This window comes from Octopus sinensis, linkage group LG17 (assembly GCF_006345805.1).
Source record: "Octopus sinensis linkage group LG17, ASM634580v1, whole genome shotgun sequence".
Lineage (NCBI taxonomy): Eukaryota > Metazoa > Mollusca > Cephalopoda > Octopoda > Octopodidae > Octopus > Octopus sinensis.
The window spans coordinates 24081206-24153294 of record NC_043013.1 but is presented as its reverse complement, the minus strand read 5'-3'; the positions used below and the strand labels follow the sequence as shown (position 1 = coordinate 24153294).

The 72089-nt window shown below is 38.7% G+C and overlaps 1 protein-coding gene across 1 annotated transcript; it reads right to left on the bottom strand.

The window, feature by feature from the left end:
* Positions 1 to 23828: 23828 nt before the first annotated feature.
* On the bottom strand, positions 23829 to 71374 carry LOC115220931 (methionine--tRNA ligase, cytoplasmic). The gene is made up of 23 exons (XM_029791130.2): positions 71219 to 71374; positions 68058 to 68148; positions 66986 to 67076; positions 62934 to 63074; positions 60783 to 60858; positions 59380 to 59495; positions 57153 to 57293; positions 53770 to 53873; positions 52311 to 52427; positions 51815 to 52018; positions 50176 to 50265; positions 48621 to 48807; positions 47430 to 47600; positions 44696 to 44791; positions 40207 to 40324; positions 36818 to 36951; positions 34257 to 34336; positions 33901 to 34032; positions 31945 to 32049; positions 27496 to 27679; positions 27011 to 27109; positions 26033 to 26107; positions 23829 to 24109 (listed from the first exon to the last, which is right to left on the bottom strand). Exons 1-23 carry the CDS (start codon positions 71331 to 71333, stop codon positions 23954 to 23956), a joined length of 2823 nt encoding a protein of 940 aa, XP_029646990.1. The 5' UTR covers positions 71334 to 71374; the 3' UTR covers positions 23829 to 23953.
* Between the last annotated feature and the right edge of the window lie 715 nt (positions 71375 to 72089).

The following is a 72089-nucleotide window of genomic DNA, read 5'->3' as shown; positions in this document are numbered from 1 at the left end:
ATTGATTGGTTGAAATTGCAGAAATTGAAGAAGAAAAAAAAAACAAATACCTTACAAAGTATAGAATTTTCTCAATAAAGCCAAGAGAAAAAGATGTTTTATAAACACATTCTACCAGTATACGAAGTTTAAAAGTGTTTAGTTACGTGGAAATTATTTTTAAAAACTACCGTTCAAACCCCCAAAAATGCAATAATCCTTTCTACTATAGGCACAAAGCCTGAAATTGGGGGGAGGGGAATAATCGATTACATCGACCCCAGTAGTCAACTGGTACTTTATCAAGCAGGAATGGAATTTATAAACGTTTTAATGTATCACTACGCGCGTTTCCATAGTCTGCAAACCTGGGATGACTAGGGTCACAAAAACGTGATTTGCGGAAATGATTGTAGCGATGCATTAAAATATTTATAAATTCCATCTCTGGATTATTATCATTAATAGTAGTAGTAGTAAAGGGTAAAGACCCCCTTCGGTCATGAATGACCATGGGATTGCACCTAGAAAGTTACCCTCCTAGACACAAGTTCGGGCAACGTTGTTTATGGAAGACCAGCAGTCGCCCATGCATACCAGCCTCCCCTCTCCACGCCACCAGTGTTATCCAAGGGAAAGACAAAGGTCGATACAGCTTGGCACCAGTGACGTCGCAACTCATTTCTACAGTTGAGTGAACTGGAGCAACATGAAATAAAGTGCCTTGCTCAAGAACACAACACGCAGCCCGATCCGGGATTCGAGCTCACAACCTCACGATCGTAAGCTCGACGCTCTAACCACTGAGCCATGCGCCTTCACATGTAGTAGTAGTAGTAGTATATTTATCCTACGTTATTTCGGCACAGCTCGGTACGATCTCATAACAATGGTGATACAGGTTGGAATTACAAGGCCATAGTCATGATAGCAGCTTTTATATGCAGACTCAGAAACGTTTCTTGTAAGTGAACACACACACACACACACACACACACACACACACACACACACACACACACACACACACACACACACAGGGTTTCAATAAGGGCACTGAATAATTTCAACGCCAGTCCGCTAGAAAATAGACAGCGAGGATTTATAAAATAATTTGGATATTACCATATCTATTAGAGTTCAGGTTCAGCGCCCTTGACTGACACTTTGATATAAATTGACCGTTATCATATCTTTATATATAAAAGTGAGGTTGTGTGCTGTCTGTCTCCTACGATTTAAATTCCTAACTACTCCCACATTTTGCGGTACAGTTTAACCAAAACCGGGTATCTTATAGTCGTGATTCATATCGAGCCCTTCTGGGTATTAGCGCGCGTTTACGATGAGTCTACGATTTAAAAAAAAATTTGCCATCAATTTTTCCCATTTTTAATGCATTTTTGGCATATATAAGAGAAGTAACTCCCTAAAAATTTTTTATTAAATCTCGGAACGTAAAAAAGCTACAGTAACACCCCCCCCCCCCTTTGTGGTTAGCCATATTGAGATGGCTATTATACTTTACATCTCTAAAAATGCTTATATAGTTATTTCCCTTACAAACCCGAGCAACGCCGGGCGATACTGCTAGTTTTAGTATAAAAATGTAAATAACAGGCTGAAAAATCTTTTTGGACGCCTCATGGTGGTGCTCCAGCATGACCACAGCTACCTGGCTGAAACACATAAAAGTATATATATATATATATATATATATATATATATATATATATATGTCGTAAAAATTTATATATATATTTTGCGTATATGTATGTTTAAATGTTTTCACTTTCTTAAATATAAAAGTTCAATTCTCTTTCGCTGCATCTTTTCCTCTTGCCTCTCTATTACATCATCGTCATCATTATCACCATCATCACCCGCCAACGCCGTATTTTAACGCTATTGCATATTTTGTGTGCAGTACAGAAATAGCATCTTCGTATATGTGAGTGGAGTGTGGGAGAGATCTGGTTACTATGGATACCACTGTAGTGTGGCATGTATCGATCACTATCTGATGGGAAGTGAATTTCCGTAGTATCTGTAAGAGTGCGTACGGAGTGAGTGAGGGGAGACGGGATGAAACGAAGTGAGAATGGAGACAACATGTTATTGGAGGAGGAGGAGGTGTTGCTGCTGCTGCTGCTGCTGCTGCTGCTGGTGGTGGTGGTGGTGGTATTGAATAGGGTTGATTGAACGACGTAGCTAACGCGCCTGAAGGAGAAAGTGTGAGAGAATGGTTTGAAAGACGTATGTTGACGTGTTGGTGCATGTATCTATGCGTGTGTGTGTGTGTGTTTATTGTGTCACTGTCTGTGCGGATTTGTGTGCGCGCATTTTTGTGTGCGTTAGTGTTGTATAGAAGAGTTGGGAAGTAAAGGTGAGAAGAGGGCAAAGATAGAACTAAAACCGGTAAAAGCTGATGTCTTCAATGACGTTTAAGTGTCATGGCTAATGAACAAGGAAATACCATTGAGTGAGTGTTCAACATTTCGTATCTTGCATTTGCTTACGGTCAGCTGTTCCATGTGACTTCTCTTTGCGATGAGAGAAGGAAATCGAATGAAGCCTAATAAGATCTAACGTGTGGAACAAGATCTAAATAACAGGAAGTAAATTAGGCGATTCCCTGATGTGTAGACAAACGTGTGACATGGGAATTTCACAGATTTCCCGATATTGAAATTAAGAGGGATTACTAAACAGATAAACAGGTGAAAAAAACTGACAAAAAGCGAGAAAAATAAACATACAATCAAGCAGTCAATAAAACAAGCAATAAAAGAGCTGAATCCTAATTGAATGAATCGTCGACGGTTGTACTGGAAGTAATGTAAAAGTGAGCATAGCTGGGGGGGTCTTGATTTCAAATTGCCCTTGCTCTTGTTTGAGTAACTCTTGTTTGTTATAAACAAACTGTCCTCGGGTTGTTGTTTGTGAATTGGATGTTGATAGAAAACGAAAATGTCTTTCTAGGGCCTCATGTAAAAATAAACACTCTCAATGAATTAGCAGAAACTGCAATTTCTGCATATAGTGTTTTCTTTGTTGGCCTTTGAATGAAAAATAACGACATTTACACACCGGAAGAGACACACAACTAGAATCTCGGAAATTATAACTAGTATACAGCAATCCTTGGCTGACCCATCACAACAGGGAAATAATCGCACTATATTCGTGATGACAAAATCTGTCTTCAAAACTGCTGTGAGAATGGAGACATCAAGTGGCTACCTCAACATTCTGGGAGCAGCTGCTTCACTTTCTGGGATTACCACCAAAATCCACCTTTCATGGGGCTCAATGAGAAGTTCTAAAAAGTCGGATCACGCAATGGCTTGACGCTGATTGGTCAGTTAATCGACCGATCGCATGAATCGTCTTTGACTTAGCCGTGATGCTTACTCGGCTATCCAGCAACTCGGTTTCGAATCTGCTACAATACTTTCAACATTGAAAAATTTCAGGCATACACTGTTGTGGACATTTCGTATGTGCCATCAAATCGTTGTCCTAAAGCTGTCCATTACTGAAGTGAATAGGTAGAAGTCGGAGGGGGGGGATCCTGTCTTTATAATGGATCAATTTGCCAGTTGCTTGATATGTCGACTACTAATTGTGTATGATTGCCCATTGTCATGGTGAATGGGGATCGTTTTCAGGTACCTGTTCAGTCTCTGCTCCCTAATGGCCTCGTTAAGCTTTTTATGTCTCGATGTTTCGTTCACAATTCACGGTACCGTTACATTCCAGAAAATCATCAAAAATGACGCCTTTGTCATTCCCCCGAAACACTCATTGGGATTAACTGAGCCGATCACTTGAATTTCCTGAACTTCGAAGGCTTTGGCGAAGAGGTGGGACATCATTCCATGGGCTGAACATTTGTTTCCAGGTCAGAAAGATACGACCAGGTTTCACACTAACAGTTCAGGACAATGTGTTTTCATTGGCTTCAAATGTTTCTAAAAAAATCAGAGCAGACTTCCACACTTCTCTCTTTTTGCCTGGACGTTGTTCAATACTCAGTCTGCCATCATCTTCAGTGACGTATTATGACAAAAGTCCAGTTGTGCAGAAAACTCATGGGTCGAGACTAGCCCGTCCGCAACAATCAGTTCATACACACGCTGGTGATTCATGCCAACGGTTACAATTGGAAGTCTCCTATTGCATGATTTGCCTTCTATTCTTGTTTCCCCTGTTTTAAATTTCATCCATCTGCGCATATCTTGTTATCAATAATGTCATTTCTGCAACCAACCAATAGCCTTTTAGTGGCTGTTGGACTGCCTACACCGCCTCTTTCATCAAGAACTCTATAACAGTACTTCCTGCTGCCTGGAACGTATTATTTGCCGGCAATGAAGAACAAAAAGTATCACAATAAAATAAGAATTACTCTACCTGCATGTGTAATTTGAACAACTTATGCCAGTTAATAAAAAAAAGAGTTTTCGGAACACATGTGCAGGCACGTGTGTGTTCGTAAACAGCTAACGACAAACCGCTTTTAAATAAGCACAACGAATGCTGACAGAATGAAAGACTCAGTCGACGAGTAAAATCTAATATTTGTTGTCTGTAATTTCGAAGTTTCACTAGAAGTGGGTTATTCAAGCAGTGGGGTGAAAGCCATTGCTAAGGCTTAATTATGTGTCCCTACAGTTAAGATGCGGGTAGAAATAAAACTGTAAGGAAACGAAAGAATGAAGAGAAGATATATTAGTGGTAGCCAGAATTTTAGTTGATATAAAAATGTGTTCGAAGAAGGGAGATGGGATTAAAAACCCTAAAAAGTTTGATTGCAACGGGAAATGTAGCAGAAGGGGTATGTTGGGACGCAGATCCCTGAACAGGAGGTTAAGAAAGGGGCAACAAATCAATTTGTGTAAAAAGAAAAGATTGTTGAAGAAAAGTACTGACAACCCCAGGAAAACGAATACGCTTACACAAACACAATTATTGAAAGGCAATACATATGTTATACGCAGTCAGTCTTCGCGATTATCACTATTCGAGGCTTTGCCATAACTTGATAACCATACTGGTTGTGTTTTTTTTTTCCATTGGAGTTTACCATTTCTTATGATCATTTCCTTTCCACTCTTCCATATTCCTTTTTACTTCAAATCTTAGTCGAGGTCTTCCATGGTTTCTTTTCCCTTTGCATAGCTGGGAGTAAAGGAGTTGTCTGCGGAATCTGCTGCTGTCCATCCTGTGCGTGTATCCCAACCTATGTAAATTTCCGTCAATGAGCATTTCCATCATAAGCAGGTGGACCAGGATCTTTTCATTCCTAATCTTGTCCAAGAGAAAAATATTCATAATACGTTGCAGCTCTCTCATCATATACTCATGTAACTTGTCTACTTGAGCTTTATAAACTGTCCAGGCCTCATTTCCATACAGCAGCGAAGAAAGCACTGTAGCCTGGTAAACATTTCACCAGACGCCTATAGAAACCTGCCTATTTTTCCACGGCCTGTCAGATGAAGCACTAGCCCTGATCATTTTGTATGTGATTTTCTGGTCCAGTAATGCGTTATTGGAGATGGTGCTGCCTAGGTATTTGAATGCTTTGCACTTGGCCAGCCTTTCGTGTCTAATAGACGATGTTTTCTTGTTACAGGAGCAGTTAGGTTCTCCACAGGTTAGTAAAGACCGACGTCTCTAACACTCTACAAATTGGCGTCTTTTGCTATGCTACTTATAACCGTGGAGCGGAAAGTCCCAGGACCTTCTAGATGTTTGGTTTATGACTAGCTGAAAACTCAGTTGCATACATGATCAAGCCGTGGTTATGTCGACTGGAAAGACACAATAGGACAACGCGAGCTTGCGTCCTGCTACAGATTCAAGTATTTTCGCAAATATGAGTGAGTTTGCAACATTGCCTACCATCTTTGTATTGTAAGAGATGTCAATATCTCTCTCAGGACTAGCATAGGAACCGAACAACAAATATTGCTACAGCTTGACGCACGCTTCAACTGGTTGTCTATTCACAACAGATTGTTGACGATCCAACAAGAAGAGACACTACTCTCTTGTCCAGATGTACTTGGAAGAACCACTATCAAAACCTTGTAGATCTAACCCTTTCAAATCATAGCCCTGTGCTGTTAAAACGGAATGTTCCGGGACAGCAAGACCAACCATACGAGAGAAAAGTTTGGTTCCACAAAGAATAAACGTTAAGGACTTGCTACGATACCTTAACTATTTTAAGAAAAAGAATTTTGAGATATCATATAAGCTGTAACTTAATGCAAAACCATGAACAGCTTCATTCATAACAGTCAACAGTAAGAAAAAAAATTGTTAATAAAATTTTTTGTTCTAGAAATGGGCGCCTTCTTTGCCACCATTTGATGTAAAATAATAGACCATAGATCAAACAAAAGTTTTCAGAAACAAAACATAACTACAATGAGGCAGAAAGTCAAATGAAAAGATAACACAATAGCAGTTTGAGGAAAGACCTGACAAACAATAGCAGTGGCAAACAATGGCTGAATGTGAACGGCTGACTGGAAAGAGAGGTACATTTAAGCCAAAGAAGTACAAAGCCATGGTGCTATAGGGGGAAGTGAAAATCATCAAAACCTTGAATTATTCTTTGGGAATTATGATCAGCCTTTGAAAAAGCTGATTCAGTTTCTGTGTGTAACTTCAGTGTATATGCTTAAATAGTCATAACACATCTGCACGTGGAGCCAGACGATTGTAGTGTTCTGAAAGATCACAAACAAACTAGTTTCGCAAAGAAGGGCCGCCGCCTATAAAGCAGCAATTTGAACCAACGTTGAATGTTTTCTTTGGAAGAATGATTCAGATAGCCCCTACACTGGTAACTGTACTCAGTTCAGAAGCTCCAAGATATTTCTTCGTCAATAACCTGCATTACATATGTGCTGCTTTAGCAACACAACTCTATAAACTGCAAACCACAGCTCATTGAAACACCGTCGACAATTGATTGGCCTGCAGCAGCTCATTCGACCAACATGGATCTTACTCTCAATGGCATAATAAAAATGAGGCTATTGTAGCTGAATGTCGTTTTTAAAACAAGCCAGGATGTAAATGGTAGTGTGAAATGTAAGATAGGCGTGAGAGTAGAGAGATAAACATAGTTAAAGAAATATTCTTTTCTACTCTAGGCGGAGACTGACTGGTGTCAGATACATCGTTGCCAGACAAGTTGCGTGTGCCAAAGACCTAGCACAGTCGAGAACTGCTGTTCTTATTGAGATCAGGAGGCTCCCAGAGATGGTGATTAATTTCCCGCGTAAGGAAAAACGTTGCGCCAACACGATTGGGCGGTTGGAAACCGACCAATACGAACAAGTTCGGCTAATCACAAGGTCATGTGACCTGCTGGAACGAAAAGTCCTGTGGAGCGGATATCCAGGTAGTTAAGCCTAAACAACTCGCAATGAAATCATCTCACACCGTATAAATCACTTCTGCTAAATAACCAATTACATACGACATAGGGTCCTTTTAGCTAATTCACATAACTGTTAGATTATAAAGAGACTTAAGAAATGTAATATTCCAGCTTGTAGGATGACTGACACAAAAAAATCTGTTAGGCTTGCCTTGAAACTTGCAGTGGAAAACTCTTCACAGAAGATATGTGTAACAATTCTTTTAGCAACTTGCAGAAGTAGTATGACATGAATCGTATCAAACTACGTAGAAGTTCGTTATTTTTATTATTTACATTTGACGGTTATTTGTCCTCGTCTTGTTTGTTGTTAACACAACGTTTCGGCTGATATACACCCCAGCCTTCATCAGGTGTCTTGGGGAAATTTCGAACCTGGGTTCTCATTCCTAAGGTATTTTTCGATATTGTTGTTATTATTACTTCTATTATTCAGGTCACTGCCTGGAATCGTAGAAGTTTATTAAACAAAATTTGGTTTCTCAAATAGTTCGTTATAAAAAATGCATTCAAGTTTACCAGAAGGACGCACAATAGTGAGAGGAGACACAGAAGATGGTAAATTCAAGACGATGTTAATATAGAGTTGATAGTGCTTAAGAAATAAGCAGCAGGAATTAGAGGAGTACAAGTAGCGCCGAGTGAGTTTGTTTCCATTTCCAGCTTAATTTTTTTCAGTTTACTTTTATGTCGTTAATTCCCCAGGGAAACAGATGCCTCCATCTTTGCTTCTCAAAGTTCAGCGAGTGCGCATGTGCAGAGTGAGAGAAGGAAAAAGAGAAGTTGTAACAGAAAGATGACTATATATCAATGTAAAGCTTAAACCTACTTAAGAGAAGTTATTGTTAATTAGCTCCAGATCAGCGCTAATCCAGCAGACCCATGATCAAAAGCTTTCCGTCCATGACTATCCCTCCATTTAAGAATATGTTGGAATATCCATTCCTTCCCCAATAGTGCAAGGTATGGTTTGAGGGAAATGTTGAAGCTATTTCTTGCAGAGGTGGTGTGGTCCACTACTGCAGGTTTTATTCTGTCTGTCTAAGTCTACCTACTTCACAACTGTACACTTCACTGTGTCTTCCTACGTCACTGCTGTACATTTCACTGCATCTGACAACGTCACTGCGTCATCATTACGTCACTACAGTCAGACTGTAGTGACGTCACACAACGTCATTACTAAATTATTCATTCAGTAACAAAAGTGCAGTGAATCAGTGAAATTGTAAATGTCACATCATCACTAAAGAATCTGAGAAACAAAAGAAACAAGAAGAAATTAAATGAAATCTTTCTGAAAAAGTGATAAAGGAAATCCTAGAAAATATTGTATTTTAGATGTCATTCACTGGACTCGATAAGAGTTTAGTGAATGTTAACGGATTGTGTGCGCACACGTTTGTATGTGTCTGTATGAGAACCTGACTGATTTGTCTGTGTGCGTATGTTTCTGTAAGAGACTTAAGCTGTCATCTAGTCGTCTCATATGTGTGTAGTATATATATATATATATATATATATATATACAGGCACACGCGCGAATTTTTTCGGTTTGACACATTTCTTCTGATTTTATAGAAAATTTCCATACAAATATAGATTTCAAGATTTCAAGCCTATTATGACCCCATGGCCGCTATCTTTAGTTGGTTCCTTATGCCGGTAGATGTCGAGCTTGGTAAATAGATTAGGGCACTGTGGCTACGAGATCTCCAGATATTTCGCTAAAACTGTTTAATGGATGGAACGGGGCGCAGGAATTTTAACCTTAAAAGCCGATTGAGGAAGATGTTGATAAATTTTCTATTACCGAAAGCTGTGTGATAAGTATCAATGAGGCTTAAAAGCTGACTGTTAGATTAGAATATGCCCACGATAGGCGGACAAATGTCATTGATGACAAACCATTGTCATCACTGGTTGTCCGTGCATGGAAATCGCAGTTGAATTCTCTGCCAGGAAAGTTTTAGAAGAGAATGGTTTATATCACAGCGAACTAAGAATAACACACGTTGCAGTATCTGCATCGATAGAGAAACCTGTTCCTGTCTGTTAATTTGCTGCATAGAGAATGTGACTCGTAAGGCTAACAGGAATTGTGATCTTCTTCAGCCATATGCTGTGGTGTGTACACACATAATAGAAGATAAACCTAGCCTGAATAGGAAACTGGAATGGAACACTAGCACCACCCCGCAACACACCACAGCATATGACAGAAGAAGATCCCCATAAACTGGTAACAATATAAACAAAACTAAAAATATAATAAAATACACAGATAAATAAACTAATGGAAGTAAATAACTATATACATTAATAATAATAATAATAAGAAGAAGAAGAATAAGTAGGTGTAAACACATGAATAAAATATAAATAAACTAAAACAAATTACACGAACGTGTATAAACAAGAAATACAAGTATTACAGGCACTCCACCCCCTCCAGACACACACACACACTAACTAAACATAGACACGCATAGAGGCATACGTATGCGCAAATGAAGACACATACAATAGGAATACAAATAAGAAAGAAGAAAGCAAAGGACCACTGATGAGGTCACAGAAGTGTGACGAAAGAACTCTGACCGAAATAAAATTAAGATTAATGTAAAAAATGAATAACGCTGAAGCAAATTAACACCAAATATATAGTACGTGTGTTTTATTGGCTAAACTGGCAAAATGACCATACCTAAGTACAACATATATATATATATATATTATATATATATATATATATATATATATATATATATATATATATATATATATACTAGTTGTCCCAAAATGAAGGCAACCAACTTATTTTTTTCAATTTAGCCAAAGAAAAATATTGTTGCATTTCGGGTCCGAACGTTACAATACAATGGTAAACAAAACACAATTATGACGCTGCCACATTTATTCGATATGACCACCTCTGTTTCGAATCACAGCCTTAAGTCTAGGTGCGAATGCTTCACACGCAGCTGTTCTTGCGGAATCGAAGCCCATTTCTGGTGCAGTTTTGCCTTCAGAGCATCGAGCGAAGCATAAGGAGTACTCGAGACCATCGTCTCCAAAATGGACCAAACAGAAAAATCCAACGGGTTGAGATCGGAGCTTCTTGAGGGCCATATATCCTTGCATATGAACGACGGAATATCTTTCTGAATCCAGTGTTGTGCCTGTTTGGAGCTGTGGAATGGTGCCGAGTCCTGTTCGAGGCGCTAAGTTTCTCCTTGAAAGTACTCATTCGCCCATGAAAATAGTACAGCTTCCAAAATGTCACTAATGTATCGCTGGGTGTTAGTTTTAACACCCTAAGGCACAAAAACGAAGGGCTGTAACATCCACTTGAAGGTCCCCGCTCGTTTTTGTGCCCTCGAGTGTTAAAATTAATACCCAGCGATACATAAGCGACATTCTGGAAGCTGAACTGCTTCTATGGGCGAATGAGTACTTTCAAGGCGCACCTTGGAGCCTCCAGCAGGATTCGACACCATGCGTACGGCAAACCCTAATTTCTTTTTCCGTCGAGAGCTTTTATGCCTCAATATTAGACCATTTACCTCAGTCAATGCTCGGGGTGATCGCATATAAACCTTGAAGCTAACAAAATATTTACAGAAGTGTAAAATTCGGTACCCTTTACTAAATAATATATACATATATATATATATATATAAGGGTGGAAAGGAACACACGAGTTGATATATAGGAAAAAACAAGTCAAAAATAGAAAATGCTAAGATAATTTTATAGTGAATCTTTCAGTACCGGTTTCGGTCATTTTGAGACCTTTTCAACTGTAACGATTAAATAATTAAATTTAGAAAAATTAGAAGAAAAGTTTTTTAAAAGAATATTTCTATAGTAGTGTTCAGATATAAGTAGCATTCTGCCTTTCTCTGACTCCCTTGTTTGCACTTGTGTGTTCGAGGTCGTTGTGAGTTCTTGGTAGGGTAGGTGAAGAATAAGGAGGCTGATGTGGAGAGGGGGTGGGGAAATCTAGGAATGCCTTGATGGTCGTATTTTGAATGGTCAGTGGCTGACAGCAGTCGCAGTTCAATTCAGGAATTGTTTATGGAATTTGCGTAGGCGTTATACTGAAAGACATTAGTGACAAGGTTAAGGGGTGGAAGGTGGAGAAGTAGAAGAAGAAGAAGATGACGATGTTGATGATGATGATGATGAAGAAGGAGAAGGAGAAGATGATGGTGATGATGGTGGTGATGATGATGACGACGATGATGATGATAATGATGATGATGAAGAAGAAGAGGAAGAAGAAGAAGAAAAAACAGATAAGGGAGAATATGAATGGGTGAAAGTATATCTGTGATGGGGCTGATTAGTAATGGATTCTATGGAGTGTAATATTTGTGTGTGTATATATTTCTTATATTCTAAAGTTGAGGTATATTAATTGTTTGTCGTAGACCCGTTAAGAAGTGGCCTGTATTTTGTAATAAAGAGATTTTCTTTACTTATTCGTTGTCTCGAGGTTGTATCGTCCCTAAATTGGTAGAGGGGGAAAATCCTGAAGTTTGGTGTTTTTTTTGTTGGCGCAAGTATCTATGTGTTGGCTAAAAGCTATTTTTCTGTTTTGGGGAATTTTTATCTGGGATCTGAGCAGGGCCATTCGTTTACGCAAACCATTTTTTGTTTGGCCTATATACTGCTCTTGACACCCGGAGCAGGTTAGTGAGTATATTAGGTTCTCCGAAGCACATGTGAAGTTGCTTTTCACTGTAAACCGTTGTCCCTGTTTGAAGGAGAACTCTGATCCCTCAATTAGATAGTCGCATATCCCGCAATTGGGTCTTCCACATTTTTTTACTGTCGGCTTCTGTGTTGAAGAGTGAATTCGGGCTTGTGTTAGGAGACTTTTCATGGATCTAGGCTGTCTTTTGCTTTTTATGATCGTGTGTGTTTGGAGGATTGTGTTCATTCTGTGGTCTTTTTTTAGGAGGGGTATGTTGTGGAGGATGGTGCCGAAGGCTTCGTTATTGAGAGGGTTGTGTGTGGAGATGTATGGTAAGGCTTTTGGTTGTAAGTTTTTCTTTGATTTGGGATGTCTCAGTTCCTTGATGTTAAGTTGAAGGGCACGTTGAATGCACTTGTCAATAAGTGAAGGTGGATAGTTCCTGGTGATAAGGGTATCTTTTAGTTCTTGTAGTCGTGTGTCTCTGGTGTTTGCGTTAGAGACTATAGTGCATATCCTTTTTGCTAGATTGAAGGGGATATTCATCCTGGTGTGTCTGGCGTAAACGAATGGCCCTGCACAGATCCCAGATAAAAATTCCCCAAAACAGAAAAATAGCTTTTAGCCAACACATAGATACTTGCGCCAACAAAAAACACCAAACTTCAGGATTTTCCCCCTCTACCAATTTAGGGACGATACAACCTCGAGACAACGAATAAGTAAAGAAAATCTCTTTATTACAAAATACAGGCCACTTCTTAACGGGTCTACGACAAACAATTAATATACCTCAACTTTAGAATATAAGAAATATATACATACACAAATATTACACTCCATAGAATCCATTACTAATCAGCCCCATCACAGCTATACTTTCACCCATTCATATTCTCCCTTCTCTGTTTTTTCTTCTTCTTCATCATCATCATTATCATCATCATCGTCGTCATCATCATCACCACCATCATCACCATCATCTTCTCCTTCTCCTTCTTCTTCTTCATCATCATCATCATCAACATCGTCATCTTCTTCTTCTTCTACTTCTCCACCTTCCACCCCTTAACCTTGTCACTAATGTCTTTCAGTATAACGCCTACGCAAATTCCATAAACAATTCCTGAATTGAACTGCGACTGCTGTCAGCCACTGACCATTCAAAATACGACCATCAAGGCATTCCCAGATTTCCCCACCCCCTCTCCACATCAGCCTCCTTATTCTTCACCTACCCTACCAAGAACTCACAACGACCTCGAACACACAAGTGCAAACAAGGGAGTCAGAGAAAGGCAGAATGCTACTTATATCTGAACACTACTATAGAAATATTCTTTTAAAAAAACTTTTCTAATTTTTCTAAATTTAATTATTTAATCGTTACAGTTGAAAAGGTCTCAAAATGACCGAAACCGGTACTGAAAGATTCACTATAAAATTATCTTAGCATTTTCTATTTTTGACTTGTTTTTTCATATATATATATATATATATATATATAATATATATATATATTGTTCATTTTTTCAGACTGCGGAGAAATGGTTAAAACTTACCCTGTTTATAATTATACTATGTGATATACACCTTGAAATGATACTTCACGTCCATGAATATAATGTTATTCCGAGTGAGTGAAGGAGTAGTGTTTTACTGTTATTTTAGTGATATTTCGGATGCATATGAAAATTACTTTAAACTTCACTCCAGCAGTTTTATTAGCCATACTAACAAGGCACCAACCGGTTCACTTAGCAGTCCCGACAAGTATTTGCTATGCGCTTTTAACGATAAAGAACACAAATCTTTTTGAAATCTTTATATATAAAAGAAAGGTTGTGTGTCTGTCTCCTACGATTTAGATTCCTAACTACTCCCACATTTTGCGGTGCAGTTTAACGAAAACCGGTATCTTATAGTCGTGATTCATATCGAGCCCTTCTGGGTATTAGCGCGCGTCTACGATGAGTCTACGATTTAAAAAAAAATTACCATCATTTTTTTTCCATTTTAATGCATTTTTTCGCTATTATATAAGGGAAGTAACTCTCTAAAAATGTCTACGATGAGTCAACGATTTAAAAAAAAATTTACCATAATTTTTTTTCCATTTTTAATGCATTTTTTGCTATTTTTTGGCTATAACTCTCTAAAAATACTTATATAGTTATTTTCCTTACAAACCCGAGCAACGCCGGGCGATACTGCTAGTTTTTAATAAAAACTTATATTTATCGCTAACAAAAATGTTGCCGTTACTACGGGCAACAAACATCGAGATAGTTCAAAGTTTATTGTTGTTGGACTAGATATGATAGCCGTCGTAGTTGTGAGTTTCTTGATGTTATCTGATTGTTGGGTGTTGCCGCCGCCGCCATTCGTTTTTTCATGTTGTGACAGCGCTCTACCCTGCTGCTGGTTCTGCTACTTCCTGCTGTCTGCTATCTCTGTCTGTCGTGAGCTGTCTCTGTCGGATCTCTTCTCGGTGGTAGCGAAAATTCACTGAATGCATTGTGATGATCTTGGTCAGAAAAAGAGCACTAGAGATGAAATTGTTATTAGATCTGGTCTTGAATTAAGTCTTGAATGGTCGCCTTTTCCGATGACGTTGGTAATATTTTAGCGAATCACGATCGTGTTCTTAAGGTTCTTATGAGGGTTTTTTTTGCATCGAAAACTGTAGTCAGGTTCGATTTTTAAGTTTTGAGGCTGCTAAATATTCTTGCGACACACTATATCATACAATGCAAAATGAAATACATAGGAAAACATTAGTAAATAATACATCTATTAAATACAGAATTCTCCACAAATGATTCATGATAGACTCCTAGCACAACGCAGAAATAAATACAGAGATAAGATAAATTAATCGCAAACAAAAATAATGTGATTGTGCAAATCTAACGGTAAAACTTTCAAATTCTGCCGATTATACACCACATACACTGAGCTTTTTCACTCCAAAGAGACAACACGCCAACGTAACATCAACCAGATGAAACCGTGAAACTCTAGAAACTTTCTATTCAGCATTTCATGCATAACCATAGATGTACTTAATGACAATCAAACTACATTTATACAAACTACATTTATACAAACTACTACTTATTTACAAGATTTGATAAATTGTGAATACTTTGGAGTTCAGATTTGCGTTAAGTTACCACATAAACCTTAACTCTTGTAGAGGGTTCAGGATCTAATCTCAGTCTTTTAAGACAGGGGGCATTCTCATGTGAGCCTCAACTTACTTACAAAGTCGGGACGTCCTTTTTACCATATCACTCATGCAAAAAGGGATTGTAGCTCTCAGATTGGATAATCCGTGTTATTTTGTCAAAACTTGAAACCTATGTGGATTTAGCACCCTAACTTGAGTGGATTTCGTTCACAAACCGAAAGAAAACTGTCGCATATATGTATGTATTTGTCTGTGTTTGTACCCCTGCCATTGCTTGACAACCGATGTTGCTGTGTTTACGATCCTATAACTTATCGGTTTCGCAAAAGACACTGATAGAAGAAGTACTAAACTTACAACGAATAAATCCTGTGGTCGATTTGTTCGACCAACGGCGTTGCCCCAGCATGGCCGCAATCACATGACTGAAACAAGTAAAACACTTAAATTCTATGCCATTTTAATTCCGAGCAAGGCCGGGTATCTCTCTGCTAGTTTTCTTTTTTTATATAACACTAGCAGTATCGCCCGGCGTTGCTCGGGTTTGTAAGGGAAATAACTATATAAGCATTTTTAGAGAGTTATAGCAAAAAAATTCGCAAAAAAATGCATTAAAATGGAATAAAAAATGATGGTAATTTTTTTTTAATCGTTGACTCATCGTAGACATTTTTAAAGAGTTACTTCCCTTATATAATAGCGAAAAATGCATTAAAATGGAAAAAATGATGGTAAATTTTTTTTTAAAATCGTAGACTCATCGTAGACGCTTTCTTAGCCATTTCTGTTTTGGTGTCTTCAAGCCATGAAGTCGTTGTTCTAAAAGAACGCTGGTCTCCTTGACAACGCTTTACGACGTTGATTTCCTTACACTCCCTTCCCCACAGCTTCACGAGGGAGGGAAGAAGGGGGAGAAGCAAACAGGTGCAGGTGTGACCATGGACGCCAACTCCGCCGCCATCGACACACGAAAAATTATGCATTAAAATGGAATAAAAAATGATGTTAAATTATTTTTAAAATCGTAGACTCATCGTAAACGCGCGCTAATACTCAGACGGGCTCGATATGAATCACGACTATAAGATACCCGAATTTGGTTAAACTGCACCGCAAAATGTGGGAGTAGTTAGGAATCTAAATCGTAGGAGACAGACACTCACACAACTACAGTTTTATATATATAGATTAACCTGAATTGCGCTTTTTTTTTTTCATGTAATGACCACATATTGCAATGTTAGATCAATTGCGTTTCATTCCTTTTTGTTCATAGATATCATTGATTCACCAGAAATCCATTAGTTTACAAAAGCTTATATTTGGGGATCTGGGCTCTTATTATTTATTTTGGTTTTATTGCATTTTCTTTCTTCTTACAAGTCACAGCTTGAATGTTTTACGGATTTTTAAATTGCATACTAATGTAAACACTAAAAATAGTCGGTTGGGGGAAACGCCGCTTACACTTCGTCATAATTACACCAGTCGATTTCCTATGGATTTCATTTGTTGAAACTTCTGTGTGTTTCTTGTCAGATTGTCAATACAGTGTACACCACCTAAATTCTAAAACAGAATAAGAAAAATTAATAGGAATTCGAAAGTTTTTTCGTCTTTTCTTTTTATTACCTGACACAAAGAAAACTTTCGATTTCTCCACTTTCTATTTATTTATAAGCTTTGAGACCAGCGCCTGTCAGTAATTAAGTTCTGCTGCAAAAATTTGCAAGGGAAGTGATGCAGTGCTGCAGTGGGTTGGTTTTCTTTCTTTGGCGTTTTGCGACGAAGACCAAGATATTTTCTTCTTCGTGTTGTTTGACTGTTCACTGAGGTTTCCCATACTGTTCTGTCCTCGCCTAACTTTTCCCAAGTCTTTGCATCGATGTGGCACTTGGTCAGGCTGCTCTTACATATGTCCTTAAATATCAGCTTTGAAAATTCTGGATCTGCTACTCTAAGCCAACTCACCATATAACAACCGTCTGGAAATTCTATTGTCATCCATCTGCTTCACATTTCCGAGCCATTTAAATCCCCTTTTGCTTGGAAGTACTGCCTGTTTTAAGACTTCTATGTTGGTTACTTCGTCTTATCACGTAATGCCAAGGATCTTGCGCAGACATCTCAGATGAAAAACATTGAGCTTCTCTTGTCCTATGTATTGTGTCCAAATCTCTGATCTATAGGGGAGGGTATTCAGTATACATTCTTCATAAATCCTGATTTTGGTTTTCACTGTATCATGTTGTTCCATGCTTCTTTGCTGAGTCTATCAAAGGCTGTATCAGCGTTACTTTTTATCGCAACACATATTTCGTAGTCTAGAGAGGTTGTTGAGTTCATCGTGAACTCAAGATAGCAGAATTTCCTTACAACCTCCAAAGGCTTGTTGTCCAGCAAGATGTTGCCTTGAGCTGTGCCATCTTGCGTCAGAATGACAGTTTTCTTAATGCTGCTTACAAGAGAAAATACTTTGCAGGCTTATAAAAGTTGCTCCGTCATTGTTTGTAGAGCATGTGGGCAACCAGGACTGCGTCGTCTGCAAAGAGGAGATCTCTGATCAGGGTTGCCTTGGTCTTTGCTCTGAGGTGTGCAATATTGAAAAGCACTCATTCTCCGGGAAAGGCTGACATCTCCGGGGGATTCCTTGAAGGCAAACTGCAACAGCATGGCAAATATGCCGAAAAGGGTCAGTGCCAGAACACAACTCTGTTTAACACCGCTTCTAATCTCAAAGCTCTCTGATGTGGAACCATCGAAATGGACCGTTGTTTTCATACCTTCACGGAAGGACATAAGTTGAAGAGTTGGTGGACATCCAATTTTGTGAAGAACTCTGATTGATCTTCTGTATCAAACGCATTTGTTAGGTCTACAAATTCCACGTGTAGGGATCGACCTTATTTGCAACACTTTTCTTGGAGCTGTCGAATGGAAAATATCATGTCCATTGTTGAGCGGCCTGAACTGAAGTCGCGCTGACTTTCTGGAAGAACTCTCTCTGCTAACTTCTGCAGCCGTTTCAACAGTAATCGAGCAAATACACAGCAATTAAATGCCTCTGCAGTTGTTGCAATCTTCTTTGTCTCCCTTGTTCTTATACAGGCTCACTACGTTGGCATCTCTCATGTCTTGTGGGAACTCTCCATTCTTCTAACAGAGAATCAAGAACTTGTACATAGCAGAGAGGATGGTATCCTTGTTCCCTTTCACTACTTCTGCTAGTATATTGTCATTGCCAGAGGCTTTCCACTTGCGAGCTCATCAATGTTTTTGCCAGTTCCTCCTGGGTGGTTTCTTTGTCAAATTCCGTCATCTGTGCAAGTTGGGCAATTTTTGTAGGCTTTCATCCATTGATCGGTCTTGTGAGGCAGAGGCACGAGTAATGTTCAACCTATATCGCCATCCCCTAGTGTTTATCTGTGATCTGTTTTCCCGATAAGGATTTTAGCAATGCTACTTTGTTGATCTGTGGTCAAAGAGCAACTCGGGTCTTCTCATACATCCTCCTTATGTCACCAGTGTCAGAAGTCCTCTGAATGTCTACATAAAGATTTTTCCAGTAGAAGTTAGTACATCTTCTTGCTTCTTTGTGACCCTATTTGATAGGGTCTTATTGCATGCCAGTAGAGCAGCCCATTTTCCCTCAATCAGTGGTATCAGTGATAGTTTCAATCTAGTCTGTCCGAGATACCTTTGTTGCAGCAAGTACTTTCGAAGCTGAACCATAAATGGCCGTCCTAACACAAGTCCACATCTCCTCTGTGAAATTTTTATCTATTTCCAGGAGCTGATCTTTGATTTGCTTCTGAAAGACTGCTTTCAGTTCCTTGTTGCTAACATTTCTAAAGTTGATTTCTAGTTTCTTCGGCTTCTTTGATCTGTGAACGCTTTTTGGTATATTTTCGTCTTGGTGATGATCAATAAGAGGTCAATACTGCAGTCAGCACTGTGGAATGACCTTAATTGAATTTACACTGTTTAGATTACTTCTAACGATGGCAAAATCGATTTGATGCCAATGACTAGCTTTAAGATGGTACGATGGAAGAGTCCATATGACAGTCCTTGCCATTATAGAAGATATTTGTGATGGAGAGGCGGTTACTGGAGCAGAATTCTGCAAATCAATCTCGGACCGTTTTCATTGAACTTCGCGATTCCAAAGCGGCCAAGACAAGTTGGCCATATCTGCTGATCCGACTCAACTTTTACACTGGAGTCGCAGAGGATAAAAACTGCTTCGGCACTTTCTGTAGGTTTCCGTAGAACTTGTCCTTGTTTACATTCTCAGCTAACTGTATTTCTTTATTTGGCCACACAGGACCTAATATAGAGGGAACGAAGGAGGACAGACAAAACACAATAGTTGGGGGAATTTAAATCGAATGAAAAAAATAGTAATGATAAATGGCAAGGGAGAACGACGTTAACTCGAACCCCACACTCCAGATAACGTCACTGAACATTTTTAGAAAGAGTTTTTAAACAGTTATGTTATTTTTGTCTCTTTCTTCCTGCTGTGTTTGTGTTGTATATTCAGTGTTATTTTTTTGGGTAACTTTTTTTGCTGTCTGTGTTTGTAATGATTTTGTTTGCGTTCGTATCTGTTCTTGTGCGTTTATTTTTGTTCCTGCTGTGTGTTGTATATTCTTTTTTGGGGTATCTTTTTCCATTTTGTTGTCTGCATTTGTAATGTCTTTTATCTGCGTTCGTATCTGTTCTCGTGCATTCGTTTTTAAGCATCTTGTGTTTGTTGGAGGAAGAGAACAACTTTTGCTTTCCTTTTCCTCCTTGCAACTGATCAATTCCTCTTCACTTACCTCGGTAGATGTGGACGGTCCAGTTTCCTCCGGTGCGCAATTCCCCTTCTCCACTGTCTTCTCCGCCTCTCCCTGCTTCTCTAACTCCTCACCTGGAGGTTCCTGTTTAGGCTTCTCTTGCTGCTCCTTTGATTTAACCTGTTTTTTCCCCTTGTGCTTCATGCACAAGGGTATGGGGGCACATTTTTTTATGTGCCCTTTCAGTCGACACTCGAAACATCTTGGGAGTCTGCCCCGGATCGAGTTGTCTCCTCCAGCAGAATTATTAAGTCAGGAATTTCCTCCAGTTCTGCTAGTGTGGCTTGAATTGTCGCTCGAAGACTCCCGCCACACCAGTTCTGCACTTTTTACTCCTCGAACTCCAGCAGTGTTACCACCTCCTTGATATTGGAGGAAGCGGCTGCCAGAAGCCACACCGATCTGATTTCAGGTGGATAACTTCCTATTGCGATTTTTGTGGTTCTTTTGCCAAGGTATGAAGATAACACAGCCAGCTTGTTTGCCTGTATGGTCATCGCGAAATCATCCTAGCATCGTATTCTGACATGAATTGTACCTCCACGGTACCGAATTTCTTACCTCTTTTCATGAAAGCCACCGTGAACAAAATAGGCTTTGGTAGACGCTGTGTCTATTTTCTTTGTTTTAGGAGATAGTGTTCTATGAATTATCGTTCTTATTCTCGGTTCATCTGTGGCTTCTTTGGGTGGAGTTACTCTCACATTTGCTCCCTTCTCGCAGAATTGGTTGAAATTTTTCCACGCCGTCTGGCCTGGCATATCTTCTTTGCTTTTTACCGACCGTTGCTGCATAATCGTCCACACATTCTTCCGAGTCGCTTTCGTACTCCGCGTCGACGCTCTCCAGGAGCTCCAACACTTAATACAAATAACAAATCATTTTGTGCGGGCACAATTCCCACACAAAATGCTAACAATTCGGCCCTAACGGGGGGAACAACAGGAGTACCAAGCCTGTTCCGGCGAACAATGTGTCGAAAGACAACTCTCTTTACTCTTTTACTTGTTTCAGTCATTTGACTGCGGCCATGCTGGAGCACCGCCTTTAGTCGAGCAAATCGACCCTGGGACTTATTCTTTGTAAGCCCAGTACTTATTCTATCGGTCTCTTTTGCCGAACCGCTAAGTGACGGGGACGTAAACACACCAGCATCGGTTGTCAAGCAATGCTAGGGGGACAAACACAGACACACAAACATATACACACACATACATACATATACATATATACGACAGGCTTCTTTCAGTTTCCGTCTACCAAATCCACTCACAAGGCATTGGTCGGCCCGGGGCTATAGCAGAAGACACTTGCCCAAGATGCCACGCAGTGGGACTGAACCCGGAACCATGTTGGTTAGCAAGCTACTTACCACACAGCCACTCCAGTTTTTTTTTTAAACATGAGGTAGTCCCAAAGGGAACAGCTGCAACATAATGACGTCAAACAAATAACCAACCGCAACACAAAGGCGTAGCTCGCTGACTGTATTTCTTTATTTGGCTATACAGGGCCTAACATAGAGGGAAGAGACAAGGACAGACAAAACACAAAAGTGTGGGAAAATAAAATCGAACGAAAAGAATGGTAATGACAAATGAAAAGGTGGAACGACGTTAACTCGAACCCCACACTCCAGATAACGCCATTGAACATTTTTAGAAAGTCTTTATGCATTTTTAAATATTTTTGTCGTTTTGTCCTTGCTGTGTGTTGCATGTTCAGTGTTATTTTAGCGGGTATCTTTTTCCTTTTTGCTGTCTGCGTTCGTATCTGTCCTTGTGCATCGTTTTTAAAACTTTGGTGTTTGTTTGGACGAAGAGAACGAGAACTTATCGTTCCACTTCCTCCCTGCAACTGACCATTCCTCCTCACCTCGGTAGATGTGGACGGTCCAGCTTCCTCCCGCGCGCAATTCTCCTTCTCCACTGTCTTCTCTTCCTCCTCACCTGCAGCTTCCTTGTTCGGCTTCTCTTGCTGTTTCTTTGGTTCATCCGGTTTTTTTTTTCTTGTCCTTCTGGTTGAAGGGTCTGGGGACACGTTTTTCTTGAGTGTCCCTTCAGTCGGCACTCGAAACATCTTGGGATTCTACCTGGACCGAGACTCTCTCTGTCTGCTCCAGCAGAATTAGAAATTCTCGAATTTCATTCAGTTCCGATGGTGTGACTTGAACTGTCGCCCTGAAGACTCTTGCCACACTGGTTCTGCACTTTTTTCTCCTCCAACTCCAGCAGTATCACTGCCTTCTTGATAGTGGAGCAAGCAGTTGCAAGAAGCCACGCCGATCTAAGTTCAGGTGAATAAGCTATTGCAATTGACAGTAAAGGAGCCAACTCGTTCTTCTGCGGGGGTGATCGCGGAATCATCCCTAGCTTAGTATTTTTGACAGGCATTGTACTTCCATGGTACCGAATTTCTTTCCTCTTTTCATGAATGCTATCTTGAACAAAATAAGGCCTTTTCAATTTCTTTGGTAGACGCTATGTCTATTTTCTTTGTTTTAAGAGCTAGTACCGTAAATCCTTGAGTATAATACGCAGACGATTTTTAGGGAGCTGTACCTCTGAAAAACCTAAACCTTGTGTATAATACGCACCCCTTCTCTAATTTTAGTCAAGGTCTATATAACGTCCTTGGTTTGTAAAAATGTATACGGTAACGTCCTTTATTGTTGTATATATATAACATAATGGAAACATGTAGCTTTTCAAATTTTCTTCCGGCGGCCCTATTACCATGCTTTTCAGCATATAACTTCAAGTTTAAACATAGCTGAATAAGATCTACGAGTCATTTTATGGGCATGTAATGTATAAAATGTTTTATTGGAGATTAATGTACAAGTTTAAGTCCTGCTTATAAAAAAAAAATCCCTAGTAAAGACCCACAGTAGTTCAAACATATAATACTGGTATTTAATTAAGTAGCTATTGTTTGTCACAGTAATGATGCAAACTGCCAATACAAGCAGCAGGATGAACTATTTAGCGCTAAACTATTTAACACAATTTGTGCATAATTAAGCCAGCAGCACCTAGTCGAACAAACACTTCCGCGCATGTGTAATACAATAATGGTGATGTTCTTAACTGTTATAGGGGAATGTAAATATGTTTGCAAATTGTTTTTGTTATATGTTATTCTGTTCTGAATACTTTTATTTTAATAAATGTTGCTTACTGCAAGTTATGGATGATTCTTTTATGACTTCATTGCTTTCAAGCTTAACTTAAGGTATTTTCGTGCCCGACATCACAAAATGCTTCTGAATAAACATTGCCGGACAGCAAATAGAGACTCGGACATTGCTTAGAAAATATTTTTCATTTTTAACCACTAGGGATTATGACCTTTAAATTTTGGGGAAAAAATGTGGATTATACTTGAGGATTTGATATTCTATAAATTATCATTCTTTTTTATGTTTCCTTTGTGGCTTCTTTGCTCCCTCTCCCCACAGAATTGGTTGAAATTTTTCCGCGGCCTCTCACCCCATGTTGTATTTACCGACTGCTGCTGCATAATCTTCCACACTTTCTTCCAAGTCCACACTCTCCAGGAGCTCCAAAACTTCATGCAAATCACTAGTCATTTCGTACAAAGACAAGACATTTATTAACAAATAAGTAAATAAGGACAGAAACAAATTGAAAAGATAATTTTCCTTTATTGATGGGATTTCTTTGTTTTCATTCGGTAGTTTGACAAAACCATAGCAGTTTAGTCAAACGATACACTATTTGGAAAAATTGTGGCTTCCAAATAACTGATCACTTCTTTTTGTTTTTCTTTTTATTCCCAAGAGAAGCTGGATCAATTCCTTGTTTCAGAGCAAGTTGGCGCTTTAAGTCTAAAAGCTTAGCAACTTCACCATCAATGACACTTTTCTCAGCTTTATTGGCTTTCAGTTCCCGCACTTTGAGACCCTAAAATATAAATGGACATCATTCAGAATTAAAACATGAACACATTTCAATTTTTAACTAACAAAAACTATGCTTCTGTAAAAATATGTTTTTATTCTTTGGTTTCAGTCACAAGCCTATACCTTGGGGCTCTGCCTTCATGGATTTCAAGTAGTTGACTGTTTCCAGTTTTTTGACTGACTAAAGGCACTTTTGGCAGACATACAGTGGCACACTGGTAAACAAACTTCCAAACAAATGTGTATGTTTACTGGTGTGTCACTGTCTGTTTCTCAAAAGTGTATATATATCATATGAGTGCATGTGGCCAAGTGGTTAGGGTGTTGTACTTGTGATTGCAAGACTGTGGTTTCAATTCCTAGACCGGGTGGTACACTGTGTTCTTGAGCCAAACACTTCATCTTGCATTGCTCTATAATCACTTTAACACCTATTTCTTTACTACCCACAAGGGGCTAAACACAGAGGAGACGGAGTAAGTCGATTATATCGACCCCAGTGCGTAACTGGTACTTAATTTATCAACCCCGAAAGGATGAAAGGCAAAGTCAACCTCGGCGAAATTTGAACTCAGAACGTAACAGCAGACAAAATACCACTGAGCGTTTCGCCTAGCGTGCTAACGATTCTGCCAGCTCGCCACCTTAACACCTGATTCATGGTACACCGTGCACCTGTTCAGACTTTGATGGAGAGAGTGAGCCAATGTATGGCACAAGCATTTGATCTCACTATAACGAACAAATCATTTGTGCAGGTCTTTCGGCAAATGCCAAATGCTCATACATTGTCTTCGATGGAAGAGTCCATCATAGATAGAGATCCAACGAACTAGTGTAGGAAGCTTCAAGGCTGTCCATGATAGGTATAAAAAAAATATAATTAAGGTATACTCAGCCTGGTGAGTAGCTAGCTGATTACCCCTCATTCAGTAATTATTACATCAGAGGATCTGCCAGCTAAGAAACATATATATCATCATCGTTTAACGTCCGTTCTCCATGCTAGCATGGGTTGGACGGTTCGACCGGGGATCTGGGAAGCCAGAAGGCTGCACCAGGCTCCAGTCTTATCTGGCAATGTTTCTACAGCTGGATGCCCTTCCTAATGCCAACCACTCTGTGAGTGTAGTGGGTGCTTTTTACGTGCCACCCGCACAGGTGCCAGACAGAGCTGGCAAACGGCCACAAACGTATGGTGCTTTTACGTGTCACCGGCACGGGGGCCAGGCGAGGCTGGCAATGGACACAAACGGATGGTGCTTTTACGTGCCACCAACACTGGGGCCAGACAGAGCTGGCAAACGGCCCATATATATATGTAAGCTTCCACAGTTTTTGTTAACCAAATGTCATGCCGAAGGCTTTCATCAATCTGTGGCTACAATAGTAAACATTAGCCCAAAGTGCAATTCAGCAGCATCCAGTCTTGGGACTATGTGCTTCTGAAACAAACAAATTAATCACAGACTTTATGTTTGCATCTAAGTTTAATCATTAACAGGCCAGAAACATGTTACTATATTTAAAATAATTCTATATTTAAAACAGGATCTTTATCTAACCCTTTAACATTCAAATTGGCCATATTCAGCCAACTTATTTCTGTCTAAAACATGTTTTTATATTTAAACTTGGTAATAAAAGTTTGTTTTGAAAAGAGATTATTTGCTTTAAAAAAATTGACTCTGCAATACTTACAACTCCCAGGTGCACACCCGTGCATCATTACTCGACCTACAAGAAATAGCAGCTAAATCTTCTTCAAACCACATCTTACTACGTTCAAAAGAATCATATCTAAAAAGGTGGGATAATCATGGTTGGAATGTCTTTGGTTAAAGATCAACTTAATCACAACTTATCTGGATCTAAACAACCTTACGCTCAGTAATTACGATTACAAAAGTTTCAAATCGATTACCTGTTCTGTTACTAACTGGTTTAAAGTGTCTACGTCTGCTTCTGAACCAAGTGTGGCAGCTGCAGCTTGGTCGGTCTAAAAATAAGAAACAAAACAAATCTTTTAAGGGTCAAAATAAACCTACTTATACCATGGGTGCAGGCATAGTTGTGCGACGTTTGCTTCCCACCCACATGGCTCCAAGTTCAGTTCCACTATGTGGCACCTTGGACTGACCAAAAAGCCTTGTGAGTGGATTTGGTGGATGGAAACTGAGAGAAGCCCGTCGTGAGTGTGTGTATATGTATATATATATATATAAACAAAAATTTTATATCTTGGACATAGTTACCCAAGGTTTCGCATCCAATACTTGTCAGACTACATAAATACAAAATTTAAAATATCTGTCGCAGACATGAGGAAATGCTCCAAACTTGAGGAATAGATCTTAAAATGGGAGATCCAATTCCTTTTTCTGCTTCTGTTCTTGCTACATAAACACGTTGCTTAGTTTGCCTTTTAGCTACCTGATATGGTTCTTTACAACCTCCATCTTTCTACACCTGTCTCTTCTCTTTTATGGTCCTCTCAACATCACCCTTGGTCTGGCTGAAGATTTCTCAAATATAAACTATTCTTTATCAAATCTTTCTCCTAGAAAAGCAGTCTTTTAATTCTTTTATTCATTTCAGCCATTAGACTATGGCCATGCTAAAGTACTACTTTCATGGGTTTTAGTCCATTATAAGCATAAGTTAATTTGTTCCCTTCTTGCCAAAACTCCAACAATCTAACGTTCCTATCACTCTCCAAACCCAAGTTCTATTCCAGTCCATTGCACTGCTTTACCTTACCTAGAATGGAGGGTGGTCCTGCAAGACAACCATTCCTCTATCTCCAAATTTTGTAATGAGATTATCAAATAAACAAATCGTAGAAGTAAGGAGTAAAAGTTGTTGCAGAGAAATCCTTCGAAACACAAAAAGAATTACTAACTTTGTTTGATGCTGCTGCCGTTGGTGTTGGTGATGGACAAAACTTTTTCTTCAGTCCTTGGATGAAGTCAGTTTCTAACTTTTGAAATAATGGCCTTGGCTGTTAAAAAGAAAATTTTTTAATTAAAAAAAAAAAAAAGGTAAATTTTAGTTTATTTAATATGAACACAACCAACAGGTGTCAATATCAATATTTTGATAGTTGACAATTAAAAAAAATGCATTCAAATAAAAGAAAATTTCGAACATTGGCAACATAATATGATGGCTACTAAAAATCAATAAAAATTCCATTGACTCAGAAATGCATTGATTGCTCTCCAGTTCCAGTCTTCATAAAATTAATAGAACTTCACCTGCAACACATGGCATTAATATAACCAGCTTTTACAACCCCAAATCCAAGTTTTTCTAAACCAATAATAAAATAAATGATATATCACTTGGACTCTCAGAAGTTTATTGCAAAATGTTAATAATACCTACCTTACCAATTTTATGTCCAGTTAATAAATAACAGGAAAAATTATTAAGAATCACATTTTTCTCAGGAGGAAATTGCATTTGTAATTGAATGGTGGCACTTGTCTGAGGCATAAATGGTTGCAGCAGCACTGATAAAAGAGCTGCGATATTGCTGGATAAACTGACAATTGTGCCAGCACGTTGCCTGTAAGAGAGAAAAAATAAAGTTTGGTTACTTAACTGAGGCAAAATTAAATAACAGTAATAATGCTGTTTTATCGTTGCATTCTATTTGAAAACAGCAGTAAACAATCTGATTAAACAAGCTTCACAAAAAATAAGACCACTGTCACCATCATTTAACGTCCCCCACCTCCCACACTGCCATGGGTTGGACAGTCTGACAGGAGCTGGTCAGGCAGGAGACTGCACCAGACTTCTGTCCATTTTGGCATGGTTTTTACGACGGGATGCCTTTCCTTACATCAACAATACCCAGCAGAGTGGACTGTAAGAGGAAATATTAGGGAATGGCTTGTGAATGCCATACAAGCCTGTACAGGGGAACTGTCAGCCATGAGTACAGGTAAGAGTTCATTATGGTTTGGTACTCAGTCACCCATTATTTCTGATAATCTTCCAGCTCATCATCATCATCATTATTTAACATCCGCTTTCCATGCTGGTATGGGTTGGACGGTTTGACTGAAAACAGGTAAGCTGGGGAGCTACACCAGCTTCCAATCTGATTTGGCATAGTTTCTACACCAACCACTCCAATAATGTAGTGGGTGTTTTTTTACAAGCCACCAACATAGGTGCCATTGACCTGACACCAGCATCAACCACAATTACAGTCTCACTTGACTGGTCTACACAAGCACAGTATATCGCCAAAGGTCTTGGTCACCTGTCACTGCCTCCATGAGGCCCAAAGTTCGAAGTATGCATTTTACATGCCACTGGCACAAGTGCCAGTCAGACGGCACTGGCATCAGCCATGACTACAATTTCACTCGGCTTGACAGGTCTTCACAAGCACAGTATATCACCCAATGTTTGATGGATGCTTTTAATGGGCCCAGTTACATGGCGCTGGCATCAGCCATGACAAAAATCTCACTTGGCTTGATGGCCATAACAGAGGTATTTCAGGTCAGCTGCCCTTGGGAGCTACTATATGCTGATGAGCTGATTCTTATACTGGAATTTTTAACAGACTTAGAAAAGAAATTCCAGGCTTGGAAGCAAAACCTGAGTCTGAAGGGCCTTAAAAATTAACCTAGAAAAGAGCAAAATTGTAGTAAGCAAGAAAACAGAAGGTTCTCTCCCCATCAGGTAAGTAGCCCAGCTCGATAAGAAAGCTGTAGAAAGGAACACGTCATACAGTGTACCCAATACAAGCTATGAACACACACGAGCTGCAGTAGAATGAAAGGTTAATGGAGAAAGTAGTTAGTGGTATATGGAATGTGTGAAGGAGCAAATAAACAGAGGGCACACTTGAATCTGATTTTCTCAAATGGCCAGGAAGTTCATTAGAAGTAGCAGATAGTTTGTTACCAAGGTAACCTAATTAGCAGTGGAGGAGGATGTTCTGAAAGAGTAGTCACTAGAATAAGAATTGGCTGGAGAAAGCCCAGACATCTAACACCTCTGTTGGTGACAAAACATGTTTTCTGTCAGAGTGGAAGGCAGACTGTACGATGCTTGGTAGTGAAACAAGACGGCGAGCTGGCAGAAACGTTAGCACGCCAGGCGAAATGCTTAGCGATATTTCGTCTGCGTTACGTTGTGAGTTCAAATTCCGCCGAGGTCGACTTTGCCTTTCATCCTTTCGGGGTCGATAAATTAAGTACCAGTTACGCACTGGGGTCGATGTAATCGACTTAATACCTATGTCTGTCCTTGTTTGTCCCTTCTGTGTTTAGCCCCTTGTGGGTAATAAAGAAATAGGTAGTGAAACATGGCCTGTGAATGCAGGGGACATGCAAAGCTTTAGAAGAAATGATGCTAGCGTGTTCAATTGTAAATACATCAGTGTGCATGGACACCAAAATGCAATACATTGAGAAAAATTAGGCATAAGAGGAATCAGATGTAGTGTGCAAGAGAAAAGACTGTGCTGATATGGCCATGTGATGGATGAGGACTTGCTGCATACAGAAGAGATCACTTAAAGTGAATGGAACTTGTGGAAGAAGAATACCCAGACAGCTGTCAACTCAGATAGCTGGTGTGTCTGTAGAGGTTGCATTAGGAAGACTCTCCTTCTCTCATACATTCTCCACATTTAGCAGCCTTTCAGACAGACAATTCCATACCTCTTTCTTTACAGAATTCCCATGTGCAAGTGCCACATCATCCACCCAAACACACTTCTCTCTTACAATATCACGATTCTCTCTTGACATGCTGTCTTGCAATCCAGAACATCTCATGCCTCTCTGGTCCGTAGAACATTCTCAAACTTTTTCCTTTCTGCTTCTCCCGTAGCTAATTATATCATTGCCTAGCTTCTCTTCTAATTACCTGCCTTCTACGTTTGTTTCTTTGCTCTTGTGGCACCACGTCATCCTATGTCTGGCTAGAACTTTGCACTGGCTACAAATATAGTCAATGGCCTTTAGTAGGGTATCCCAAACGAATGTCCGCTTGTCAAATCAACTAAATTACTACAAAATGAGTTCCTCTATTCTCATTATTTCCACACAGTTCTGTTACAAGAGGTTTTTTCCCCATTTGTGCATACAGATTACTATGAATTAGGAGGCGCAATGGCCCAGTGGTTAGGGCAGCGGACTCGCGGTCGTAGGATAGCGGTTTCGATTCCCAGACCGGGCGTTGTGAGTGTTTATAGAGCTAAAGCTCCACAAGGCTCCAGCAGGGATGGTGGTGATCCCTGCTGTACTCTTTCACCACAACTTTCTCTCACTCTTACTTCCTGTTTCTGTTGTACCTGTATTTCAAGGGGCCGGCCTTGTCACTCTCTGTGTCACACTGAATATCCCCGAGAACTACGTTCAGGGTACACATGTCTGTGGAGTGCTCAGCTACTTACACGTTAATCAGATCAACCAGAACCCTCGTCGTCGTAACCGACGGAGTGCTTCAGAGACTATGAATTAGATAATGCTTTAAGTCTGGATAAAGGTTTGAATTTTAGGAGTAAGTATTAAAAACATGGATGCTTTTCTCACTGTTTTAGTTAGACACATTGAGTTACCTCTAGCAGCATCTTTCCAAATAGTTTTATGCCACCAGTGTGGAAAAAGAACATAAAACAACAGATGACGATGAGTCTCATCATCATCATTTTGGCATTCACATTTTCCATGCTGGCATCGGTTGGAAGGGACTTAATGAGCTGATGTATTGTGGTACAATGCTCTATCTCTTGTCAACTTTGGTAAGTAAAGTACTTTTATTCTACAGTTCTTTGCTCATCAAACTACTGAATGACATGACAGAGTTTACGAGAGATGTAAATAAACAGGAGCAGGCTGTGTGGTAAGAAGCATACTTCCCAACCACATGGTTCATGGTTCAGTCCCACTGCATGGCACCTTTAGCCTCAGGTCAACCAAAACCTTGTGAGTGGATTTGGTAGATGGAAATTAAAAGTAGCCTGTCGTTTGTGTATATATGTACTAAATGATAAAGATCCTTCCCAAATCAATGTCTTGGTATCTGTGGTGTAATATATTCCCCTCTTAGACAGGACATTGGTCTGTCACAGGATTCCTCATTTTTGCCAGCTGAGTGAACTGGAACAACATGAGATAAAGTGTTTTGCTCAAGAACACAACACTTCACCCAGTCCAGGAATCGAAACCACAATCTTACAATCATGAGTCTAACCACTAAACTACACACCGCTATGTATATATGTGTATGTATGTATATATGTATTTATGTGTGCCTGCATCTTTGTTTGTGCTTGTCTCCAGCCACTGCTTGACAACCGGTGTTGATGTGCTTACATCCCTGTAACTTAGCAGTTCAGCAAAAGAGGCTGACAGAATAAGTACCAAGTTTTTACAAAAAAAGGTACTGGGATCAATTTGTTTGACTAAAATTCTTCAATGTAGAGCCCCAGTATGGCCACAGTCAAGTGACTGGAAGAAACAGAAAAAAATATAATAAATATTATTACTGCTCAAGTGGTGTTAATGTGAAGACATACAAAAAAACACACACAATCTCTCCCTCTCTTGTACACACACACACCACAAGCGTCCATAAAATTTTTAGCAATCAACATCTATTCACAAGGCCTTGAATCAGCCTGAGGCTTTAGAAGAACCACAATTCCATGCAGTGAGGTCAAGCATGAAACAAAAGGGCCTAGCATTCATTCTTTTAACTTCAAATTCATGTAAATAGACATGATAAAATTTCTGAAAATGTTTAGATAAATTTCTGAAAAATAAATGTTTATAAGAAATTATTGAGAAATGAATGACTTACTTCTCTTCATTGGTCCCTTTCACTAAAACCCAAGGCTTGTGCATCTGCATATACTGGTTACCAAGAGTGGACATTTCAAGCAAGATTCGAAGACTGTCTCGCATTCTGAAATTTAACAAACAGTAGCAAAAGTTTTACTATTTCCAGTTGTCAATTTACTTAATATCGTTAAGTAGACAGGTTTACTGATATGTGCTTCTGTAGTGCTAACATTGTCAATCCTGCGCCCCTGCGTCTGACTTTACCCTTCACCTGGGCTCCTGAGCAAAAGAAATGAATGGTTGCATACACAGTTCTTCAAGAGTAATGATTGCAGGCAAACTAATGGACAGAATCACAAAACAATTCAGGGGAATAACAATAATAGGCCTATCCTCTCTCAACTTCTGGATTTGCTTACCTGAATCACTATTTACCTCAACTCTTTCACCAGTTTCATTGTCCGAATCACTCATTGTCTTGCATAAGGGAAAATTATTTGTCCAAAGAATCTCATCAATAATTTCTTCAACTGCAAAGAGTCTAGGCTTCGCTCATTTACCAAATGAAGGGCTGAGTTCATCACAGACTCATTTTATCGCAAAAAATATCCGGTTAAAATTTTTCAATTAAAAACAAAAATAAATAACAGTTGCAGGTGGAGACACCATTAAGAACGAGTGATGAACACATTTGAGGACAAGGCTACAACATGGTCTGTTGTCTATTTTTAGTATTCTATCTTCGTTTTCTGTGTGTGGCTGGTTTAACGAGAATCCAGTAGAAATTACATTTAGGCTATTCCCAGTAACATGGTGTGGTAGGGTTAATGTCCAAAATAATAGAGAAGATAATCAACAAAAATAATCTGGTTGCAAAAATCAAGCAATACATGAGACGAGTGTAAACAAAGTGTGCTTTGGAGTGTGCTGTGGTTCGTTTTGGTGTAATGTGTGCAGTGTGCTTGTAATGTTACTTTCTCTATGTTAGATATACACTTGTAAGTCCCACTGTTTTTGCTATATATCTATCTATATGCTTTTTAATCATACCTAATGCACTTGTTATTATAGGGATTATGGATTATTTCTGTCTACAAGCCTCACATTCAAGTTATTATTATTATTATTTTAATTTTTTAATTAAAAATTTAATAATTAAAATTAAAAATTTTAATATTATTATTATTATTCTGCACGTAAAAAGCACCCACTACACTCGTGGAGTGGTTGGCGTTAGGAAGGGCATCCAGCCGTAGAAACTCTGCCAGATCAGACTGGAGCCGCCCCTAGCTTCCCAGACCCCGGTTGAACCGTCCAACCCGTGCTAGCACGGAAAACGGACGTTAAACGATGATGATGATGATGATAAAGTGGTAAGCTGGCAGGATCGTTAGCATGCCAGGCAAAATGCTTAGCGACATTTCATCTATCTTTAAGTTCTGAGTTCAAATGCTGCCAAGGTTGATTTTGCCTTCCCTCTTTTTGAGGTTGATAAAATAAGTACCAGTTGAACAATGGGGTCAATCTAACTGACTTACTCCTCCCCTGAAATTGCTGGCCCTGTGCCGATTAAAGGCAGGTGAAAGTAATTGTTATTGCACACATTTGTATATTTGTGGCTTAAGTGGTTAGAATGTTCAGTTCATGATGGTAAGATTGTGAGTTCAATTTCTGGTGACAAGCTGTACCCTTGAGCAAGAGACTCTATTTCACGTTGTTTAGTCCACTCAGCTGACAAAAATGAGTTGTACCAGTAATTACAAAGGGACCAGCAGCCTTGTCACGCTGAATCCACATATCTGTGGAGTACTCAACCATTTGCACACTAACAAGTAGGCTGTTCTGTTGATCGGATCAACCGGAACACTCATCGTCATAACTGACAGAGAGCCAGTGAAAATGAATATAGTCTTTCACATGAGAAACAGAGATAAAAGCTGCAAAGGTTACAGAGACAAAAAACACAGCAACTTACTTGGTACATTCCATGTTTTCTATATAACGATGCAAAAGTTTGTTAATTTGAGCAATGAGCTTTTCATCTCCCTCAATTAGGTCCATGGCCTGGATTGTCTGCTGAAAACTGTTGCTGATAAACATCAAGGCTCTACAAAACAATCAGAGTTTCTTTATACATTCAAAGTATTTAGAAAGTGTTGAAACAAGAAAACTATTAAAATCTAGGATATAATTTAGCAGACAAGAATAATTATAATACCAAGTTAAGGAAAACTCTAACAGAATTTTACTAAATTCTGCTTTTTATACAAATATTTAACAATTATCATCTAATTAAAAATTATTCTTACTGGAAGAGAGAGAGAGATTTACCTATTAATAAAGTTCCCTATGTTGTTAAGTAATTCACAGTTGTTCTTCAGTTGGAAGTCATCCCAAGAAAACGAAGTATCCTAAAGATTAAAATAAAGTTATTAAAACATACAAAAAATACAAACTTGCATCTCAACAACAATTACAACAACAGCTTACATGGGCACAAGAGCAAACTTTGGTAAGCTGGTGATGCACCAGTAATACCCTGGTAATCTTTACTTTCTAAGTAGGATATCTTTAGAGCTAATCCATCTTATTAATAAGAACACCTACCATACAAATTATTAAATATAACTTAGTTTTCTCTCGATGCCAATACTACATGTTTGACCCTTTTAACCAAACATTTCAAGCCATTGTGTCATGCATATCTGCAAGTGTGCTGCAAAGTTTTGAGTCAGTTCAAAAATGCACACACATTTAGAAAACTTGATTGTTTTTAAAGATCCACACTGCACAAATACATTCTCTTTTAGCCAACTCCGCAATCATCATCATCATCATCGTTTAACGTCCGCTTTCCATGCTAGCATGGGTTGGACGATTTTGACTGAGGGCTGGCGAATCAGATGGTTGCACCAGGCTCCAATCTTGATCTGGCAGAGGTTTTACATCTGGATGCCCTACCTAACGCCAACCAATTCGAGAGTGTAGTGGGTGCTTTTACATGCCACCAGCACAGGGCCAGTCAGGCAGTAATGGCAACGACCTCGCTCGAATCTTTATACACATGCCACTGGCACAGGTGCCAGTAAGGCGATGCTGGTAACGATCACGCTTGAATGGTGTCTTTTACGTGCCACCAGCACGGAGGACAGTTAGCCGCTCTGGCAACGATCACGCTCAGATGGTGCTCTTAATACCCTACTAGCACGGCGCTCAAGTGCCAGTAAGGCGACGCTGGTAATGATCACACTCGAATGGTGCCTTTTAAGTCCCACTGGCATGGAAGCCGGTTAGCCGCTCTGTCAATGATCACACTCGTATGGTGCTCTTTGCACCCCACTAGCACGGATGCCAGTCATCGAATTTGATTTTGATTTCACTTACCTCTACACTAATCCCTGCTTTAAAGCTATTTTAATTGTTTTTTTTTTTTTTTACTGTTGTTTTATATAGCAAAAGCTATAAAGACACTGAAGGTAGGGTGTACTGTATTAAGTTTAACTTTTCTTTCAATGAACCATTGAAAGAAAAAAGATTGAAAAATCACTCCATCGACTACACCACTACACATTACTGACTCTGCTGTCTGCAACTTTAACTTTCTGCACCAACACTGCAGTCAATAATAATTTAGTGAAATCACATATAGCAAGAAATTTAGCCAAATTGCTAATGAGATAAATAATTAAGAGAGAAACAATAAATGAGCAGAGTTTACAAGTTTGTCTCCAGAAACATTACAGCCAACAAGTTTGTCTTTCTACAACAACTGTGTCTCTCCTGATGGATCAGCAAAGACAGAGAATGGAAAATTCGACAAGCATCAAACTTCCATATCCACAGATTGGACCGTGTAAAATGCTCGTAAATTAAAGGAAAATTTAGAACTATGTGATACAAAAGATTAATAAGTTAAAACTTTAGTAAATACTAATACATCCAAACATGTATAACAGATTCCATATAAGAAACAGTTGTTTTGCATCCTTTTATTGGAGGGCGGGGATCAACTGATCTTTCCTGTTGAGGGCCCTTATTAATGCTAACAATCATTTTGTAGATTATGATAAAACTAATAATGTGTGAACTTATGAGTAAATGATCAGCAGGTAGTGAATTGTCTGAACCTCATAGCTCTCATGTTATCTCACTTGCATGGATTTAAGGTGAATTAGCAAGAATGGATTTAAGGAAAAAACAGAGACAGCATTTCAAATGTAATGCTTTATCTCTAATGTTGGGAAAGTATCTGGGAGAAACACAGGGACTTATAGAATGGAAATCTGTCTTGCCGAGTAAACTTCATCAAAGTTCCTTACATCACAAATATTAATTTAATGAACTTATAATGAACACTGTATGCAGTCACTCAACCTGCAACAAATAGCAATCAAATTTCTCTTGAAAATAGAAGGACACATTGAACGTAGATGTTTTTGCCAGAATACAAAATGACAGGAGAGTTACTCATAGTTGAAATACTTCTAACTAAAGGTCAGCTCAATCAGGGATGACCTTGGGCTAAACAAAAACAGCAACAAGTTTCTTTTGACATTAGAACATTGGTAGAACGAATTGATTGAATACCCTAGAGTACTTTATATGGCTATCGTTAATTAATTAACATCACATGACCAGACTAGAGCAAGCTTCTTTCTTGCACACAACAACCCATTCCATTAACACCCAGCTTTCCACTCAACACCTTTTTACTAATTCACTGTATGTAGGCAGAAATCAGGTTATTATGATGGTCAAACACCAATGCAGATGTAAATATTTCTAAAAATTTAATCTCTAACTATAAGGTTAGCATTTCATGGATGTCTAACCTGAGATTATTAAGAAATTTTTTTCTGAAAAGAAAACATATATAAGAAGGATCAACTCACTTGAGATTCTGGACGCATGTAGACAAGATAAAAGCGGAAGATGTCAGCAGGTATTCCAGTATCTTTTGCATTATTACCAAACACACCAACGCCACGACTCTTGGAAAACTTTCCATCTTCGTAATTAAGGTATTCTGAAGTAAATCATCAAACAGCGATGAAAAAATTAATAAAACATGTAAATAATGATCAGTGAGCCTTTAATCTTGTCACAATGAACATGGTTTCAGGAAAATGCCTCCAAGCTTGATTCATTTTAGTTAAAACAACATCCTAACTCTAGTCAGCTGCTCAGCCAGCAAAAGATAACATACCCAGCAGTCCATAAAAAAAAAATAGAGAGAGAGAGAGAGACACTAAAAGACAAGATGGTCACAGTTGGAAAATCTTAGATCAAAACTCTATCCAATAAAAGTTGACTTAGGGCTACACAACAATAGCGTTCTGCCCGCTCATGTGTGCCACTGCCATCCACTTATCAATAAAATTCTGCAGTCTCCATGATTGAAATCTATCAAAACCTATCACTGTATGTGTTAGAGATTGAGATTTGCAATATATTAGGACAACATACAAAGATGCAATGAGGGATAAAGATTAATTAAAATTAATTAAATATGAAATGCTGTGGGGGAATGAATTTGATCTGAGCATTGATAGTACAGAGCCAACTACGAATATATTTCAGTCTTATGAGATCTCATCAGCAAATCTTTTTGGTCATATGCATCCACTCGCTTCACTTTGCACTATCATCATCATCATTTAACATCTGTTGTCCAGGCTGACAAGGGTTGGACAGTTTGACCAGAGCTGGGGAGTTGCACCAGGATCCAGTCTGATTTGGCATCGTTCCTACGGCTGGATGCTCTTCCTAAAGCCAGCCACTTGACAGAGTTTTTGCCAGGTGTGTTTATATGGCACAGCAGAGGCACTTTTAAGTAGCACCACACGGTCACCTTAACACAGCACTGCATGGCTGTTTTTATGTGGTACCACCACAAGAGCTTTACAACACCAGAAGGACTGGTTCTAACATTTCTGCTGCAGTGTACAGGTCTTCGTGAGCACAAGGCACCAGGCATTTTGGTCCTTTGTCATCTTGCCTGAAAGGTTCAGCATCCTGAGGTCATTCTTCAGTATTTCCTCACATGTCTTCATGAGTCTCCCACTTCCAAGTGTTCCATCCACTTTGAGAGATCCACACTTCTTTAAGGAGCTGTCAGCATCCTTCCACATCGCATGACCACACCAGCACAGTCTTCTCTCTTGCACACTGCAACTAATTCCTCTTATGCCTAACTTCTCTCTCAAAACACTGGCACTCTGTTGAACATGTACACTTACATTACACATCCAGCAGAGCATACTGGCCTCGTTCCTTTCTAACCATCACATCTTCTACATTCAGGGCTCATGTCTCCCTACCATATAGAACTGCTGTCTCTATACACATGCATCATACAATCTTCCTTTCACTCAGTGAGAGAAACCTTTCAAGACCAACACCTCTCTGAATTTCCTCCATCCTATTCTTATCCTAGCTACCACACTCTTCTTGCATCCTCCTCCACTACTAATTTGGTCCCCTAGGTAGCAGAAATTATCTCCTACCTCTAATGAGCCACCAAGGCTTTTGACAGATCAGTTTCCCGAGTTTCTAAAGGTTTTATGGATCCTGTGCATCTTCCACATACGAAAACTATCTTCCCTAATAATAATTCCTATCAATCCACTGCACTTCTTGTGTGTCCATAGCTCACACTGGGTACACTGTATGGAGTTCCTGCTTACACCTTTCCTACAAATTAGGCAGGGCCACCTACCTGACGTAGGTAGGGTCCTGTCAGTTTCCTTGATTACTAGGATCTTAGTCTTTTCCAAGTTAACCTTAAGACCCTTAGATTCCAGGTTTTGCTTTCACACCTAGAATTTCTCATCTAGTTCTGATATGAAATCTGCTATGAGAGTTCCCAAGCACTGCCTGTCTTTAATTTCTCTGCTATGGCCTGATGGACCAAATATGAAAAGGAGTGGACTAAGGACTGAGCTTTGATGAAATTCTACCTGTACATCAAATTGTTCGCTGTACTCATGGTTAACTCTCACCTTGCTGGGCAGTGTGTTTGTACATGGCCTGTACACTTTTCATCAGCCACTCATCAATCCCTAGCCTCCTCAGAGCCTACCACATCCACAGCATGGCACATTATCGAAGGCCATAAAAATAATATCAAAAGCCTTGATGCAGTACCAGACACTGGTTCTCATGGCTTCTGATCTTAATTGATTGGAAGTATTATCATGTACATTGTTTTGTCTTGGTATAAAAAGATGGGTCTACAGTAAATATACCTTAACCAGTTGAGCATGTCCCTTGGTGGCTGACGATGATATGTGCATCTCTGATCACAAGCAGTAGTGGGGGAGCATCATAGCCATGTGTTGAGAAGAATTCTTTGGGATTTGAATAATTCACCTCTGGAAACAGGTTTTTCGTTCAACATCCATAAACAATCCTTATTCAGTGACCTTTTGAGCGGGATGGGTTACTCCACCAGAAGAAAATTCTAACAGGGCCCCATTTGCAAGGTCATGCACTGTTTATCTTGATGTGAGATCACCATGTTGCGCACATATGGATGTGATGCATGCGCCTGGTGTACCCTTATCTATCAAGTAGTTATGATGGGCTTTGTATATTAGTACCCCAGTGACACTTTGATGGCATGCACTGCTCTCTCACACAATAATAATAATAATAATTCTTTCTACTATAGGCAAAAAGCCAGCAATTTTGAGTGGGGGGGCAGTCAATTACATCTACCCCTGTCCTCAAAAGATGAAAGGTAAACCCGAATTCAGCAGCCATTCAAACACACAAAATAAAGACAGACAAAATGCTGCCAAACATTTTTGGTCTGGCACAGTAATGATGCTACCAGTTTGTCATCTTAATAAGAATTCTTTCTCCAGTAGGCACATGGATTGAAATTTTGTGAGAGAGAGAGATAGATGTTTACATCGACCCCCACCACTTGACTGTTACTTGTTTTATTGACCCCAAAAGGATGAAAGGCAAAGCCGGCCTCAGTGGAATTTGAACCCAGAATGTAAAGACAGATGAAATGACACCAAGCATTTAGCCTGGTAACAAATCAAGAAGCCAGTTTTTATAGGGATGAGTTGATAAAAAGTCAAATTAATGAGGATAAAAACATATCAAGATGCAAATAAATTGTTAATTATCAAATTGAAGCATTGGGCATGGGGGGGGGAGTATAAACAAACAAATATAAACAGGAACCAAGAGTAAATTAGTCTTGGTTTGCTTGAAGCTAATTTTCTCTTTGGAATACAAGAATAATGAAACGAAACTCGTCACTCACCTGTAGCAAGGACACTGTCAACCAGAGTATAATTTTGGTTAGCACCCAGCAATGTGGCAGGAAAAATAACACTATGAAAGGGTACATTGTCTTTACCTAAGAAATTATACATTTGTACCTGTTATAAAAAAAAAAATTTTTTTAAGTAAATAGAATTTCAGTTTACATTCAACAACATTCTTTTTCACACAGAATGTATAAACTAACATCTACACGAAATGATACATTTCTTTACTACCCACAAGGGGCTAAACACAGAGGGGACAAACAAGGACAGACAAACGGATTATGTCGATTATATCGACCCCAGTGCGTAACTGGTACTTAATTTATCGACCCTGAAAGGATGAAAGGCAAAGTCGACCTCGGCGGAATTTGAACTCAGAAGGTAACGGCAGACGAAATACGGCTACGCATTTCACCCGGCGCGCTAACGTTTCTGCCACGAAATGATAGTTTATCCTTTAACAGCCGTTTTCCATGCTGGCTGGCATGGACTGGACAGCTTGAGAGGATCTTTCAGCTGCAGGACCGCAACTTTTGGAAACATTTTTTCACGCTAAGAGTTGCTGAAGCATGGAACAAACTGCCGGCATCAGTTGTTAGTTGTCGGAGCACTACATCCTTCAAAACTTCCATGCTTCCTGAGATTCGCCAACACTACACCTGATTTTCTCCCCCTCCATACACACGCAAGCATGTATCTGACTCATACACTGTTCACTTTCCAGGCATTTGTACATTACTGCAAATGCTTTATATGCACTTTTGACAAGTGGTGCACCTGAGCACTGTATACAATAATTTCATTATTATTATTATTCTATGTTTGACTTTTGCTTTATGTCTGTACAAGTTGGCTCCAAGTCTCACCCAGAGACCTCAAGAGACAACAGGTTGGAAGTTCACGTTGTTGTTATGCCTAGTGTGCCATATATTTGTTTAGTTTTTTTTTGTGTTGTACTAGTGAATGTCTAATACATAAATTTAAAAAAAAAAAAAGTTTGTTTTAAACCTTGGGATTACATAGAGAGTATTTTGCGTAGGATATGAGCAGTTCCCATGAGCACTATCTTTTAAATTTCTGCCATTTTGGGGTTTCCTGGTATCTGAGTTAGGTAGCAATCAGCCCCTTTCGCTATCATTCCCAGGGCACCTATGTCAACAGGTATTATTATTATTATTATTATAAATTTCCAATGTTAGCTTTAGCAGAGTATCTATAACTGGATGCTTTTCTTAACACCAATCACTTTATTGTGTGTAAAGTGGTGACATTTTAATGATAGCAGCACTAGTGAGAAGGTGACAAAAGAAGAGGCAGAAAAACAAAAAAAGGAACCACACCCCCCACCCCACCCCTTGCTCCTCGAGTGAGTTGTTTCAAGAGAGTGGGGAAATGGCTTTATGTTGAATGCTGAAAGTATGGTAGGACAAGCACAACAAGTGTGTTGCTGTAAGAGGAGAAACATGGCCAGCCTCCATAATATAAGGGGGGGGGATAGGTGGATGAGGATGTGACAGTAAGGAGGGTAACTGATGGTTAGAGACAGGGGTGGAGATGTCAGAGAGTAATGAACAAGGGTGGTGTGGTTGATGGGGAAAGGAGGAGGAGGAGAGATAGAAGTGGATTGGGAAGAAGGAATTAAGAAGACATTGGGAGAGAAGAGTTGAGAGATGATGTGCAAGGTGTGAAAGGGAGATGAAGTGAGGGGAAGGTGAGTGGGGCAACAGCAGTGGATATGAGGGGATGTGAAGAATGATAGCAGAGAAGAGATAGACAAGATGAGGTATGGCAGAGCAAAGGTGAAGAGCAGAGAGGAGAGGAACATCAGTGGAGACCAGTATGGACAAGATTGATAATGAGAATGAGAGACAAGGAAGCAGCTCCAAGGGAAGAAAGGGGTAAATGGCAATGCGAAAAAGAGTGTACTAATTCTGCTCTTGTATAATTGCAGCAGCAGAGTATTGTCACAGTTAGGAGAGTGATGGAGGGATAGGTGTTAGGAGGAAGAGATGTAGGAGAATGTTTGACATATAGATATGTGTAGGGTGAGGGTGTGTACATGTGAGTGTATGGGTACATCAAATAAAAATTATTTTCCAGAAGTTATTCCAACCTGTTGCACAGATGCTCCTTTATCATTTACACCATCAGAAATGCAGAGAAATAATGACTGGCCCATTGGAAATAAAATAAGTATTGGAGCTAACTGAATTAGATACAGGTAAAATATAAATTGTGACCATGTATCAAAGTTAGAAATTATCATTATTATTATTATTATTATTGAGTACGAGCTGGTCACCGGCATAGTTAACCAGGTCATTCAGGGAAGTGTAATACCCAGTAACTGGCATAGCAGCATAATTGTTAGCTACTACAAGGGTAAGGGTGATGCTTTAGATAGGAGCAATTATAGAGGCATCAAAGTCCTGGACAAGGTGATGAAAATTACAAAGAGAGTTATAACCCAATTAATTAGGAGCAAAATTAGGCTACAGGAAATGCATTTTGACTTTGTCTGGGGAAGAAGCACTACTGGCACTATTTTCATAGTCAGGCACTTTAGGAGAAGTACTTAGCTAAGAATAAACCATTATACTTGGCCTTTGTTGATCTAGAGAAAGCCTTCAATAGAGTGCCCTGCTGTGTGATGTGATGGGTTCTGAGGAGGCTAGAGATTAACAAATGGCTGGTGAAGGCTGTACAGGCCATGTACAGAGACTGTTAGTAAGGTGAGAGTTAACCATGAGTACAGCAAAGAATTTGGTGTACAGGTAGAGGTTCATCAAGGCTCAGTGAAGGACCAGCTACCCAAATCAACAATACCCTGGTAGATAAAGCAATTAAGGATATGAAGACAGGGAAAGCTCCTGGTCCATTAGGAATCACCGCTGAGATGCTTAAAATATCTGGTTATGTGGGTTATGGTCTAGTCTTGTAAATCAGGTGGTTCACGAAGGAGGCATACCCAATGACTGTTGTAGCAGCACCATAGTCAACTGCTACAAAGGTAAAGGTGACGCCTTAGATAGAAATAATTACAAAAGTATCAAATTGTTGGATCAGGTGATGAATGCTAGGGAGCGAGTCATAGCCCAACTAATAAGGGAAAAAGTTAGTCTAGATAAGATGCAGTTTGGCTTTGTACCAGGGAGAAGCACCACTGATGCTATATTTCTGGTAAGGCAGCTGCCGGAGAAATACATAGCCAAAGATAAACCTCTGTACTTGGTTTTTGTTGACTTAGAGAAAGCCTTTGACAAGGTCCTCTGATCCCTTATCTGGTGGTCAATGTGGAAACTAGGGATAGACAAGTGATTGGTGAGAGCTGTACAAGCCATGTACAGGGATGCTGTCAGTAAGGTAAGAGTTGGCAACAAGTACAGCAAAGAATTCAGGGTACAAGTAGGGGTTCACCAAGGATCAATCCTCAACCCTCTCTTGTTCATCATAGTCCTCCAGGCAAAAACAGAGAAATTTAAGACAGTCTGCCCTTGGGAGTTCCTCTATGCAGATGACCTTGCTCTCATAGCTGAATCACTACCAGAACTAGAGAAGTTCCAGGAAGGGAAACAAGGTCTAGAATCAAAGGGCCTTAGACTTAACCTAGCAAAAACCAAAGTCTTAGTAAGTAGGAAGTGGACAAATCACAGATCCCTTCAGGTAGATGTCTCTGCTCAATCTGTAGAAAACGCATAGGTAGAAAACGATAAGACGCACCCAGTGTAAGCTTTGGACACATAAAAGTTTTACCAATATCAGAGGAAGGCTAACAGAGAAAATAGCTTTTGTATGTGGAAGATGCACAGGTACAATAAACGCTGAAAATGTGCGAAAAAATAGACTCCAGCAACCTAGGAAGATATGGGATGAAGTGGTGAAGCATGATCTTTGAACTTTGAGCCTCACAGAGGAAATGACTAGAGACCAAGACCTTTGGCAATAGGCTATGCTTCAGAAGACCCGTCAAGCCAAGTGAAATCCTAGTCGTAACTGATTCTCATGTCATGTAACTGGCACGTAAAGAGCACTTTTCAAGCACTGGGCCTCATGGAGGCAAACTGGTTGTTTTCTTTTCGAGCATTGGGCTTCACGGAGGTGAGTTCCTTTTGAGCAGTGGGCCTCACGGAGGCAAAGTGACTGGGTTCCTTTCGCGTGTTGTGCCTCTCAGAGGCAACGACTGAGACCTTTGGCATTATACTGTGCTTGAGAAGATCACTCATCAAGCCAAGTAAAATTGCATTTGTGGCAGATACTGGTGTCATGCAAATGGCACGTAAAAGCACCCATTACACTTTTGGAGTGGTTGGCATTCGGTAGGGCATCCAGCCATAAAACCATGCCAAATCAGACTGGAGTCTGGAGCAGCCTTCCAGCTAGCCAGCTCTGGTCAAACTGTCCAACCCATGCCAGCATGGACAAAGGATGCTAAATTATGATGATGATGATGATTATTATTATTATTAGTTAGTCAGTACCCACCTGAGATGGATTTTTCCACCATTTTTCCCATTTCTCAGTATAATTCGCTGTGATGGAGATGTAGCCAATAGGAGCATCAAACCATACATAAAAGACCTGGTCAAAAGAAAGAAAAAAAAAACATTTGTCATTTTAGTCAGTCAGATAACAACAAAATGTGTTTTGTCAGCTGGAAAATTTAACTGGAACATTAAACCTGAAAAAAGTTTGGGTCTCGTTTGTACTACGCATGTAGTAAATATGCTGCTCTTCAGTTCAATAATGTGTCAAATACTTCTCGGTACATCAAGTTCCATATGGTACTCTGTTGATATGATTTAGCATCATGGCCAGAAAAATAGGAAAAAGAATTAGAAAAAGACAAAATTGTATATCTCATAGAACAGAAGCTGATATGCCTCGACCATCTTGCCTTTCACTGCTGTAGTCACCCTTAGAATCCACAGGCATACATCAAGCTAAAGAGGGTACTTTAAAGTAGTCACTCCAACTGCTAGAAATAGCAGAAATTTCCACCTTATCATCTTTAAAAAAAGACATTAAATCATGTTGTCCAAGGTACACTGTGTGAAAAAAATATTGGGATGGTGATGGATGGAATGTCCCAGATCACAGTTTTTTTCAATTAGATTATGAAGGCTAAACAACTACAACAGGGATACTGCAAGTGACTGGAAGCTAGAAGGAGCAGACAGTGTTTGTAGTCTTAAACTGCAGTTCAGATAATCTATTCCTGCATGTGCAGTCGAGGTATGATATATTAGGAAGAAATCTTTGGGTTACTTGGCTGGCTATTTGCACGCCAAAAGAGTGTTCAATCAGAGCTGACGTGAAGCAAACCCCTTTCTTTCTCCAACTTCATTTTGTCCATTGTTTCGACTCGCGTACCTGTCTAAACTCTTCACTCTATGCAACACTTCCTCTTCTTTCATCAGGTTTTCTACTCCCGATTTCTCCCTCTCTATCTGGCATGACGTTACACAATAATGATCTCAGGTTACAGCTCAGAAACAATACAATGAGGGGTGTCTATTTACTTTTCTGATTCTGTCTCTATTTCCTTAAAAATTCAGAAACAGAAGAGGTAAATGTGAGAATCATTTGTAGGATTGGTTTCTTTTGCTGGTAAAGAAGAGGATCATATTTACCACAGCAACAGAATAAGATCCAAGATTATGATTAAAACCCCCAGAAACTACATTAATTAACTTAGGAACATTAAAGTACAGGGGTTGGACAAAATAATGGAAACACTTAGCATCATAATTTTGAAATATCTATAAAACCGTCAAAAGCTTGTTTACTTTTATGTGTTTTGATTTATTATTAGTATTGCTTAATATGTTTTGCTAAAATTGCTGTTTCTTTTCAGATATCACCAGAAAAAGGTAATTAGAATTCATTAAAATGACAGATCTTTCAAAAAGGTAAAATTGTTGGTGCTTGTATGGCAGGTGCTAGCGTAACGAAAACAGCCGAAATGTTTGGTGTATCAAGAAGTACTGTCTTGAAAGTAATGACAGCCCTCTTTGAGAAAGAGGAAAAATCCTCCTCATTGAAACAAAACTTCAGAAGAAAACCAAAACATTCTGACAAGGACTATCGAACTCTTACGTGAATTGTTAGAAAGGATCACAAAATGTACAGCTCCCAAAATTACTGCAGAGCTTAATGACACCTCGAGAACCTGGTTTCCACAAAACATTGTTTATCAGGGAGTTGCACAAAGCCAGATTTCACAGGAGGACTGCAATCAGAAAACCAACACTTTCAAAAATAAACGTTTCAAAGCGTTTAGAGTGGAGTAAAAGCCTACAGAATTGGTTCCTAGGGCAGTGGAAGAATGTTATTTTCTCGGACGAATCATCTTTTAAATATTTCCGACCACCGGCCAAGTATACATGTGGAGACTGCCAAACTCCCTTCTTCCAGCTGTTAAACATGGAGGAAGATCTGTGTGATGGCGGGGGGATGGCTATATCTTGGAAATCCACCGGCCCAATGGTTTTTCTTCATAGCAGAATTAATAGTCAAGACTATTGAAGCATTTTATCTGATCAAATTCATCCTATGGTTGCGGAACTGTTTCCAGAGGGAAACGCAATCTTTCAGGATGATAATGCACCAATTAGACACAGCTAAAGTTGTTACTGAATGGTACGAGGAACATTCTAGTGAAGTTGAACATCTTATCTGGCCACCAGTCCCCTGATCTCAATATTATTGAACATTTATGGTACATTTTGGAAACAGTCAACTAATTCTTGTGTTTGGGTGAGACACACAGTCATTCATTATGATGGTGTTGTAGTAACGTCCAGAGTTGTTGAGGTGTTAGGATATTTGCAGAAGATAAAACCTGTAGATTTGAGCAACAATAAGCTCTTTCCCTTTCGAGTATACAGTTTTCAGTATGTTGTCTAAGTGATCAATGGAAATCCTCTCTGTGCAGCCTGAAATGGCAAATTGCCTCTTTGTGGTTTGTTGTGGAGAGAGACTGAGGAAACAGGCATAATCCATGGCATCACAGGCATAATCCATGATCGATCTACATACTACCAGAATCACTTAGAAATAACAGCCAAATCTCCCACACACCTCACCTTATCTTCTTAAAAGAGAAACAAAAACACTGAAGAATTCACTTCTAAAAGAATATTCCAATAGTAATATTGTAACAATAATATACCAGTTAAGAATAGATAGAAATTTTGAATACAAAACTAAAACTTACTTTGTCAGTGAAACCTTTTAAAGGCACCGGTGTTCCCCACTTCAGATCTCGACTTATACAGCGAGGTTTCAAACCATCTCTCAACCAAGAATTTGTGATTACTTTTGCATTATTTGTCCAAATACCTTTAGGAAAGACATTTTCCAAGTGTTTCTTTAAATCCGGTTCCAGCTGAAATGATTGACCAAATTTTGTGTAAGTCGCACAGTAGGAATATTCTAGCAATTATCTTTATACAAACCTTCTAATTCTGCAAGTTACAATTGTCTAAGTAACATTAATAACAGTATTTATTTGTCATATTTACTGAAACTTGACAATTTTTAATATTTTACTGCATCATTTTCAATTCAACATAAAAAAAAAAATCAAACTTGTTTTCAATCATACTCAACTGGTTAAATTGATTTCTAAGTATTGAAAATAATGTCATTTTTCAGCATTCCTCAAGAGTCTAACAACCATATCATCCATTTTCTAAAGCCTAACATTCCAGAAAGAGCTAAACAAGTCACATCAACACTCCAGAGCAGCCGTATCTCCATCAAATCATACCATGTTTAAAAATAAGAAATGGAAAGACACGTTGAACAATGTAGTCCAACATACATCATCATCATCATTTAACGTCCGCTTTCCATGCTAGCATGGGTTGGACGGTTCAACTGGGGTCTGGCAAGCTCGAAGGCTGCAGTGTTTCTACAGCTGGATGCCCTTCCTAACGCCAACCACTCCGAGAGTGTAGTGGGTGATTTTTATGTGCCACCGACACAGGTGCCAGACGAGGCTGGCAGACGGCCACGCTCGGATGGTGTTTTTATGTGCCACCGACACAGGTGCCAGACGAGGCTGGCAGACGGCCACGCTCAGATGTTGTTTTTATGTGCCACCGACACAGGTGCCAGACGAGGCTGGCGAACGGCCAGGGGCTGGCATTATCTGAAAAAAGATGGGATGGCCATGGGTGGACCCTCTTTGATCATAAGGTCTGTTAGTTCAAGGCTGATCCACTGTTAAATACCAAATTCTGAAGTGATCTTCTCTAGTCTCAGATAAGAAAATAAAATCAACAATGAAAATAAAATCAAATGGCGGTGCCCCAGCATGGCCACAGCTCGTGAGCTGAAACTAGAATCAATCAATCAATCAATGTTAAGGCAACAACATAGAGAAACTGTTATAAATATTTACCTTAGGCAGATCGAGGAAGAGATGTCGAGAAGATTTGACAATGGGTGTGTTTGAGCAGGTTTTACAGCGAGGTTTCACTAAATCGATGGCGTTGATTAGTTTACCACATTTGTCACACTGATCTCCCCTGGCATCATCAAAGCCACACAGGGGACAGATTCCTTCAACAAACCTGTCGGCAAGAAACCTGGAAAACAAAAATCAAAACGGATTGTTTCCCTGTTGGAATGTCTTGAAAAGATTTAATTTTATTTGTCATTCGAGACAGACGCAATGTTTAGTGGATTTACTGGAGACAATGGTAATGGTCTGTTATTGTGTAAAAGAAATGACTATCATTGCATGGAAAAAGTTCCTCTCACGGAATTGTCTGACGAAGTGGATCTCCAGACAACACCCAGTTTGTTTAGGGTAGACCATGCTTTGGCTGCCAAAATTTTTACAAGTTGAGGCTATCAGAGAACCAAGGTGTATAAAATCATTCGACTTGAATGATGGGGTTTCTGGTGATGTTGGTGACGGATCTTTTGTGATTATGAACAACGAGTTTGGTTTTATTAGGATTAACAAAGAGTACAACATTTTGTGCATTTAATTAGACTATGAATTAATTGAATGGAGCTTGACATTGTGTCAGAGAGCAAGTCTAAATCATCAGCATAATCTACATTCTTGCAACAGTAGAATCAGTCCTTTTAGATGGAGCAACAACCTGGATGCTTACCACAAAACTGGAATCCAAGCTAGATGGAACTTACACCCAAATGTTAAGAGCAGTCTTAAACATATCTTGGAGAAATCATCCCACCAAGAAGTAGCTGTATAGAGATCTCCTGCCTCTTTGCACCATTATAAGGGAAAGGAGCTTGCACTTTGCAGAGCGCTGCTGGCAAGTGACCTACTGCTATGGATGCCAAAGCATGGCCATACGCAAGCAGGTCGTCTGAACACCACGAATGTAGATCAACTCATCAGAGACATGGGATGCCTCCCCAAAGACTTCCCTCAGCTGATGCAGGACTGAGGGAGATGGCGTGTGCAGGTTAAAAGTGTCTGAGCAAGCTCAACCAGATGTTGATGGTGATGCATTATGTATGAGAAATTGTTAAAAAAGTCTGTGTGCGTTGTTATGTAACATTTACCTAGAAAGAGTAACGTACATTTTGTTATGGACTGAGTCATTGTGACCAAACTGGTGTGTATGCGACATTGTAACATATTGCATGTGTTGTTAGATGTGTGATTGTGACAAAAACGGCAGAGGACATGATTTGTGACATATAGATAGTTTGTGTTGTTAATACATTTGGGGATTAATCCAACACAGCATTGCTGATTATCTAATTAATTGTTAATTGATTGGTCTTCACTGGGTGTATCAATCACTCAATGTCCATCCATGTGGCCGTGAAAATGAGATTTCTTCAAATGATTCTGTTTTAAAATTTCACCAACAACTGAAATCTACAAAATGCATTGAAATACATTTTGGAAAACGTTTTTAAAAAAAAAAATATAACGTCTACAACAAATACAAAGTAAAGTAACAACCAACCGATCACATTTTTCACATTTCAATTGGTCAACAGTATCTTCAGAGATATAACCTTTCTTATGTAACTTCCAAAATATGTCCTGAGCAATCCTAAAGAGAAATACAATAATTAAAATTCTAAATACTAATTAATAGCTGCAAATAAACACACACATATACACACACACACACACACATACTGAAAAGATACAATGAAAAACTTGCAATGAAAAATATAAAAGTAAAATGCACAGAGATTTTATGTTGGACAAAAAATATATATATATATATATATATATTTATGAAATAAAATATTTACATAGTCAACCAGTTTCGTTTATGCTAATCATGACAAAGAAATTAGAAATAATGTTAAGATTTCATTCAATATTAGTAGGATATTTTGTGTGTGCCTGTGTGAATATACATATATATATATATATCATCGTTTAACATCCGCTTTCCATGCTAGCATGGGTTGGTCAGTTTGACTGTGGGCTGGTGAACCAGATGGTTGCACCAGGCTCCAATCTTGATCTGGCAGAGTTTCTACAGCTGGATGCCCTTCCTAACGCCAACCACCCCGAGAGTGTAGTGGGTGCTTTTACGTGCCACCGGCATGGGGGCCAGTCAGGCGGTACTGGCAACGACCTCGCTCGAATATTTTACACATGCCACTGGCACAGGTGCCAGTAAGGCGATGCTGGTAACAATCACGCTCGAATGGTGCCTCCAACATGCCACCGGCATGGATGCTGCTCTGTCAACGATCACACTCGGATGGTGCTCTTAGCACCCTACTAGCACGGGGCACAAGTGCCAGTAAGGCGAAGCTGGCAACGATCACACTCGAATGGTGCCTATTATGTGCCACTGGCACGGAAGGCGGTTAGCCGCTCTGTCAACGGTCACGGTTGTATGATACTCGTGCCCGTCATCATATTTCACTTCGATTTAGATTATATATATATATATATATATATATATATATATATATATAGAGAGAGAGAGAGAGACATACATGTGTGTGTGTGTGTGTGTAAAACAATTTTAAATATATATGTGCATCATATGAACATAAACAAGGATTAAAGAAAATCAAGCCAAGATGTTCCACCAATAGATGGAGCAAAAACTTGTTGACCTACCAATGTGCTTAGTCATCCAAAAGGCTGACTGAACAAAACCTCCGTTTCACTATCTTTAATCCTTATTTTCCATATTTGGCGTATAAAAAAAGATATCCAACTGCAAAGCCAAGGGTGTATTTTTGTGCAGGGTGATTAGAAAGCTCCCTTTGCAACTACATGGTCTCAGGTTCAGTTCCACTGCACAACACCTGGGGCAAGTGCTATCTACTCTGTAGCCCCAAACCAACAAATGCCTTCTGAATGAATCTGTCAAATGGAAACTGTGTGGAAGCCTGTGTACATGTTTCTCCAGCCCACCCACTGCTTGACAACTGGTGTTGCTTTCTTTACATCCTCATAACTTTGCAGTTTAGCAGAAGAGACTGATAGAATAAGCACTGGGATTGATTTGTTTGAGAAAATCTTTCAAGGTGGTGCCCTAGCATGGTCGTAGTCCAACCACTGAGACAAGAGTATATAAAAAAATAAACAAAATAAGTATACATATTAAAAAAAAAAACAAAACCTACTCAGTTTGTAATTTGGTTGTTGTGCGACCAAAATAATCAAATGAAATATGAAACCATTTATAAATTTCTTCATGGATTACATTGTATTTATCACAAATCTGCTGTGGTGTGAGTCCTTCCTCCATAGCTTTAGTTTCCGTTGCTGTGCCATATTCATCTGTTCCACAGATATAAAGACAGTTATAGCCACGCAACTGAGAATACCTAGAAAGAAAATATCAAACCAAATTTATTAATCCAAGCCTCACAAGTTTTACAAAACCTTAAAGTTTTCTCATTCCTCTTCAAACATTTTATACTACAGCTTTGATTAATTAAAACTAATTTCAATTTATTTGCAACACACAGAACTCTTGTAATCACAAGTAAAAACATACACAGGGACACACATATACACATATTCGTACAGTCACACACACACACACTCATATCTTTCAAAAATCAAACAAACATCAACTTAGGAAATATATACAGGTATGAAGCTATTAAAGATTACCTTGAGAAAATGTCTGCACTGAGAGTTGATCCAATAATATTGCCCAGGTGAGGGACATTATTCACGTATGGCAATGCACTTGTAATAAGAATGTTGCGGGCACCAGGTACAGGTAAGCTATAAGAATATAACTCAATTAGGGATTGGATTTTATAAATTTAAAATTGTTACAATAAATTTTTTTTTAATTATTAAAACAGAGACGACAATGAGTTAATGATTCTCATATCAAAACAATAATTCAAGTGACAACATGGAATTTTTCAGGGTTTGAAATTATAGTTTAAAATGCATAAATAATCGAATATATATGGAAAGGTTAGAATGTAGATCAATGATTCAAAGACTGGATCTTCAAAATAACTAATCTAAAGAATGTTTGAAAATTTGTTTTATTACAAACTAATATTATTTTATTCTTTAATATTTACAGCAAATGGAAAGAATGTCACCATTATCCTCATTTAGCATCTGCTTTCCATGCTGGCATGGGTTGGATGGTTTGAGTGAAACTGGTAAGCTGAAGAACTGCACCAGGTTCCAATCTGATTTGGAATGGCTTCTACGGCTGGATGCCCTTCCTGACACCAACCACTCCAAGAATGTAGTGGGTGCTTTCTAGTATATTATCATTTAAAAGAGACATTTAAACTTGTTTAGGATAAATATAAGTATTTTTGTGGCTGATACACAACAGCCATTCATCATCATCATTGTTTAACGTCCGTTTTCCGTGCTAACATGGGTTGGACAGTTCAACCGGGGTCTGGGAAGCCAGGAGGCTGCACCAGGCTCCAGTCTGATCTGGCAGTGTTTCTACAGCTTGATGCCCTTCCTAATGCCAACCACTCCGAGAGTGTAGTGGGTGCTTTTTACGTTCCACCGGCACAGGTGCCAGGGGAGGCTGGCAGCAGCCACAATCGGTTGGTGCTTTTTACGTGCCACCGGCACAGAAGCCAGTTGAGGCGGCGCTGGCATCAGCCACGTTCGGATGGTGCTTTTTATGTGCCACCGGCACAGAAGCTAGTCATGGTGGCACTGGCATCGGCCACGTTTGGATGGTGCTTTTTATGTGCCACCGGCACAGGTATCACAACTACAATTTGGTATCACTATTATTATTTAGATCTTTTCTGTTAATCAAGAATAATAAATGACATCAAGTAAATTGAAGGAAGCATTCTTTAAAGAATCAACTTCCTTCTGCTATGTAAAGATATCCTCAAAGATGATGTTCGTATGAACAAAACTATTCTATTAACCTTATCAAAATGTAACACAGATTCATCCAAACTACTCAGGCTTCAGAGAATGGATCACCTTTGTTATACAGTTCACAACTAGTAAAGTGTATGGGGTTAATGCAGCTGGCAATTTCAATATTAACAAAAATGCTTCAGCACTCAAGATCTACATGATATATTCACAGAGATGGGGAAAAAAAAAAAACAATCCTTACATGGGATGTTCTCTTTTAACTGCATTTGTTGTAAGTGGAAGTTTCCATGCAGCAACAGATTTGGAAATTTCATTGCTGTTCACTAATACATCATTGGCTGCTTCCTGAAAATAATTAAGTTTTGATGGAAAAATTTAGGCAAGAAAGCAATGTTATAAGAAGGAAAGCAATAATAAATATATAGAATATATTGGAATACCTGGCTGAAACAGAACCAGCCAGTTGCCTGCATATTGTCGTCATCTTAGTAATTTGCACATGGAATCAGGCATCATTACTCATATGGCTCCTTAGATCATTCACCAAGTCTGGGATTGCACTACCTCTGGTCCTGTGGATTCTAACTGCAATCTATTTGTGAACTGATAGCAGGGTGCTTGAAATTTTGCAACATTGTACGACATATTGTTTTCTTCAGCCCACTTGTATCCAGCATTCAAATCATTCTGTAGTTTTGAATTATCATTAGGGTCCTATCACCAGAGCTGGTAGAAGTGGCTGAGTGAGAGCAGGTCTAAGAGAGCCAACACAAAACAGTAGTGGTCCCAGTATAGTTCACTGAGCAACTCTGCTTAAGATTGACACCTCCTCAAAGAGACCACCATCGGCTGTGACTGCCTGATGCCCATCATTCAAAAAGTCATGCAGCTATTCCCCTGGTTTACCAATGGCACCAAGGTCATGCAGTTTGCGACACATCATTCAGTGATCAACTTTGTCAAATGCCTTGGCAAAGTCTATTATATTTCGCAACTACATTTGAGTGGTTGAGCTGTTGTTTCGGTACCAAGTCATAATGCTGTAGAAGCTGTGTAAGGCAACTCCTGCCTGAATGGAAGCCATGCTGTGTGTTAGTTAAGCATTTTCTTCTAGGAACATGATCAGCCCCTTTCTGACGATCTGCTCCATGATTTCACTGACACATACAGTCGGAGGGACAGGCCTGTAATGTTTAGCTTTGTTTGGCTTCCTTCTTTATGAACTGAGCATATTATAACTTCTGACTTTCTGAGAAGCTTGTCACATATAAAGGAAGCTCTGGAAAAGTAGATGCAGTGGTTTCACCAGAGATTTCTTGCATGTTTAGGAGACATTGGAAAATTATCAAGGTCTGTTGCACTTGCTTTTAATGTTTCTGAAAAGAAAGAGGCTTGGAGAAGCCATTATGAAAGACTGCTGAATATGGAGAATGAATGGGAGGAGAAGAGCCTGCCAAATGTTGACCCAGTAGAGGGACCAGCTATCTGAATAGACAGCTCCCTGGTAGATAAAGCAATTAAGGGTATGAAGCCAGGAAAAGCCCTTGGCCCATCAGTAATCACTGCTAAGATGCTTAAAACATCTGGTGGTGTGGGCTATGGCATAGTCACCCGCACTGTAAACCAGGTAGTTCATGATGGAGTCATACCCAATGACTGGCGTACCAGCACCATAGTCAACTGCTACAAGGGTAAAGGTGATGCTCTAGATAGAAATAATTACAGGGGCATCAAACTGGTGATGAAGGTTACAGAAAGGATCATAGCTCATCTCATTAGGGAGAGAGTCTGCTTAGATGAGATGCAGTTCAGTTTTGTGCCAAGTAGAAACACTACTGATGCGGCAACTGCATGAGTAATACCTAGCTAAATATAATCCCCTTTACTTAGTTTTTGTGGACTTGGAGAAAGCCTTTGAGAGGGTCCTCTGATCCCTTATCTGGTGGGTGATGTGGAAACTAGGGATTGATGAATGGTTATTAAGGGCTGTACAGGCCTTATACAAAGACGCCGTTAGTAAGGTTAGGATTGGTAATGAGTATAGTGAAGAATTCCAGGTAGAAGTAGGAGTCCACCAAGGATCAGCCCTCAGTCCACTTTTATTTATCATTGTCCTCCAGGTAATAACAGAGGAATTCAAGACAGGTTGCCCCTGGGAGCTCCTCTATGCTGATGACCTGGTCCTCATAGCAGAATCACTACCCGAACTAAAGAAGAAATTTTAGATGTGGAAGCAAGGTTTAGAATCAAAAGGCCTAAGGGTCAATGTAGCAAAGACCACAGTTCTAGTAAGTAGGAAGGCAAACACATCATACACCCCCTTGGGTAGGCAGCCCTGCTCAATCTGTAGAAAAGGCATAGATAGAAACTCCATAAGATGTTCCCACTGGTGCAGCAACATCAAAGTAAGATTAACCAGGGAGATAGCTTTCGTGTGCAGCAGATGCACAGGGGCAATAAACACCACAGATGCTCAGAAAACAGATTTTGTCACACTGCAGGGGGAGAAACTAGAAGTAGTTGATAGCTTCACCTACCTAGGTGACCAAGTTAGTAGTGGGGGTGGATGCTCAGAGAGTGTCACCACTAGAATACGAATAGCCTGGGCAAAGTTTAGAAAGCTTCTACCCCTACTGGCGACAAAGAGTCTCTCGCTCAGAGTGAAAGGTAGACTGTACGACACATATGTGCAAACTACCATGCTTCACAGCAGTGAAACATGGGCCATGACTGCAGAAGACACGCGTAAAATATAAAATGCAGCTGGGGTTGCAGGGAACTGTACCAGGTAGCCGGGGGGAGGGGCTGGATGTAAAATGTCAGTGTGTACACACGACAAAGTGTAAGCACCCTGAGAGAAATGCTGGACATAAGGAGCATTGGATGTGGCATGCAAGAGAGATGTTTGCGCTGGTATGATCATGTACTAGGGATGGATGAGGAGAGATGTGTGAAGAAGTGCCACACCCAAACAGTTGAAGATATCTGTGGTAGAGGTAGACCCAGGAAGACATGGGATGAGGTAGTCAAGTATGACCTCTGAACATTGGGCCTCACACAGGTAATGTCGAAAGACCGAGACCTCTGGAGATATGCTATGACTGCAAAGACTCAGCAAATAAAGTGAGTTCACAGCTGTATCCTACATCAGCCCCAGCCCATTCAAAAGTACCTTGGGTCATAGGGCAAACTGCTGTGCTTGAAAAGACCTACAGAGTCAAGTACATCAACATCAAAATGAAAATCAAAAGGAAATAGTAGTTGTGATACCCATGCCAGTGGCACGTAAAATGTACCATCCAAACATGGCCAATGCCAGCACTGCCTTGACTGGCTTCCGTGCCAGTGGCACGTAAAAAGCACCAACTGATTGTGGCTGTTGCTAGTCTCTTCTGTCTCCTGTGCCGGTGGCACATATAAAGCACCCACTACACTCACGGAGTGGTTGGCGTTAGGAAGGGCATCAAGCTGTAGAAACTCTGCCAGATCAGACTGGAGCCTGGTGCAGCTTCCTGGCTTCCCAGACTCCAATTGAACCATCCAACCCATGGTAGCATGGAAAACGAACGTTAAACAATGATGATGATGATGATATATATATATATATTTCTACAAAATTCTCACCTGGTTTTCAGGTTGCTTTGCTGGCTTCAATGGTAACTTGGATGTCAGAGATTTAGGCTTTTGGTCGCCTTGATGCTTTGATTCACTCTTACTTTCCCATGTAGCTTTTGAGGATTTCTGATTACTTTTACAAACAGATTCCTGCAATTATAGACAAAAATACGGCAAATATTGACTGTAAACTTCAGTTTTTACATAGTCTAAAGGCCAAACATTTAGTTTTTATACAGGGAAACTAATGTTTGTCAGCATGGCTTAGGGTATGATGTGGTCCGGAAGTTATTGTTTGAAGCGATCAATGCAGAAACAATCTTACGCAAAATGTAAACAAACACAAAATGGGGGTTCAAATTTCAGAAAATTTGTGAAGCAAATACTGGGTAATGCGTGGATTTAGTTTTTATACAGGGAAAATAATGTTAGTCAGCATGGCCTAGGGAACGATGTGGTCTGGAATTTATCACTTCCATACCATAACCAGGGCCGTATATTATTTTTTGACCGATTTCTTTAGTTCGGTCAAACTTACAGTGGATTCAAGTATTTCACTTTATTCCACCTTTATGGTACACCTGTTGTGCATTAAATTCAACTGATGATATAGTGATGTGCACAATTCTTCTTTATCAAAATTTTGTTGCATACCCATTTGAATATTAGCTGATGATTCATTTTCTATGGTGATGTTTAAACAAAATTTTAATATTTTTACCTTTTGCTCAATTTACCTGGATTTACCTGTAATTAAAGTCACTTTGAGACAAAAGTTATGCAATAGAATTGATTAAGAACCCTTTCTTTAATTATGTTCCAAATATCACATTAATATGTTGATAAGTAAAAAAGTTACAGTTATTTAATGAAACAAGCCTAGATTCATGATTATTTTAGAATTTAATTGAAACTCATGAGGGGTGTATTTTGGTCAGAAAAATAGTAACGAAAGGGTTAATATTCAACGAGTGTTACAAGAATGCTAAGCTGGTAAAGAGTTTGTTTTAGTTTTTTTGTTGATTCAATTATAAAGTCAGAAGGAGACAAAATATTCTTAATGAATATTAGAACAACTTTTCCCATGCTGGCACTCTAGTTTGTATATTTTCTAAGGGCTGATACCAAATAAAGACACAATTTATCTCTCTCTATATATATAAAAGGCAGTTTGTCTGTCTGTGTGTCTGTCAGGTTGTACCCTCACCCTGACCACGGCTTTCAACCGATTCTGATGAAACTTGACACACACATAGCCCAATGTCATAATTCAAAACTATCGCAGTGAAAATTTTGAAAAGTTCCCCCAGTTTTGAAAAAAATCGATAAATTCAACATGGGGTCGAGAATCTAAGCTTATCATATGCAACACATTTTCTGTTGTAGTTTTCGCAACTTGCAATCGATTTTCACCAAGCTCATGGTGAAGCTTAATGTTACCCTAAGGAACTTAATTCTGACGTTAGTTTTCCATGCAATGCCTTACCATCAGAAAAAAAATCTATAAAATCATGCCATTTTGGGAAATCGCGTTCAAATTCAAGAAGACATATTTTCGACAATATCTTTAACAAATTCGCAGGAATTTTTTTTGAAATTCACAGCGAGCATCATGTCTGCTCCAAGGAACTATATGGCCCTTTTGATTCCAATAGGATACATTGTTACTGGAAAAAACCGCAGAACTGGGTTGGGTGTGCTAAACAAAACCAGAAAATGCACTTTGACTGCCATAGATTTTCTTCATGCATGCAAGGGAACGGTGCCTTGAATGCCTTAATGCCTTTTAGACTTCATATTACAAAATAACAGTTCAATGAGTACAAAAAAGGGTAAAAAGGTAAAGGGCATTGCTTATCGACAAAGTTTCTTACATACCCGGGCAACGCCGGGCTGTGCTGCTAGTAGTAGATAAAACTAGGCTGACAGAAGGAGACCCAATAACACCTAGGAAGTGATGTTAACAACAAACCACCGAATGCTAAGTCCAAATTGTATATTTATACTAAGTTACATAACCCACGTTTTAGTTTTCTGACTGGAAAAATGTCAGCCCTCCAATGTTACTTCAATTATTTTTAAGACTAGTGTAATAATAGCAACAGCTTGTGAACAATCTGTGCAAGACCAACAGGGATTCTACTAAGAACAATAACAGCCAAAATAGCCTTTATGCTACACTGGAGAGGGAACATACATGTCACAAATACTGTGAATAAGAAATAATAATGTTTACCGTTAGAGCTACAGTCCTTTGACTGTCAGTCAGTTGATTAACTCCATCTTGAAAATCTTTCTTGCCAGACAAACATTTAAACCAGGACGACACTTTAGGATAATTTTTTTCCCAGTCTTAAAGAATAGAAAAAGTTGAAAGAAAACAACATTAAAACAACAGTTGAGTCGTTATTTTGAAACTGTGTGTCATTTAGCAATATTACCAGATTATAAAATTAATGTTTGTTGCTATTGTTTGACCCAAGTTCTGCTTTGAATTTTCATAGGTTTATGATTTAAAGCATTGTAACTGTAAACATCACATCTTTTTTCTATGTCAAGGACTACACTGTCCAATGAGTCCTTCCTTTGTTCAAGATAGCAGAGTGCATCTGATGTTTTGGCTGCTATTTCTAGCAAGTTAAATGTTCAAATCATAAATAGTCTAAATTTTTTAAAATTATAGCTAGCACTTTCAACAAGCTCCAAAAGCCAAGATCTTGAAACTATAGCAACAACAAATTTCAAACTCTTCATTCCTTTGAAAAGTGTTTACTACTAGCGCCACGTGCAGGATTGAACCAGAGGAGTCCTCATTTCTAGTGACAGGACTCATGAATATTCACTAGACAAGAACTGGCTTTTAACAATGGCCATTTCTTTACCTCAGCTAATTATGATAAGAGAGAAGAGAGACTAGATTAACCTTTGACTCTTCTCTAATGTCGATATGCAATTACAATAGAGAGGCTTACTCAAGGATTATCATCAAACCATAACTCTGCTTCATTGCAATCTAAGATGAAAGACAGCTACAATCAACAGTGACAACTTTGAACACAGTTTATCAAGCTTCATATCCATTTTTCTGATTTCTGATGCCAAGTTTTTATTGCCTGGCAAATATGATAGTACTTTTCATATTCCTTTAAGAACTGCCATATCATTTGTGGTCTTAATTCTTATGTCATTCATCAGACAATATGAATGTAAAATAAATTAAATGCCCAATTTTTCAATTTTCTGGTTGACATGATTTTCTGACAGAGTAAGATCATTTATCCTACAAATGTTGTATCTGCCATCATTTTAATAATTCTTATTATTTCTCATGGTTATTATCAATCCCATGCTAAACAAATAGACAAACTCTTCTGTGCAAAAAACACTTTCAAATATAAATATTACACAGAGAATATTTACTTGAAAACGTTTAGCATTTACATGAATTCTTGTAAACAAGCAATAATGTGTGTCAAATGGTTTCTAAAATTGAGACAGTCTTAGGATATAAGGAAACAGTTGAGGCAAAATTTGAAATTATGTCTGATGAGCCTTAATTCTAACAACTGGTTTAAAAATTAAGTTTTAAATAATGGACACTGTGGTTAGGTCAAAGTAGATTTCAAACCTTTAACATACCTTTAATGATATCTGTTTGATTGAATACATGATACAATGTTGACCAAACTGTGACATCAGCAGCGGTCATTTGGCCCTGAAAAGAATATAAAATAATAATAATGAAATTATTGTATACAGTGCTCAGGTGCACCACAACTTGTCAGAAAGTGCATATAAAGTACATGCAGTAATGTAGAAATGTCTGGAAAGCAAACAATGTATGAGTCAGATACATGCTTGTGTGTGTATGGAGGGGAGAAAATCAAGTGTAGTGTTGGCGAATCTCAGGAAGCATGGAAGTTTTGAAGGATGCAGTGCTCCGACAACTAACAACTGATGCCGGCAGTTTGTTCCATGCTTCAGCAACTCTCAGCGTGAAAAAATGTTTCCTGAAGTCATGGGAGCTGTGCTGTTTTCTTACTTTGTAAATATGTCCACGGGTGTTAGATGGGTGGAGCTTGAAAAGGTGCTCAGAGTTATTGTTTGTACAATGGTTGATAATTTTATGGGTGTCTGCCAAGTCAGCCGCCAGAGTTTCAATGTGTCCATGCCCAGGGAAGTAAGGCGTTCAGGATATGGCAAATGCCTGATGGAGGGTATTCTTTTGGTTGCACGTCGCTGAACAGCTTCCAGACGATTTGTTTGTATGTATGTGCTAAAAGAATATATATATATATATAGGTTTGTATGTACGTATGTATGAATGTATGTGCTAGCGTTGTTAAAATAAGGTTATCATTTTGATGCAATTTAAGAAAACAATGAAACAATTACTAACAGGATGATTCTATACTGAGAATACAATCAAATTTCTTATAAAGTCCCAGCCAACTTGATCTCCACAAGAGTAAAGAAGAGAGACAGAGACAGGAAGTAACAAGGAAAATGCCCCTTGTATTTGAATACTAAGCAAATATTCTTTTAAAAAACTGCTCATTAAATTTTTCCCAAATTTAATTGTTTTCCATACTTAGAGTTGAAAAAATCTCAATGACTGAAGCTAAAATGTTTTTTATGATTAAATTATTTTTGCATTTTCTACCTTGACTTTTTTTTCTTATATATATATATATATCAATATTTATATATATATATATGCATGTGTGTGTGTGTGTCTAATTAAACATAGGAGCAAAGGAAATTAATTAAACAGGGTGAATGGCACAAATGTTGATAAATATGTTGCAGCGAAATAGTGAATGATGGAGGCAAAGAATTTTTAACTAACTGAAATTTTTCCATTAGATTTTAAAATTTTCTGCTTGAAATTCTTAGAGGTGAATCTCTACTAGAAATAAAGAAATTCCAAGTGTGGAAGGAAGAACTGGAATCAAAGAGCCAATTTAGCAAAGACCAAAGTAGGAAAGCCTATACATTACTAATCCCTTCGGGGGGGGGGGGGGGGGGGGGAAGGAGTTGATTGCTTATTTGCTTGAGAAGACCCTTCCAGCTAAGTAAAATCAAGGCTATAAAAGGCATCTCTTTTGTGTCCAGGCCCCAACCCTCTAACAAATCTCTCCCTCACATATCCCATCTTCCCTCCACCTGTGCTCACTATCTGCTGTATACCCAACCCTTCCATCTCCTAATCTCTTACTCCACAACATATCCTAACACGCCCCTCCCCTTTACTTGTGTTGCCTCCACCTCCCACTCTCTTTTTCTGCAACCTTATCAATTCACTCACCCACCTACCCTAGCCTTGCTCCCACTTCATTTATATACACCTCTCTGTACCCCCACCTTCTTTACTTGCCTCTCTCTCTCTCTCTCTGCTACTCTTTACAACAAGTTGTCTATTTCTGTCCCTCATACTCAAACCCCTCGTGTCATCTGGCACAAAGCCGCCACCTCTCAATAACACACCCCCTCCTAGTCAAAGGGGTCTTGTCTTGTAAATTATTTGGTCACTCGACTGCTGCAAGTGTGGAATTCTTGCTTACATCGTTTCTACATATCAAGCATGGCCATTTATCTGAAATGGGGAGGGTTCTGTTTGTTTTCCTGCTTACTATAAAATCTTAATCTTTGCCAAGTTCACTTTAAGGCCTTTCCAATCTAGCTTCTGTTTCCATACCTGCAATTTCTTTCCCAACTCTGTTACACAGTCTGCCATAAGAGCAAAACCATCAGCAGATATTCTTTATTATTATTATTCAGTTTACTTACTTTTACAAGGTTGTTATCGTTTCTCTTCAGCTTCTCCTCCATATACTTCAGGTGAGAGTGAAGCAAAGCCAAATTTGGGCCGTTGTCTTCTTTAGAAACATTCTTCCCACTTGCAATTGATATTATATCCTTTACAGTAGACTGGAAATAAAATGGTGAGAATTTTACAGTGAAATTAATATAATAACTGCTGTTGTTTCTTATTACTGTCTACAATTATAGTGAAATTGGTAAGAGAATCTGCTCTCACTAGTTTCTTATTGAGTTTGAAATGGAAAAAATTCCCTAACTTTCTAATCTAATAACAATATGATCATTCTTTAACGTCTGTTGTCCATGCTGGCATGGGTTGGACAGTTTGACCAGGGCTGGCAAGCAGGAAGGCTGCACCAGTCTCCAGTCTGATTTGGCATGGTTTTCTATGGCTGGATGCCCTTCCTAACGCCAACCACTCCGAGAGTGTAATGGGAGCTTTTATATACCACTGGCACAGGTGCCATTTGCGTGACACCAGTATATGCCACGACTGCAATTTTATTCGGCTTGTTGGGTCTTCTTCTCAAGTATAACATAATGTCAAAGGTCTTGTTCATTGCTTCCGTGAAGCCCAACGCTCAAAAGAAACTCAGCCACTTTGCCTCCATGAGGCCCAACGCTCAAAAGGAACTCAGCCACTTTGCTTCCATGAGGCCCAATGCTCCAACAGTGCTCTTTACATGCCAATTACATGACACCAACACCAGCCATGACTACGATTTCACTTGGCTTGACGGGTCTTTTCAAGCACAGCATATCACCAAAGGTCACAGTCACTACTCATTGCTTCTGTGAGGCCCAATGTTCAAAGATCATGCTTCACCACCTCATCCCATGTCTACCTCTACCACAGATTCCCTCTACAGTTAGAGATTGGCATTTCTTTCAATTAGTACCAGTGAACGGAGTTATTTCATCATGGAACTGATTTTTAGAAGTGGTTGGGAAACATTTCAAATGCTACACACATGATGAGCGGGTGGTGTATTGCCTCAGTCACCTACCAACAAATGGGACCCTCTACGCCGTTGATTGATTTGCAACATGTAACAGCCAAGTCTCCTTTAAGTCACACCATATCCTCTTAAAAATGGGAAGATACATTGGATAATATGATCCTAGATACACTATGTCTGAATAAAAGATGAGGTGATGATCTTTGATGATAGGGCTAATCAATTATGTTAAATAACTGACCAACCATAAAGAAAGCCTTCATGTTATCATCAAATATTTCTTAAAGGAAAGACACACTGGAGAATAAAGTCTCTAACATACAAAAAGAGATGATGATCATGGCTGGAACATCTTTATTCGTACATCAGTTTGACCAAACTGATTTGAGATTAAAAACTCTACACTATATCATGAAGAAAATTTCTATAAAATAATATACACACATTGTATTCTTTGAAAAACGGGGCTCAAAGAGAAGAGAATAATGAAGAGAGGAGGAACAAAGGAAATATACACAGACAGTTGATAGGAAATGCCATTAATAACTGACCATCTTTGGGCATCCAACCAGAAAGATTGACCTATGCCAAAAAAAAAAAAAAAAAAACAACCCATGCAATATATATACATACATATGCATATATGAGTACAGGAGGTCACCAACAGTAAACAACATGAAATAAAAAAAACAAATGTGTTCTATAGACAAACGAGAAACAAATGGAAAACAGGACAAGTAACATAAAGAACGACCCTTCATCAGTTGTCGGCTGTCTATCTCCTCATTTCAAGGACTGAATGACAATATGAGTCTTCGAAGACAGTTGCTCCCATAAGTACCAAAAAAATTTTGGATTTACGGAGGGTCAAATTTGGGAACAAAAACAGGACAGTGGAGACATACAAGAGAACCGAATGATATCATAGGATTTTTGAGAATTTTCAGAGGCAGCAGAGCTTTCTGCCAGTGAACAGTTAGCAGTTTCAAGTAACAAAAATTCTGATACCATATTACAAAAAATTATTGAAGTGAAGTTGACAGTGTTTGTGAATGGTTGACTTGTATCTTCCACACTTCAGTTTCACTTCAGATTCAGCAGACAATCTCAGTTCAAAACACTTGCCATGCAAATACATATCCAGAATATACAGAAACTCTTTTGCAAACAAATACGCATTATCAACAAAACAGAACACAATTACAACACCCAGCCATCTTCCGTATCTAAACTTAACACCATCTGATACGTTACTAATACCTAAGAACTGAAGTAGTTGGGAATAAGGAATCTCTCTCTTACTCCACAAAACCACCTGAAACCTACAAGAATAGAAGAAGACTGAGAACCACTTAACCTGGACAGAATCCATGTTGTCATGGAAAAACCTTAAAAGTGAATGCTAAATAGCAAGATGCTCTTAACCCTTTCGTTACTATATTTCTGACCAAAATACACCCCTTATGTGTTTCAATTAATTTCTAACGTAATCATAAATTTAGTCTGGTTTCATTAAACAACTATAACTTTTTTATTTATCAATATATTAATCTGATTTTTGGAAGATAATTTAATGAAATATTCTCAACCAATTCTATACTATAATTTTTGTCACAAAGGGACTCTAATTGCAAGTAGATACAGGTAAATTCAACAAAATATAAAATTAAAATTTTGTTCAAACATCGCTATAGAAAATGGGTTATTAGCTAATATTCAATTGGGTATACAACAAAATTTTACGATAGAATTTGTTATTCTGGGTAACCTTCTGATACCCATAATAATATTTACGGCAAAATAGTCTTAATTTCATTTAAGGTTATGGGAAACCACAAACTATCGTTTCTTTCACTTTGTTTACGTTTAGTGTAACGGTTCGTTTTCGCCGTAATGATTTCAAATAGGCTCATTCGAAAAAGTAAAAAGAAATAGTCTAAGGCTTTACTCTCCTGGGAAAGTCTGTGGCTTGGTCCAGTTTCTTCAGAAAAATCACCGAAAGAAACAGTTTTTAAATTTTCACTCCATTCAGGTGCCAATTCGTTTTCTTTATCGCTGTCGGAGCTCTCGAATTCACTGTTTTCACTTTTGGAAAATGAAACATCAGATTCATTATCAAATACCATGTGCTTTTTTTTTTCAGTCATAGAATTAGATTTATGAAGGTCTTCAGTAGAAAATCCTTCAAATTCTGACTCGCTGCTTGATATAATGAAATTCGTATCCATTTTTTGTCAGAATTACAAATTTTGAAAACACAATAGGAACAAATTTCGGAAAAAAATCTCTCAAAATTCACGGAATTAAAATTACACTTTGATTATTGTACAAAACTGTAGTTGAACTGTTTACGAAGTATAATACGTGTTTTCACGAATGTACTAAAGAGATTTGCTCTGATATTCTCATTTAAATATGAATAGGTAAATTTGGGCAGCTTTGGGCGGTTTGGTCACATTAACCAAAATTTTTTTCGGGCGGCTTTGGGCGGTTTGGTAACGAAAGGGTTAATGGAAGGGAAGAGAATGTGGTCAGACACTGACCAGAGAGAAACTTCTCTCGGGTAACTTCTGATTATTACTGAACCTAACTTAACAAATAACAAGGCAAACTAAAGAATAGTAAATTTACAGTAACTAATACAGTAACAACAGCTGCAGCTGCTACTACTACTACTGTTGCTGTATAATAACAAAGTAATATATTCTATGAAACATAAAACCACAGTAAAAACTAACAGCTTTATTCTATCCACCAATATAAGGGACATAACAATACGCCAATAACGCAACCTCTATGCAATCATTTGAGCTGTAAGGTGTAACTCTGACCCAAGTCTCATTGAAATCCTACTCTACAGTCATCTTAGAAAAAAACGTAAAGTTACACTGGACAACTTAAATATAAAAAAAAGGACAGGATGGTCAAGGCTGGAACAGTCATGATCACAGGCTGGCTCACTGGCTTCGGAGTAAACAAACAATAATAACTAAAATCCATATTTCCCTCATTATCTATTTTAGAAAAATATGAAGAAATGAATTGAAAACGAAGACATACCTGTAATTGACAGGCTTCCCATTGAAGCCACATATCTACCTGGGTATCAATATTAGCATCATTTAGAACAACATCTCCGCTGAGCAGATATCTGTGAAGACAATGGAGAGAATTTGTTTCCGAAAAGAAAAAAAAATATCAATAATTATTAAGACAACTATAACTGACTACAAAAAGATATCTAAGAACTATTCGCATTACAAATGGAATGGGTAGAGAAAAGCATAGCACCTGGGGCAAGTGTCTTTTATCATAGCCTCTAACTGGTCTTGTGGAATTTAGCAGACACAAATTATGCAGAAGCATGTATGTGAGTTTGACTTGTTAAGGATGCACGTATTAAAAAGAAAACCCCAAAACTATTACACTTTGATAAAAGTCTTTGTAATGTCTGTTCAGCACCAAATTGCATACAAACCGTTTGTCACTCGCACTGTCAGAAATGCAGTGGACAAGTTGGAATCTCCAAACCTCTCTGGCATAATGGCTGGCTTTATCTCAGCTATGACAGACAGCAATGCTTCAGGCTATAGATTCAACTTGAGATAGCAGCTAGACTTAGGTGGAAAATACTAATGTGACAAAGTAGAGGTTAATCTGTATCTATTAAGGAAGAGACATTCCTCATTCTAGTCTCAAAGAGTTAAACAAAAGGCACAGATATATATTCTGCTTGACAGTTCAGTTGACATTAAAGTACTGACTTAAAAATCACTGGTCACAACAAGAAAAAATAGTTTCACAATCAACTTTTATTTTTCCTTCTAGTTAGTATAGGTCAAGGAGGACTACCATCAGCCAGAGCTTGTGTAGGTTCTCACTAAATAAGAGAGCTTAATGCAGTCAAAAAAAGTCAGCTTTAACTTGTGTAGGTTAACCCTATCTAGGAGATATAGGCACATGCAGGATGGCAGAAGACCACAGTCCTGGGAAGTAGAATTGAGTAAAGTGTTTAACATGGAGTTCAGAAGAAATGACAAGAGAAGAGAAAGATGCATCAAGTAGCATCAAGTTTACGAAGTAAAAGAAAAAAAGGACAAATGGGGACGACTTTCTATTTATTGAATATTACCTGGTGGCTGAGTTTGCTGAAAACAAGAAATCATCTTTAGCCAGTTCCAAGACTGGCAGTTGCGTTTTTGACAAATAAGGAATAATTCTTTCTGCAAATGAATGAAACGATGCATTAGATAATTTAAATGACAAAACAACAGAATAAATCTGTTTCTTTATTACCCACAAGGGGCTAAACATAGAGGGGACAAACAAGGACAGACAAACGGATTAAGTCGATTTTATTAACCCTAGTGCGTAACTGGTACTTAATTTATCGACCCTGAACGGATTCGCCCGGCAAAGCAACAGGGAGAAATAAGTAAAAAAAAAAAAAAACACAATTAGAAATCAATAATGCCCAGTAAGGGAAACTAAAAAGCAGCCTCAAAAGCTGTTTTTTCCACTCAAAACTTTGGCCTCAGAACTGAAATGGCCATTGCTGTTTCATTTAATAAGATTGTAATTTTAATTACTGCTTATTTTTCATGGCGGCAAAAGACACACAGAAACAAATACAAATATATAGGTGCAGGCATGGCTGTGTGGTAAGAAGTTTGCTTCCCAAACACATGGTTCACGGTTCAGTTCCACTTGCATGGCACCTTGGACAAGTGTCTTTTGCCATATCCTTCGGCCAACCGAAGCCTTGCGAGTGGATTCGGTAGACAGAAACTGAAAGACGCCCATTGTACATATGAGTGTGTCTTTGTGTCTGTGTTTGCACCCACCCTCATCACCACCACTTTCTTAATGGTACTTGCTATTATTTACAAATCTGTATATTTATAGTTGTTTTTTTTTTTTAATAACTACAAAATCTTTTATTCAAAATATGAACAACAAGAATATATTTAAAAGAAAAACAAGAAAAAAAAACATCAATGCAGTACCAAGTGCTTCAATCAGTCAGACAGTACAGGGTTCAATGAACCCTACTGAAGCAAGCCAAGCACACTCGCAGCATTATCAGGGGCGATGGCAAGGCTAAGGTGATGAAAAAGCCAAGCACCCTAATGGTCATCACCTGATACATTGGTAAAGCAAGATGAAATGATGCTGAGGTAAAAAAAATTCTTCAACTGCAAGGATCCAGAAACATAAATACTATTCATACATCGAACTACATTTAAAGTCACCACAAACTATTCTAACTGAAATAATTTGAATTTATTAGACCATGACCCTCAGATTAAGAGATATTTAAGTTCATTTCAGATATAGCATGCATAAGGCATAAGATGAGATTTTTAGTTGATGCCATATTTAAAAACCAGACAAATAATGTCTGTATGTAAAAAGAATGAACCTGGACTTGGAATCAATCAAAGAATACACTATATGACATGGAAACACTAAAAAAACTGAACTGCTCACCATTCCGTAAGCTTTTTGCTTTAATTGCTCACATCCTCTCAACTCGTAAACCAACCCAACACAACTTGCTGTTGTTATCAATTACATATGCCATTAAAGAAATGCAATTTTGCAGGGAGCAAAGGAATTGCCTCTCTCCATAAGTTATTATCAAACATGAAAACAATAATGACGGTCCCCGTCCTGGAAAAGTGTGAAAACATTATGATCTGGATAATCCTTGGAAATCTTTATATATAAAAGTGAAGTTGTGTGTCTGTCTCCTACGATTTAGATTCCTTACTCCCACATTTTGCGGTGCAGTTTGACCAAAACCGGGTATCTTATAGTCGTGATTCATATTGAGCCCTTCTGGGTATTAGCTCGCGTCTACGATGAGTCTACGATTTAAAAAAAAATTTACCATCATTTTTTCCATTTTAATGCATTTTTTCGCTATTATATAAGGGAAGTAACTCTCTAAAAATGTCTACGATGAGTCAATGATTTTAAAAAAAATTTACCATCATTTTTTTTCCATTTTTAAGGCAATTTTTTGCTACTTTTTCGCTATAACTCTCTAAAAATGCTTATATAGTTATTTCCCTTACAAACCCGAGCAACGCCGGGCGATACTGCTAGTAACAAATAAAAGAGAAACAAGGACGGACACATTGCTTTAACCTGGGGCGATGTTAGCATGTCTCTCCAGCGACTGTCATAACCTAGTGTTGCAACTTTACAACTGCACTCAGGTTCCAGTCATGTCTCTTTGCAAGATATTTAAATCTGCGTGGCTAAGGTTTAGCCAGCTGTTGGGTTTAGGTAGTTTGCCAAAGTTATCTGTAACAAACAAATATCCTCTCTGAAGTTGGATTCATTTCCCATTCTCTTATCACGAGTGAGTAGAGAATTGTGCAAAGTTTGGAAAAGTCCTTGACACTTTGCGGAAAAACCATTATTAAATACATTGTTCCGATAAACTCTGTTAGTATTCTGCGACAGATGGTTCTTCCGTTAAGTAGAACGTGTGTACGTGTCTATGAAAAATAATGGGTGTACATGTGTGTGTGTGTGTGTGTGTATTTAATGTATGTACGTAAATATGAAAGCAGTATTCCTTCGTTACAAACGAAAGAACACCATGAAAACTAATGTGTGTGTTCGGCTTTATGTATATGTATTTATTCACACACGAGAACACACACACACACACCCATTAACTTTTATACACACGTACATATTCATACTTCTTTTTTTTATGTCATGGTCGATAAAATAAGAAGTACCAGATGAGCTTTGGGGTTGATGTAAAGGACTTGTCCCACCTCCCACTAAATTGCTGGCCTTGTGCCAAAATTCGAAATCAATACATGTTCGATGCGTGTGAATAGAACTTCGTCCTAACCGGTCAATCGATTTCGCTGTCCTTCGCCCAACATTGTCAAAGTCTGTTGTTTAATTATAATAAAATTTTGCAAAATTTACTTTTAATTAGAAAGTGATTTTGTTTTGTTTTTTTGTTCTTCTAAGCAATCCTCTAAGTTACACGGCTTCTCTCTCTGTTCTGAATTAAAAGAAAATAAAATGTAACAATAAGTATTGATATTATTAAACGTCCCGCGTTAAGATGAGAAATGTTTTCCTCCAATTCCATTCGAACCCTCAACGACAAATATTTTACTCGACAAATATTTTATTTTGTCAAAAAACTGAAACAAGAAAAAAAAAGTTGTGAGAGAAGGATTTGAACTCAGGTCCAAAGCTTCCCTGGCGGTTCTACCAATCGACTGGAGGTATGAAATGAATGAAAGTTGCACTCACCATCTTTCTTCCTGTGAACAACATTAATATTTCGGTTGGATAATTTTGCAGCAATAAATAATTTCAGAGTTTCTGGATTATTGGCGACGTCCGTGTGGAGAGTGGGAGGCGCCATGATGGGAACTCTCTAGCGCTGGAAGGGAGAGAAGTCTGTGCATTACTCCCCTCTGTGAAGGTACTGACGACATCGGGCAGGAACTAGAGGTGGTCGCTTAAGTAGCTAGAAATAACAGTCGAATCTCCTTCGTTAACCATTTCGCATACATCTAGTAGCTGAAAAATCTCTATTTAGGAACAGTAAACATTTTAAGAGATAGGAAGTTCATAGGTAAGGATATCAAAGTATGAAAACAAAATAATAAGAATTTATAGAAAATGATAAGAAATATATATGACTTACATTTAAAGAGGGATGGTATTAAAATTTGCGATAGGGAAGAGATAAAGGTAACCCTAAAAGCGGATGTAGTAGGTATGGGAGTAGTGAGGGCTGTTGGAGGTATTGCGACCAGAGATTTTGTAAGTTGCAAGGTTACGGGTACTATTACATATATGATTTTATAGTTTCTAGGGGCTATATAATTAGGAGACTGCTTTCCTTCATTTTCCAAATTTTGCTAGATAAGAACATACAATTGGCTTTTGTTTGAGTCTAAAAGATGAAAAATGTTTATTGATATGTTTTATCATATTTATTGAACATCCGATATATATAAAGTTACCAGCCTCAGTTATAATTGTACATTAATAAATTACGTTTTAGATTAGACATTGGCCTAATAACGGACAGTGGGATTTAACTCTACAATTGCAACCAGGAGAATTACTACTATTCATCATCATCATCGTTTAACATCCTTTTTCCATGCTA

Bases quoted from the DNA above. Each gene is read 5' to 3' on its own strand.
- LOC115220931 (XM_029791130.2), bottom strand. From the start codon at position 71,333: ATGGCGCCTCCCACTCTCCACACGGACGTCGCCAATAATCCAGAAACT. The intron at 27,680-31,944 runs GTAAGTCATTCA...TCTCTCTTACAG, and splicing joins AAAGGGACCAATGAAGAGAA to GCAACGTGCTGGCACAATTG. The intron at 27,110-27,495 runs GTAGGTATTATT...TCTTTTTAACAG, and splicing joins CTGGACATAAAATTGGTAAG to CCAAGGCCATTATTTCAAAA.